Source organism: Chlorocebus sabaeus, chromosome X (assembly GCF_047675955.1).
Source record: "Chlorocebus sabaeus isolate Y175 chromosome X, mChlSab1.0.hap1, whole genome shotgun sequence".
Classification (NCBI taxonomy): domain Eukaryota; kingdom Metazoa; phylum Chordata; class Mammalia; order Primates; family Cercopithecidae; genus Chlorocebus; species Chlorocebus sabaeus.
This window is the reverse complement of record NC_132933.1, coordinates 90,240,094-90,312,182: the sequence shown is the minus strand read 5'-3', so window position 1 is coordinate 90,312,182 and position 72,089 is coordinate 90,240,094.

Here is a 72,089-nt window from a genome sequence, read left to right as displayed (position 1 = left end):
GGGCTTCCAAATGTCTCTTTGCCAATTCCACAAGAACAGCCTTAGCGAAAGGCTTCTTGAAGGGAAAGATGTAACTCTGTGAGATGAATTAACAAAACACAGAGCAGTTTCTCAGAAAGCTTCTTTCCAGTTTTGAACGGAAGATATTTCCTTTTTCACCATAGCCCTCTATGGGCTTCCAAATATCCCTTTGCCAATTCCACAAGAACAGCCTTAGCGAAAGGCTTCATGAAGGGATAGATGTAACTCTGTGAGATGAATTAACAGAACACAGAGCAGTTTCGCAGAAAGCTTCTTTTCAGTTTTGAACGGAAGATGTTTCCTTTTTTACCATAGTCGTTAATGGGCTTCCAAATATCCCTTTGCCAATTCCACAAGAACAGCCTTAGGGAAAGGCTTCTTGAAGGGAAATATGTAACTCTGTGAGATGAATTAACAGAACACAGAGCAGTTTCTCAGAAAGCTTCTTCCAGTTTTGAACGGAAGATATTTCCTTTTTCACCATAGCCCTCTATGGGCTTCCAAATATCACTTTGCCAATTCCACAAGAACAGACTTAGTGAAAGGCTTCTTGAAGGGAAAGATGTAACTCTGTGAGATGAATTAACGGAACACAGAGCAGTTTCTCAGAAATCTTCTTTCCAGTTTTGAACGGAAGTTATTTCCTTTTTCACCATAACCCTCTTTGGGCTTCTAAATACCACTTTGCCAATTCCACAAGAACAGCCTTAGCGAAAGGCTTCTTGAAGGGAAAGATGTAACTCTGTGAGATGAATTAACAGAACACAGAGCAGTTTCTCAGAAAGCTTCTTTCCAGTTTTGATCAGAAGATATTTCCATTTTCACCATAGCCCTCTATGGGCTTTCAAATATCCCTTTGCCAATTCCACAAGAACAGCCTTAGCGAAAGGCTTCTTGAAGGGAAAGATGTAACTCTGTGAGATGAATTAACAGAACACAGAGCAGTTTCTCAGAATGCTTCTTTCCAGTTTTGAACGGAAGATATTTCCTTTTTCACCATAGCACTCTACGGGCTTCCAAATATCCCTTTGCCTATTCCACAAGAACAGCCTTAGCGAAAGGCTTCTTGAAGGGAAAGATGTAACTCCGTGAGATGAATTAACAGAACACAGAGCAGTTTCTCAGAAAGCTTCTTTCCAGTTTTGAACGGAAGATATTTCCTATTTCACCGTAGCCCTCTATGGGCTTCCAAATATCACTTTGCGAATTCCACAAGAACAGCGTTAGCGAATGGCTTCTTGAATGGAAAGATGCAACTCTGTGAGATGAATTAACACAACACAGAGCAGTTTATCAGAAAGCTTCTTTCCAGTTTTGAACGGAAGATATTTCCTTTTTCACCATAGCCCTCTATGGGCTTCCAAATATCCCTTTGCCAATTCCACAAGAACAGCCTTAGCGAAAGGCTTCTTGAAGGGAAAGATGTAACTCTCCGAGATGAATTAACAGAACACAGAGCAGTTTCTCAGAAACCTTCTTTCCAGTTTTGAAAGGAAGATACTTCCTTTTTCACCATAGTCTTCTAAGGGCTTCCACATATCCCTTTGCCAATTCCACAAGAACACCCTTAGCGAAAGGCTTCTTGAAGGGAAAGATGTAACTCGGTGAGATGAATTAACAGAACACAGAGCAATTTCTCAGAAAGCTTCTTTCCAGTTTTGAACGGAAGATATTTCCTTTTTCACAATAGTCCTCTATGGGCTTCCAAATATCCCTTTACCAATTCCACAAGAACAGCCTTAGCGAAAGGCTTCTTGAAGGGAAAGATGTAACTCTGTGAGATGAATTAACAGAACACAGAGCAGTTTCTCAGAAAGTTTCTTTCCAGTTTTGAACGGAAGATATTTCCTATTTCACCGTAGCCCTCTAAGGACTTCCAAATGTCACTTTGCGAATTCCACAAGAATAGCCTTAGCGAATGGCTTCTTCAATGGTAAGACGAAACTCTGTGAGATGAATTAACAGAACACAGAGCAGTTTCGCAGAAAGCTTCTTTACAGTTTTGAACGGAAGATATTTCCTTTTTCACCATAGCCCTCTATGGGCTTCCAAATATCACTTTGCCAATTCCACAGGAACAGACTTAGCGAAAGGCTTCTTGAAGGGAAAGATGTAACTCGGTGAGATGAATTAACAGAACACAGAGCAGTTTCTCAGAAAGCTTCTTTCCAGTTTTGAACGGAAGATATTTCCTTTTTCACCATAGCCCTCTATGGGCTTCCAAATATCACTTTGCCAATTCCACAAGAACAGCCTTAGGGAAAGGCTTCATAAAGGGAAAGTTGTAACTCTGTGAGATGAATTAACAGAACACAGAGCAGTTTCTCAGAAAGTTTCTTTCCAGTTTTGAACGGAAGATATTTCCTTTTTCACCATAGCCCTTAATGGGTTTCCAAATATCCCTTTGCCAATTACACAAGAACAGCCTTAGCGAAAGGCTTCTTGAAGGGAAAGATGTAGCTCTGTGAGATGAATTAACAGAACACAGAGCAGTTTCTCAGAAAGCTTCTTTCCAGTTTTGAACGGAAGATATTTCCTTTTTCACCATAGCCCTCTATGGGCTTCCAAATATCACTTTGCCAATTCCACAAGAACAGCCTTAGCGAAAGGCTTCATGAAGGGATAGATGTAACTCTGTGAGATGAATTAACAGAACACAGAGCAGTTTCTCAGAAAGCTTCTTTTCAGTTTTGAACGGAACATGTTTCCTTTTTTACCATAGTCGTTAATGGGCTTCCAAATATCCCTTTGCCAATTCCACAAGAACAGCCTTAGCGAAGGGCTTCTTGAAGGGAAAGATGTAACTCTGTGAGATGAATTAACAGAACACAGAGCAGTTTCTCAGAAATCTTCTTTCTAGTTTTGAACGGAAGATATTTCCTTTTTCACCATAGCCCTCTATGGGCTTCCAAATATCACTTTGCCAATTCCACAAGAACAGCCTTAGCGAAAGGCTTCTTGAAGGTAAAGATGTAACTCTGCGGGATGAATTAACAGAACACAGAGCAGTTTCTCAAAAAGCTTCTTTCCAGTTTTGAACGGAAGATATTTGCTTTTTCACCGTAGCCCTCTATGGGCTTCCAAATGTCTCTTTGCCAATTCCACGAGAACAGCCTTAGCGAAAGGCTTCTTGAAGGGAAAGATGTAACTCTGTGAGATGAATTAACAAAACACAGAGCAGTTTCTCAGAAAGCTTCTTTCCAGTTTTGAACGGAAGATATTTCCTTTTTCACCATAGCCTTCTATGGGCTTCCAAATATCACTTTGCCAATTCCACAAGAACAGCCTTAGCGAAAGGCTTCATGAAGGGATAGATGTAACTCTGTGAGATGAATTAACAGAACACAGAGCAGTTTCTCAGAAAGCTTCTTTTCAATTTTGAACGGAAGATGTTTCCTTTTTTACCATAGTCGTTAATGGGCTTCCAAATATCCCTTTGCCAATTCCACAAGAACAGCCTTAGCGAAAGGCTTCTTGAAGGGAAAGATGTAACTCTGTGAGATGAATTAACAGAACACAGAGCAGTTTCTCAGAAAGCTTCTTCCAGTTTTGAACGTAAGATATTTCCTTTTTCACCATAGCCCTCTATGGGCTTCCAAATACCACTTTGCCAATTCCACAAGAACAGCCTAATCGAAAGGCTTCTTGAAGGGAGAGATGTAACTCTGTGATATGAATTAACAGAACACAGAGCAGTTTCTCAGAAAGCTTCTTTCCAGTTTTGAACGGAAGACATTTCCTTTTTCACCGTAGCCCTCTATGGGCTTCCAAATATCCCTTTGCAAATTCCACAAGAACAGCCTTAGCGAAAGGCTTCTTGAAGGGAAAGATGTAACTCTGTGAGATGAATTAACAGAACACAGAGCAGTTTCTCAGAAAGTTTCTTTCCAGTTTTGAACGGAAGATATTTCCTTTTTCACCATAGCCCTCCATGGGCTTCCAAATATCACTTTGCCAATTCCACAAGAACAGCCTTAGTGAAAGGCTTCTTGAAGGTAAAGATGTAACTCTGCGGGATGAATTAACAGAACACAGAGCAGTTTCTCAAAAAGCTTCTTTCCAGTTTTGAACGGAAGATATTTGCTTTTTCACCGTAGCCCTCTATGGGCTTCCAAATATCACTTTGCCAATTCCACAAGAACAGCCTTAGCGAAAGGCTTCTTGAAGGGAAAGATGTAACTCTGTGAGATGAATTAACAGAACACAGAGCAGTTTCTCAGAAAGCTTCTTTCCAGTTTTGAAAGGAAGATACTTACTTTTTCACCATAGTCTTCTAAGGGCTTCCACATATCCCTTTGCCAATTCCACAAGAACACCCTTAGCGAAAGGCTTCTTGAAGGGAAAGATGTAACTCGGTGAGATGAATTAACAGAACACAGAGCAGTTTCTCAGAAAGTTTCTTTCCAGTTTTGAACGGAAGATATTTCCTTTTTCTCAATAGCCCTCTATGGGCTTCCAAATATCCCTTTACCAATTCCACAAGAACAACCTTAGCGAAAGGATTCTTGAAGGGAAAGATGTAACTCAGTGAGATGAATTAACAGAACACAGAACAGTTTCCCAGAAAGCTTCTTTCCAGTTTTGAACGGAAGATATTTCCTTTTTCACCATAGCCCTCTATGGGCTTCCAAATATCACTTTGCCAATTTCACAAGAACAGCCTTAGCGAAAGGCTTCGTGAAGGGAAAGATGTAACTCTGTGAGATGAATTAACAGAACACAGAGCAGTTTCTCAGAAAGCTTCTTTCCAGTTTTGAACGGAAGATATTTCCTATTTCACCGTAGCCCTCTATGGGCTTCCAAATATCCCTTTGCCAATTCCACAAGAACAGCCTTAGCGAAAGGCTTCTTGAAGGGAAAGATGTAACTCTCTGAGATGAATTAACAGAACACAGAGCAGTTTCTCAGAAAGCTTCTTTTCAGTTTTGAACGGAAGATGTTTCCTTTTTTACCATAGTCGTTAATGGGCTTCCAAATATCACTTTGCCAATTCCACAAGAACAGCCTTAGCGAAAGGCTTCTTGATGGGAAAGATGTAACTCTGTGAGATGAATTAACAGAACACAGAGCAGTTTCTCAGAAAGCTTCTTCCAGTTTTGAACGAAAGATATTTCCTTTTTCACCATAGCCCTCTAAGGGCTTCCAAATACCACTTTGCCAATTCCACAGGAACAGCCTAAGCGAAAGGCTTCTTGCAGGGAGAGATGTAAATCTGTGATATGAATTAACAGAACACAGAGCAGTTTCTCAGAAAGCTTCTTTCCAGTTTTGAACGGAAGACATTTCCTTTTTCACCGTAGCCCTCTATGGGCTTCCAAATATCCCTTTGCAAATTCCACAAGAACAGCCTTAGCGAAAGGCTTCTTGAAGGGAAAGATGTAACTCTCTGGGATGAATTAACAGAACACAGAGCAGTTTCTCAGAAAGCTTCTTTCCAGTTTTGAAAGGAAGATACTTCCTTTTTCTCCATAGCCCTCTACGGGCTACCACATATCCCTTTGCCAATTCCACAAGAACACCCTTAGCGAAAGGCTTCTTGAAGGGAAAGATGTAACTCGGTGAGATGAATTAACAGAACACAGAGCAGTTTCTCAGAAAGCTTCTTTCCAGTTTTGAACGGAAGATATTTGCTTTTTCACCATAGCCCTTAATGGGCTTCCAAATATCCCTTTGCCAATTCCACAAGAACAGCCTTCGAGAAAGGCTTCTTGAAGGGAAAGATGTAACTCTGGGAGATGAATTAACAGAACACAGAGCAATTTCTCAGAAAGCTTGTTTACAGTTTTGAAGGGAAGATATTTCATTTTTCACCGAAGCCCTCTATGGGCTTGCAAATATCACCTTGCCAATTCGACAAGAACAGCCTTAGCGAAAGGCTTCTTGAAGGGAAAGAGGTAACACTGTCAGATGAATTAACAGAACACAGAGCAGTTTCTCAGAAAGCTTCTTTCCACTTTTGAACGGAAGATATTTCCTTTTTCACCATAGCCCTCTATGGGCTTCCAAATATCCCTTTGCCAATTCCACAAGAACAGCCTTAGAGAAAGGCTTCCTGAAGGGAAAGTTGTAACACTCTGAGATGAATTAACAGAACACAGAGCAGTTTCTCAGAAAGCTTCCTTCCAGTTTTGAACGGAAGATACTTCCTTTTTCACCATAGTCCTCTATGGGCTTCCACATATCCCTTTGACAATTCCACAAGAACACCCTTAGCGAAAGGCTTCTTGAAGGGAAAGATGTAACTCGGTGAGATGAATTAACAGAACACAGAGCAGTTTCTCAGAAAGCTTCTTTCCAGTTTTGAACGGAAGATATTTCCTTTTTCACAATAGCCCTCTATGGTCTTCCAAATATCCCTTTACCAATTCCACAAGAACAGCCTTAGCGAAAGGCTTCTTGAAGGGAAAGATGTAACTCTGTGAGATGAATTAACAGAACACAGAGCAGTTTCTGAGAAAGCTTCTTTCCAGTTTTGAACGGAAGATATTTCCTATTTCACCGTAGCCCTCGATGGGCTTACAAATATCACTTTGCGAATTCCACAAGAACAGCCTTAGCGAATGGCTTTTTGAATGGAAAGATGCAACTCTGTGAGATGAATTAACAGAACACAGAGCAGTTTCTCAGAAAGCTTCTTTCCAGTTTTGAACGGAAGATATTTCCTTTTTCACCATAGCCCTCTATGGGCTTCCAAATATCACTTTGCCAATTCCACAAGAACAGCCTTAGCGAAAGGCTTCTTGAAGGGAAAGTTGTAACTCTGTGAGATGAATTAACAAAACACAGAGCAGTTTCTCAGAAAGCTTCTTTCCAGTATTGAACGCAAGATATTTCCTTTTTCACCGTAGTCCTCCATGGGCTTCCAAATACCATTTTGCGAATTCCACAAGAACAGCCTTAGCGAAAGGCTTCTTGAAGGGAAAGTTGTAACTCTGTGACATGAATTAACAGAACACAGAGCATTTTCTCAGAAAGCTTCTTTCCAGTTTTGAACGGAAGATATTTCCTATTTCACCGTAGACCTCTAAGGACTTCCAAATATCACTTTGCGAATTCCACAAGAACAGCCTTAGCGAATGGCTTCTTAAATGGAAATATGCAACTCTGTGAGATGAATTAACAGAACACAGAGCAGTTTCTCAGAAAGCTTCTTTCCAGTATTGAACGCAAGATATTTCCTTTTTCACCATAGCCCTCTAAGTGGGTTCCAAATATCCCTTTGCCAATTCCACAAGAACAGCCTTAGCGAAAGGCTTCTTGAAGGGAAAGATGTAACTCTGTGACATGAATTAACAGAACACAGAGCAGTTTCTCAGAAAGCTTCTTTCCAGTTTTGAACGGAAGATATTTCCTTTTTCACCATCGCCCTCTATGGGCTTGCAAATATCACTTTTCCAACTCCACAAGAACAGCCTTAGCGAAAGGCTTCTTGAAGGCAAAGATGTAACTCTGTGAGATGAATTAACAGAACACAGAGCAGTTTCTCAGAAAACTTCTTTCCAGTTTTTAATGGAAGACACTTCCTTTTTCACCATAGCCCTCAATGGGCTTCCAAATATCCCTTTGCCAATTCCACAAGAACAACCTTAGCGAAAGGCTTCTTGAAGGGAAAGATGTAACTCAGTGAGATGAATTAACAGAACACAGATCAGTTTCCCAGAAAGCTTCTTTCCAGTTTTGAACGGAAGATATTTCCTTTTTCACCATAGCCCTCTATGGGCTTCCAAATATCACTTTGCCAATTTCACAAGAACAGCCTTAGCGAAAGGCTTCGTGAAGGGAAAGATGTAACTCTGTGAGATGAATTAACAGAACACAGAGCAGTTTCTCAGAAAGCTTCTTTCCAGTTTTGAACGGAAGATATTTCCTATTTCACCGTAGCCCTCTATGGGCTTCCAAATATCACTTTGCGAATTCCACAAGAAGAGCCTTAGCGAATGGCTTCTTGAATGGAAAGATGTAACTCAGTGAGATGAATTAACAGAACACAGATCAGTTTCCCAGAAAGCTTCTTTCCAGTTTTGAACGGAAGATATTTCCTTTTTCACCATAGCCCTCTATAGGCTTCCAAATATCACTTTGCCAATTCCACAAGAACAGCCTTAGCGAATGGCTTCTTGAAGGGAAAGTTGTAAGTCTGTGAGATGAATTAACAGAACACAGAGCAGTTTCTCAGAAAGCTTCTTTCCAGTTTTGAACGGAAGATACTTACTTTTTCACCATAGCCCTCAAAGGGCTTCCAAATATCACTTTGCCAATTCCACAAGAACAGCCTTAGGGAAAGGCTTCTTGAAGGGAAAGATATAACTCTCTGAGATGAATTAACAGAACACAGAGCAGTTTCTCAGAAAGCTTCTTTCCAGTTTTGAACGGAAGATATTTGCCTTTTCACCATACCCCTTAATGGGCTTCCAAATATCCCTTTGCCAATTCCACAAGAACAGCCTTCGCGAAAGGCTCCTTGAAGGGATAGATGTAACTCTGTGAGATGAATTAACAGAACACAGAGCAGTTTCTCAGAAAGCTTCTTTTCAGTTTTGAACGGAAGATGTTTCCTTTTTTACCATAGTCGTTAATGGGCTTCCAAATATCCCTTTGCCAATTCCACAAGAACAGCCTTAGCGAAGGGCTTCTTGAAGGGAAAGATGTAACTCTGTGAGATGAATTAACAGAACACAGAGCAGTTTCTCAGAAATCTTCTTTCTAGTTTTGAACGGAAGATATTTCCTTTTTCACCATAGCCCTCCATGGGCTTCCAAATATCACTTTGCCAATTCCACAAGAACAGCCTTAGTGAAAGGCTTCTTGAAGGTAAAGATGTAACTCTGCGGGATGAATTAACAGAACACAGAGCAGTTTCTCAAAAAGCTTCTTTCCAGTTTTGAACGGAAGATATTTGCTTTTTCACCGTAGCCCTCTATGGGCTTCCAAATGTCTCTTTGCCAATTCCACAAGAACAGCCTTAGCGAAAGGCTTCTTGAAGGGAAAGATGTAACTCTGTGAGATGAATTAACAAAACACAGAGCAGTTTCTCAGAAAGCTTCTTTCCAGTTTTGAACGGAAGATATTTCCTTTTTCACCATAGCCCTCTATGGGCTTCCAAATATCCCTTTGCCAATTCCACAAGAACAGCCTTAGCGAAAGGCTTCATGAAGGGATAGATGTAACTCTGTGAGATGAATTAACAGAACACAGAGCAGTTTCGCAGAAAGCTTCTTTTCAGTTTTGAACGGAAGATGTTTCCTTTTTTACCATAGTCGTTAATGGGCTTCCAAATATCCCTTTGCCAATTCCACAAGAACAGCCTTAGGGAAAGGCTTCTTGAAGGGAAATATGTAACTCTGTGAGATGAATTAACAGAACACAGAGCAGTTTCTCAGAAAGCTTCTTCCAGTTTTGAACGGAAGATATTTCCTTTTTCACCATAGCCCTCTATGGGCTTCCAAATATCACTTTGCCAATTCCACAAGAACAGACTTAGTGAAAGGCTTCTTGAAGGGAAAGATGTAACTCTGTGAGATGAATTAACGGAACACAGAGCAGTTTCTCAGAAATCTTCTTTCCAGTTTTGAACGGAAGTTATTTCCTTTTTCACCATAACCCTCTTTGGGCTTCTAAATACCACTTTGCCAATTCCACAAGAACAGCCTTAGCGAAAGGCTTCTTGAAGGGAAAGATGTAACTCTGTGAGATGAATTAACAGAACACAGAGCAGTTTCTCAGAAAGCTTCTTTCCAGTTTTGATCAGAAGATATTTCCTTTTTCACCATAGCCCTCTATGGGCTTTCAAATATCCCTTTGCCAATTCCACAAGAACAGCCTTAGCGAAAGGCTTCTTGAAGGGAAAGATGTAACTCTGTGAGATGAATTAACAGAACACAGAGCAGTTTCTCAGAATGCTTCTTTCCAGTTTTGAACGGAAGATATTTCCTTTTTCACCATAGCACTCTACGGGCTTCCAAATATCCCTTTGCCTATTCCACAAGAACAGCCTTAGCGAAAGGCTTCTTGAAGGGAAAGATGTAACTCCGTGAGATGAATTAACAGAACACAGAGCAGTTTCTCAGAAAGCTTCTTTCCAGTTTTGAACGGAAGATATTTCCTATTTCACCGTAGCCCTCTATGGGCTTCCAAATATCACTTTGCGAATTCCACAAGAACAGCGTTAGCGAATGTCTTCTTGAATGGAAAGATGCAACTCTGTGAGATGAATTAACACAACACAGAGCAGTTTATCAGAAAGCTTCTTTCCAGTTTTGAACGGAAGATATTTCCTTTTTCACCATAGCCCTCTATGGGCTTCCAAATATCCCTTTGCCAATTCCACAAGAACAGCCTTAGCGAAAGGCTTCTTGAAGGGAAAGATGTAACTCTCCGAGATGAATTAACAGAACACAGAGCAGTTTCTCAGAAACCTTCTTTCCAGTTTTGAAAGGAAGATACTTCCTTTTTCACCATAGTCTTCTAAGGGCTTCCACATATCCCTTTGCCAATTCCACAAGAACACCCTTAGCGAAAGGCTTCTTGAAGGGAAAGATGTAACTCGGTGAGATGAATTAACAGAACACAGAGCAATTTCTCAGAAAGCTTCTTTCCAGTTTTGAACGGAAGATACTTCCTTTTTCACAATAGTCCTCTATGGGCTTCCAAATATCCCTTTACCAATTCCACAAGAACAGCCTTAGCGAAAGGCTTCTTGAAGGGAAAGATGTAACTCTGTGAGATGAATTAACAGAACACAGAGCAGTTTCTCAGAAAGTTTCTTTCCAGTTTTGAACGGAAGATATTTCCTATTTCACCGTAGCCCTCTAAGGACTTCCAAATGTCACTTTGCGAATTCCACAAGAATAGCCTTAGCGAATGGCTTCTTCAATGGTAAGACGAAACTCTGTGAGATGAATTAACAGAACACAGAGCAGTTTCTCAGAAAGCTTCTTTACAGTTTTGAACGGAAGATATTTCCTTTTTCACCATAGCCCTCTATGGGCTTCCAAATATCACTTTGCCAATTCCACAGGAACAGACTTAGCGAAAGGCTTCTTGAAGGGAAAGATGTAACTCGGTGAGATGAATTAACAGAACACAGAGCAGTTTCTCAGAAAGCTTCTTTCCAGTTTTGAACGGAAGATATTTCCTTTTTCACCATAGCCCTCTATGGGCTTCCAAATATCACTTTGCCAATTCCACAAGAACAGCCTTAGGGAAAGGCTTCATAAAGGGAAAGTTGTAACTCTGTGAGATGAATTAACAGAACACAGAGCAGTTTCTCAGAAAGTTTCTTTCCAGTTTTGAACGGAAGATATTTCCTTTTTCACCATAGCCCTTAATGGGTTTCCAAATATCCCTTTGCCAATTACACAAGAACAGCCTTAGCGAAAGGCTTCTTGAAGGGAAAGATGTAGCTCTGTGAGATGAATTAACAGAACACAGAGCAGTTTCTCAGAAAGCTTCTTTCCAGTTTTGAACGGAAGATATTTCCTTTTTCACCATAGCCCTCTATGGGCTTCCAAATATCACTTTGCCAATTCCACAAGAACAGCCTTAGCGAAAGGCTTCATGAAGGGATAGATGTAACTCTGTGAGATGAATTAACAGAACACAGAGCAGTTTCTCAGAAAGCTTCTTTTCAGTTTTGAACGGAACATGTTTCCTTTTTTACCATAGTCGTTAATGGGCTTCCAAATATCCCTTTGCCAATTCCACAAGAACAGCCTTAGCGAAGGGCTTCTTGAAGGGAAAGATGTAACTCTGTGAGATGAATTAACAGAACACAGAGCAGTTTCTCAGAAATCTTCTTTCTAGTTTTGAACGGAAGATATTTCCTTTTTCACCATAGCCCTCTATGGGCTTCCAAATATCACTTTGCCAATTCCACAAGAACAGCCTTAGCGAAAGGCTTCTTGAAGGTAAAGATGTAACTCTGCGGGATGAATTAACAGAACACAGAGCAGTTTCTCAAAAAGCTTCTTTCCAGTTTTGAACGGAAGATATTTGCTTTTTCACCGTAGCCCTCTATGGGCTTCCAAATGTCTCTTTGCCAATTCCACAAGAACAGCCTTAGCGAAAGGCTTCTTGAAGGGAAAGATGTAACTCTGTGAGATGAATTAACAAAACACAGAGCAGTTTCTCAGAAAGCTTCTTTCCAGTTTTGAACGGAAGATATTTCCTTTTTCACCATAGCCTTCTATGGGCTTCCAAATATCACTTTGCCAATTCCACAAGAACAGCCTTAGCGAAAGGCTTCATGAAGGGATAGATGTAACTCTGTGAGATGAATTAACAGAACACAGAGCAGTTTCTCAGAAAGCTTCTTTTCAATTTTGAACGGAAGATGTTTCCTTTTTTACCATAGTCGTTAATGGGCTTCCAAATATCCCTTTGCCAATTCCACAAGAACAGCCTTAGCGAAAGGCTTCTTGAAGGGAAAGATGTAACTCTGTGAGATGAATTAACAGAACACAGAGCAGTTTCTCAGAAAGCTTCTTCCAGTTTTGAACGTAAGATATTTCCTTTTTCACCATAGCCCTCTATGGGCTTCCAAATACCACTTTGCCAATTCCACAAGAACAGCCTAATCGAAAGGCTTCTTGAAGGGAGAGATGTAACTCTGTGATATGAATTAACAGAACACAGAGCAGTTTCTCAGAAAGCTTCTTTCCAGTTTTGAACGGAAGACATTTCCTTTTTCACCGTAGCCCTCTATGGGCTTCCAAATATCCCTTTGCAAATTCCACAAGAACAGCCTTAGCGAAAGGCTTCTTGAAGGGAAAGATGTAACTCTGTGAGATGAATTAACAGAACACAGAGCAGTTTCTCAGAAAGTTTCTTTCCAGTTTTGAACGGAAGATATTTCCTTTTTCACCATAGCCCTCCATGGGCTTCCAAATATCACTTTGCCAATTCCACAAGAACAGCCTTAGTGAAAGGCTTCTTGAAGGTAAAGATGTAACTCTGCGGGATGAATTAACAGAACACAGAGCAGTTTCTCAAAAAGCTTCTTTCCAGTTTTGAACGGAAGATATTTGCTTTTTCACCGTAGCCCTCTATGGGCTTCCAAATATCACTTTGCCAATTCCACAAGAACAGCCTTAGCGAAAGGCTTCTTGAAGGGAAAGATGTAACTCTGTGAGATGAATTAACAGAACACAGAGCAGTTTCTCAGAAAGCTTCTTTCCAGTTTTGAAAGGAAGATACTTACTTTTTCACCATAGTCTTCTAAGGGCTTCCACATATCCCTTTGCCAATTCCACAAGAACACCCTTAGCGAAAGGCTTCTTGAAGGGAAAGATGTAACTCGGTGAGATGAATTAACAGAACACAGAGCAATTTCTCAGAAAGTTTCTTTCCAGTTTTGAACGGAAGATATTTCCTTTTTCTCAATAGCCCTCTATGGGCTTCCAAATATCCCTTTACCAATTCCACAAGAACAGCCTTAGCGAAAGGCTTCTTGAAGGGAAAGATGTAACTCTGTGAGATGAATTAACAGAACACAGAGCAGTTTCTCAGAAAGCTTCTTTCCAGTTTTGAACGGAAGATATTTCCTATTTCACCGTAGCCCTCTAAGGACTTCCAAATGTCACTTTGCGAATTCCACAAGAATAGCCTTAGCGAATGGCTTCTTCAATGGTAAGACGAAACTCTGTGAGATGAATTAACAGAACACAGAGCAGTTTCTCAGAAAGCTTCTTTACAGTTTTGAACGGAAGATATTTCCTTTTTCACCATAGCCCTCTATGGGCTTCCAAATATCACTTTGCCAATTCCACAGGAACAGACTTAGCGAAAGGCTTCTTGAAGGGAAAGATGTAACTCGGTGAGATGAATTAACAGAACACAGAGCAGTTTCTCAGAAAGCTTCTTTCCAGTTTTGAACGGAAGATATTTCCTTTTTCACCATAGCCCTCTATGGGCTTCCAAATATCACTTTGCCAATTCCACAAGAACAGCCTTAGGGAAAGGCTTCATAAAGGGAAAGTTGTAACTCTGTGAGATGAATTAACAGAACACAGAGCAGTTTCTCAGAAAGTTTCTTTCCAGTTTTGAACGGAAGATATTTCCTTTTTCACCATAGCCCTTAATGGGTTTCCAAATATCCCTTTGCCAATTCCACAAGAACAGCCTTAGCGAAAGGCTTCTTGAAGGGAAAGATGTAGCTCTGTGAGATGAATTAACAGAACACAGAGCAGTTTCTCAGAAAGCTTCTTTCCAGTTTTGAACGGAAGATATTTCCTTTTTCACCATAGCCCTCTATGGGCTTCCAAATATCACTTTGCCAATTCCACAAGAACAGCCTTAGCGAAAGGCTTCATGAAGGGATAGATGTAACTCTGTGAGATGAATTAACAGAACACAGAGCAGTTTCTCAGAAAGCTTCTTTTCAGTTTTGAACGGAAGATGTTTCCTTTTTTACCGTAGTCGTTAATGGGCTTCCAAATATCCCTTTGCCAATTCCACAAGAACAGCCTTAGCGAAGAGCTTCTTGAAGGGAAAGATGTAACTCTGTGAGATGAATTAACAGAACACAGAGCAGTTTCTCAGAAATCTTCTTTCTAGTTTTGAACGGAAGATATTTCCTTTTTCACCATAGCCCTCTATGGGCTTCCAAATATCACTTTGCCAATTCCACAAGAACAGCCTTAGCGAAAGGCTTCTTGAAGGTAAAGATGTAACTCTGCGGGATGAATTAACAGAACACAGAGCAGTTTCTCAAAAAGCTTCTTTCCAGTTTTGAACGGAAGATATTTGCTTTTTCACCGTAGCCCTCTATGGGCTTCCAAATGTCTCTTTCCCAATTACACAAGAACAGCCTTAGCGAAAGGCTTCTTGAAGGGAAAGATGTAACTCTGTGAGATGAATTAACAAAACACAGAGCAGTTTCTCAGAAAGCTTCTTTCCAGTTTTGAACGGAAGATATTTCCTTTTTCACCATAGCCTTCTATGGGCTTCCAAATATCACTTTGCCAATTCCACAAGAACAGCCTTAGCGAAAGGCTTCATGAAGGGATAGATGTAACTCTGTGAGATGAATTAACAGAACACAGAGCAGTTTCTCAGAAAGCTTCTTTTCAATTTTGAACGGAAGATGTTTCCTTTTTTACCATAGTCGTTAATGGGCTTCCAAATATCCCTTTGCCAATTCCACAAGAACAGCCTTAGCGAAAGGCTTCTTGAAGGGAAAGATGTAACTCTGTGAGATGAATTAACAGAACACAGAGCAGTTTCTCAGAAAGCTTCTTCCAGTTTTGAACGGAAGATATTTCCTTTTTCACCATAGCCCTCTATGGTCTTCCAAATACCACTTTGCCAATTCCACAAGAACAGCCTAATCGAAAGGCTTCTTGAAGGGAGAGATGTAACTCTGTGATATGAATTAACAGAACACAGAGCAGTTTCTCAGAAAGCTTCTTTCCAGTTTTGAACGGAAGACATTTCCTTTTTCACCGTAGCCCTCTATGGGCTTCCAAATATCCCTTTGCAAATTCCACAAGAACAGCCTTAGCGAAAGGCTTCTTGAAGGGAAAGATGCAACTCTGTGAGATGAATTAACAGAACACAGAGCAGTTTCTCAGAAAGCTTCTTTCCAGTTTTGAACGGAAGATATTTCCTTTTTCACCATAGCCCTCTATGGGCTTCCAAATATCACTTTGCCAATTCCACAGGAACAGACTTAGCGAAACGCTTCTTGAAGGGAAAGATGTAACTCGGTGAGATGAATTAACAGAACACAGAGCAGTTTCTCAGAAAGCTTCTTTCCAGTTTTGAACGGAAGATATTTCCTTTTTCACCATAGCCCTCTATGGGCTTCCAAATATCACTTTGCCAATTCCACAAGAACAGCCTTAGGGAAAGGCTTCATAAAGGGAAAGATGTAACTCTGTGAGATGAATTAACAGAACACAGAGCAGTTTCTCAGAAAGTTTCTTTCCAGTTTTGAACGGAAGATATTTCCTTTTTCACCATAGCCCTCCATGGGCTTCCAAATATCACTTTGCCAATTCCACAAGAACAGCCTTAGTGAAAGGCTTCTTGAAGGTAAAGATGTAACTCTGCGGGATGAATTAATAGAACACAGAGCAGTTTCTCAAAAAGCTTCTTTCCAGTTTTGAACGGAAGATATTTGCTTTTTCACCGTAGCCGTCTATGGGCTTCCAAATGTCTCTTTGCCAATTCCACAAGAACAGCCTTAGCGAAAGGCTTCTTGAAGGGAAAGATGTAACTCTGTGAGATGAATTAACAAAACACAGAGCAGTTTCTCAGAAAGCTTCTTTCCAGTTTTGAACGGAATATATTTCCTTTTTCACCATAGCCCTCTATGGGCTTCCAAATATCACTTTGCCAATTCCACAAGAACAGCCTTAGCGAAAGGCTTCTTGAAGGGAAAGATGTAACTACCTGAGATGAATTAACAGAACACAGAGCAGTTTCTCAGAAAGCTTCTTTCCAGTTTTGAAAGGAAGATACTTACTTTTTCACCATAGTCTTCTAAGGGCTTCCACATATCCCTTTGCCAATTCCACAAGAACACCCTTAGCGAAAGGCTTCTTGAAGGGAAAGATGTAACTCGGTGAGATGAATTAACAGAACACAGAGCAATTTCTCAGAAAGTTTCTTTCCAGTTTTGAACGGAAGATATTTCCTTTTTCTCAATAGCCCTCTATGGGCTTCCAAATATCCCTTTACCAATTCCACAAGAACAGCCTTAGCGAAAGGCTTCTTGAAGGGAAAGATGTAACTCTGTGAGATGAATTAACAGAACACAGAGCAGTTTCTCAGAAAGCTTCTTTCCAGTTTTGAACGGAAGATATTTCCTATTTCACCGTAGCCCTCTAAGGACTTCCAAATGTCACTTTGCGAATTCCACAAGAATAGCCTTAGCGAATGGCTTCTTCAATGGTAAGACGAAACTCTGTGAGATGAATTAACAGAACACAGAGCAGTTTCTCAGAAAGCTTCTTTACAGTTTTGAACGGAAGATATTTCCTTTTTCACCATAGCCCTCTATGGGCTTCCAAATATCACTTAGCCAATTCCACAGGAACAGACTTAGCGAAAGGCTTCTTGAAGGGAAAGATGTAACTCGGTGAGATGAATTAACAGAACACAGAGCAGTTTCTCAGAAAGCTTCTTTCCAGTTTTGAACGGAAGATATTTCCTTTTTCACCATAGCCCTCTATGGGCTTCCAAATATCACTTTGCCAATTCCACAAGAACAGCCTTAGGGAAAGGCTTCATAAAGGGAAAGTTGTAACTCTGTGAGATGAATTAACAGAACACAGAGCAGTTTCTCAGAAAGTTTCCTTCCAGTTTTGAACGGAAGATATTTCCTTTTTCACCATAGCCCTTAATGGGCTTCCAAATATCCCTTTGCCAATTCCACAAGAACAGCCTTAGCGAAAGGCTTCTTGAAGGGAAAGATGTAGCTCTGTGAGATGAATTAACAGAACACAGAGCAGTTTCTCAGAAAGCTTCTTTCCAGTTTTGAACGGAAGATATTTCCTTTTTCACCATAGCCCTCTATGGGCTTCCAAATATCACTTTGCCAATTCCACAATAACAGCCTTAGCGAAAGGCTTCATGAAGGGATAGATGTAACTCTGTGAGATGAATTAACAGAACACAGAGCAGTTTCTCAGAAAGCTTCTTTTCAGTTTTGAACGGAAGATGTTTCCTTTTTTACCATAGTCGTTAATGGGCTTCCAAATATCCCTTTGCCAATTCCACAAGAACAGCCTTAGCGAAGGGCTTCTTGAAGGGAAAGATGTAACTCTGTGAGATGAATTAACAGAACACAGAGCAGTTTCTCAGAAATCTTCTTTCTCGTTTTGAACGGAAGATATTTCCTTTTTCACCATAGCCCTCTATTGGCTTCCAAATATCACTTTGCCAATTCCACAAGAACAGCCTTAGCGAAAGGCTTCTTGAAGGTAAAGATGTAACTCTGCGGGATGAATTAACAGAACACAGAGCAGTTTCTCAAAAAGCTTCTTTCCAGTTTTGAATGGAAGATATTTGCTTTTTCACCGTAGCCCTCTATGGGCTTCCAAATGTCTCTTTGCCAATTCCACAAGAACAGCCTTAGCGAAAGGCTTCTTGAAGGGAAAGATGTAACTCTGTGAGATGAATTAACAAAACACAGAGCAGTTTCTCAGAAAGCTTCTTTCCAGTTTTGAACGGAAGATATTTCCTTTTTCACCATAGCCTTCTATGGGCTTCCAAATATCACTTTGCCAATTCCACAAGAACAGCCTTAGCGAAAGGCTTCATGAAGGGATAGATGTAACTATGTGAGATGAATTAACAGAACACAGAGCAGTTTCTCAGAAAGCTTCTTTTCAATTTTGAACGGAAGATGTTTCCTTTTTTACCATAGTCGTTAATGGGCTTCCAAATATCCCTTTGCCAATTCCACAAGAACAGCCTTAGCGAAAGGCTTCTTGAAGGGAAAGATGTAACTCTGTGAGATGAATTAACAGAACACAGAGCAGTTTCTCAGAATGCTTCTTTCCAGTTTTGAACGGAAGATATTTCCTTTTTCACCATAGCACTCTACGGGCTTCCAAATATCCCTTTGCCTATTCCACAAGAACAGCCTTAGCGAAAGGCTTCTTGAAGGGAAAGATGTAACTCCGTGAGATGAATTAACAGAACACAGAGCAGTTTCTCATAAAGCTTCTTTCCAGTTTTGAACGGAAGTTATTTCCTATTTCACCGTAGCCCTCTATGGGCTTCCAAATATCACTTTGCGAATTCCACAAGAACAGCGTTAGCGAATGGCTTCTTGAATGGAAAGATGCAACTCTGTGAGATGAATTAACAGAACTCAGAGCAGTTTCTCAGAAAGCTTCTTTCCAGTTTTGAACGGAAGATATTTCCTTTTTCACCATAGCCCTCTATGGGCTTCCAAATATCACTTTGCCAATTCCACAAGAACAGCCTTAGGGAAAGGCTTCATAAAGGGAAAGATGTAACTCTGTGAGATGAATTAACAGAACACAGAGCAGTTTCTCAGAAAGTTTCTTTCCAGTTTTGAACGGAAGATATTTCCTTTTTCACCATAGCCCTTAATGGGCTTCCAAATATCCCTTTGCCAATTCCACAAGAACAGCCTTAGCGAAAGGCTTCTTGAAGGGAAAGATGTAGCTCTGTGAGATGAATTAACAGAACACAGAGCAGTTTCTCAGAAAGCTTCTTTCCAGTTTTGAACGGAAGATATTTCCTTTTTCACCATAGCCCTCTATGGGCTTCCAAATATCACTTTGCCAATTCCACAAGAACAGCCTTAGCGAAAGGCTTCATGAAGGGATAGATGTAACTCTGTGAGATGAATTAACAGAACACATAGCAGTTTCTCAGAAAGCTTCTTTTCAGTTTTGAACGGAAGATGTTTCCTTTTTTACCATAGTCGTTAATGGGCTTCCAAATATCCCTTTGCCAATTCCACAAGAACAGCCTTAGCGAAGGGCTTCTTGAAGGGAAAGATGTAACTCTGTGAGATGAATTAACAGAACACAGAGCAGTTTCTCAGAAATCTTCTTTCTAGTTTTGAACGGAAGATATTTCCTTTTTCACCATAGCCCTCCATGGGCTTCCAAATATCACTTTGCCAATTCCACAAGAACAGCCTTAGTGAAAGGCTTCTTGAAGGTAAAGATGTAACTCTGCGGGATGAATTAACAGAACACAGAGCAGTTTCTCAAAAAGCTTCTTTCCAGTTTTGAACGGAAGATATTTGCTTTTTCACCGTAGCCCTCTATGGGCTTCCAAATGTCTCTTTGCCAATTCCACAAGAACAGCCTTAGCGAAAGGCTTCTTGAAGGGAAAGATGTAACTCTGTGAGATGAATTAACAAAACACAGAGCAGTTTCTCAGAAAGCTTCTTTCCAGTTTTGAACGGAAGATATTTCCTTTTTCACCATAGCCCTCTATGGGCTTCCAAATATCACTTTGCCAATTCCACAAGAACAGCCTTAGCGAAAGGCTTTTTGAAGGGAAAGATGTAACTCTCTGAGATGAATTAACAGAACACAGAGCAGTTTCTCAGAAAGCTTCTTTCCAGTTTTGAAAGGAAGATACTTACTTTTTCACCATAGTCTTCTAAGGGCTTCCACATATCCCTTTGCCAATTCCACAAGAACACCCTTAGCGAAAGGCTTCTTGAAGGGAAAGATGTAACTCGGTGAGATGAATTAACAGAACACAGAGCAATTTCTCAGAAAGTTTCTTTCCAGTTTTGAACGGAAGATATTTCCTTTTTCTCAATAGCCCTCTATGGGCTTCCAAATATCCCTTTACCAATTCCACAAGAACAGCCTTAGCGAAAGGCTTCTTGAAGGGAAAGATGTAACTCTGTGAGATGAATTAACAGAACACAGAGCAGTTCCTCAGAAAGCTTCTTTCCAGTTTTGAACGGAAGATATTTCCTATTTCACCGTAGCCCTCTAAGGACTTCCAAATGTCACTTTGCGAATTCCACAAGAATAGCCTTAGCGAATGGCTTCTTCAATGGTAAGACGAAACTCTGTGAGATGAATTAACAGAACACAGAGCAGTTTCTCAGAAAGGTTCTTTACAGTTTTGAACGGAAGATATTTCCTTTTTCACCATAGCCCTCTATGGGCTTCCAAATATCACTTAGCCAATTCCACAGGAACAGACTTAGCGAAAGGCTTCTTGAAGGGAAAGATGTAACTCGGTGAGATGAATTAACAGAACACAGAGCAGTTTCTCAGAAAGCTTCTTTCCAGTTTTGAACGGAAGATATTTCCTTTTTCACCATAGCCCTCTATGGGCTTCCAAATATCACTTTGCCAATTCCACAAGAACAGCCTTAGGGAAAGGCTTCATAAAGGGAAAGTTGTAACTCTGTGAGATGAATTAACAGAACACAGAGCAGTTTCTCAGAAAGTTTCTTTCCAGTTTTGAACGGAAGATATTTCCTTTTTCACCATAGCCCTTAATGGGCTTCCAAATATCCCTTTGCCAATTCCACAAGAACAGCCTTAGCGAAAGGCTTCTTGAAGGGAAAGATGTAGCTCTGTGAGATGAATTAACAGAACACAGAGCAGTTTCTCAGAAAGCTTCTTTCCAGTTTTGAACGGAAGATATTTCCTTTTTCACCATAGCCCTCTATGGGCTTCCAAATATCACTTTGCCAATTCCACAAGAACAGCCTTAGCGAAAGGCTTCATGAAGGGATAGATGTAACTCTGTGAGATGAATTAACAGAACACAGAGCAGTTTCTCAGAAAGCTTCTTTTCAGTTTTGAACGGAAGATGTTTCCTTTTTTACCATAGTCGTTAATGGGCTTCCAAATATCCCTTTGCCAATTCCACAAGAACAGCCTTAGCGAAGGGCTTCTTGAAGGGAAAGATGTAACTCTGTGAGATGAATTAACAGAACACAGAGCAGTTTCTCAGAAATCTTCTTTCTAGTTTTGAACGGAAGATATTTCCTTTTTCACCATAGCCCTCTATGGGCTTCCAAATATCACTTTGCCAATTCCACAAGAACAGCCTTAGCGAAAGGCTTCTTGAAGGTAAAGATGTAACTCTGCGGGATGAATTAACAGAACACAGAGCAGTTTCTCAAAAAGCTTCTTTCCAGTTTTGAACGGAAGATATTTCCTTTTTCACCATAGCCCTCTATGGGCTTCCAAATATCACTTTGCCAATTCCACAAGAACAGCCTTAGCGAAAGGCTTCTTGAAGGTAAAGATGTAACTCTGCGGGATGAATTAACAGAACACAGAGCAGTTTCTCAAAAAGCTTCTTTCCAGTTTTGAACGGAAGATATTTGCTTTTTCACCGTAGCCCTCTATGGGCTTCCAAATGGCTCTTTGCCAATTCCACAAGAACAGCCTTAGCGAAAGGCTTCTTGAAGGGAAAGATGTAACTCTGTGAGATGAATTAACAGAACACAGAGCAGTTTCTCAGAAAGCTTCTTTCCAGTTTTGAACGGAAGATATTTCCTTTTTCACCATAGCCTTCTATGGGCTTCCAAATATCACTTTGCCAATTCCACAAGAACAGCCTTAGCGAAAGGCTTCATGAAGGGATAGATGTAACTCTGTGTGATGAATTAACGGAACACAGAGCAGTTTCTCAGAAAGCTTCTTTTCAATTTTGAACGGAAGATGTTTCCTTTTTTACCATAGTCGTTAATGGGCTTCCAAATATCCCTTTGCCAATTCCACAAGAACAGCCTTAGCGAAAGGCTTCTTGAAGGGAAAGATGTAACTCTGTGAGATGAATTAACAGAACACAGAGCAGTTTCTCAGAAAGCTTCTTCCAGTTTTGAACGGAAGATATTTCCTTTTTCACCATAGCCCTCTATGGGCTTCCAAATACCACTTTGCCAATTCCACAAGAACAGCCTAAGCGAAAGGCTTCTTGAAGGGAGAGTTGTAACTCTGTGATATGAATTAACAGAACACAGAGCAGTTTCTCAGAAAGCTTCTTTCCAGTTTTGAACGGAAGACATTTCCTTTTTCACCGTAGCCCTCTATGGGCTTCCAAATATCCCTTTGCAAATTCCACAAGAACAGCCTTAGCGAAAGGCTTCTTGAAGGGAAAGATGTAACTCTGTGAGATGAATTAACAGAACACAGAGCAGCTTCTCAGAAAGCTTCTTTCCAGTTTTGAACGGAAGATATTTCCTTTTTCACCATAGCCCTCTATGGGCTTCCAAATATCACTTTGCCAATTCCACAGGAACAGACTTAGCGAAACGCTTCTTGAAGGGAAAGATGTAACTCGGTGAGATGAATTAACAGAACACAGAGCAGTTTCTCAGAAAGTTTCTTTCCAGTTTTGAACGGAAGATATTTCCTTTTTCACCATAGCCCTTAATGGGCTTCCAAATATCCCTTTGCCAATTCCACAAGAACAGCCTTAGCGAAAGGCTTCTTGAAGGGAAAGATGTAGCTCTGTGAGATGAATTAACAGAACACAGAGCAGTTTCTCAGAAAGCTTCTTTCCAGTTTTGAACGGAAGATATTTCCTTTTTCACCATAGCCCTCTATGGGCTTCCAAATATCACTTTGCCAATTCCACAAGAACAGCCTTAGCGAAAGGCTTCTTGAGGGGAAAGATGTAACTCTCTGAGATGAATTAACAGAACACAGAGCAGTTTCTCAGAAAGCTTCTTTCCAGTTTTGAAAGGAAGATACTTACTTTTTCACCATAGTCTTCTAAGGGCTTGCACATATCCCTTTGCCAATTCCACAAGAACACCCTTAGCGAAAGGCTTCTTGAAGGGAAAGATGTAACTCGGTGAGATGAATTAACAGAACACAGAGCAATTTCTCAGAAATTTCCTTCCAGTTTTGAACGGAAGATATTTCCTTTTTCTCAATAGCCCTCTATGGGCTTCCAAATATCCCTTTACCAATTCCACAAGAACAGCCTTAGCGAAAGGCTTCTTGAAGGGAAAGATGTAACTCTGTGAGATGAATTAACAGAACACAGAGCAGTTTCTCAGAAAGCTTCTTTCCAATTTTGAACGGAAGATATTTCCTATTTCACCGTAGCCCTCGATGGGCTTCCAAATGTCACTTTGCGAATTCCACAAGAACAGCCTTAGCAAATGGCTTTTTGAATGGAAAGATGTAGCTCTGTGAGATGAATTAACAGAACACAGAGCAGTTTCTCAGAAAGCTTCTTTCCAGTTTTGAACGGAAGATATTTCCTTTTTCACCATAGCCCTCTATGGGCTTCCAAATATCACTTTGCCAATTCCACAAGAACAGCCTTAGCGAAAGGCTTCTTGAAGGGAAAGATGTAACTCTGTGAGATGAATTAACAAAACACAGAGCAGTTTCTCAGAAAGATTCTTTCCAGTATTGAACGCAAGATATTTCCTTTTTCACCGTAGCCCTCCATGAGCTTCCAAATACCATTTTGCCAATTCCTAAAGAACAGCCTTAGCGAAAGGCTTCTTGAAGGGAAAGATGTAACTCTGTGACATGAATTAACGGAACACAGAGCAGTTTCTCAGAAAGCTTCTTTCCAGTTTTGAACGGAAGATAATTCCTTTTTCACCATAGCCCTCTATGGGCTTCCAGACATCACTTTGCCAATTCCTCAAGAGCAGCCTTAGCGAAAGGCTTCTTGAAGGGTAAGATGTAACTCTGTGAGATGAATTAACAGAACACAGAGCAGTTTCTCAGAAAGCTTCTTTCCAGGTTTGAACGGAAGGTATTTCCTATTTCACCGTAGCCCTTTAAGGACTTCCAAATATCACTTTGCGAATTCCACAAGAACAGCCTTAGCGAATGGCTTCTTGAATGGAAAGACGCAACTCTGTGAGATGAATTAACAGAACACAGAGCAGTTTCTCAGAAAGCTTCTTTCCAGTTTTGAACGGAAGATATTTCCTTTTTCACCATAGCCCTCTAGTGGGTTTCAAATATCCCTTTGCCAATTCCACAAGAACAGCCTTAGCGAAAGGCTTCTTCTAGGGAAAGATGTAACTCTGTGAGATGAATTAACAGAACACAGAGCAGTTTCTCAGAAAGCTTCTTTCCAGTTTTGAACGGAAGATATTTCCTTTTTCACCATAGCCCTCTATGGGCTTCCAAATATCACTTTGCCAATTCCACAAGAACAGCCTTAGCGAAAGCCTTCTTGAAGGGAAAGATGTAACTCTGTGAGATAAATTAACAAAACACAGAGCAGTTTCTCAGAAACCTTCTTTCCAGTATTTAACGCAAGATGTTTCCTTTTTCACCGTAGCCCTCCATGGGCTTCCAAATACCACTTTGCCAATTCCACAGGAACGGCCTTAGCGAAAGGCTTCTTGAAGGGAAAGATGTAACTCTGTGACATGAATTAACAGAACACACAGCAGTTTCTCAGAAAGCTTCTTTGCAGTTTTGAACGGAAGATATTTCCTTTTTCACCATAGCCCTCTATGGGTTTCCAGATATCACTTTGCCAATTCCACAAGAGAGGCCTTAGCGAAAGGCTTCTTGAAGGGAAAGATGTAGCTCTGTGAGATGAATTAACAGAACACAGAGCAGTTTCTCAGAAAGCTTCTTTCCAGTTTTGAACGGAAGATATTTCCTTTTTCACCATAGCCCTCTATGGGCTTCCAAATATCACTTTGCCAATTCCACAAGAACAGCCTTAGCGAAAGGCTTCATGAAGGGATAGATGTAACTCTGTGAGATGAATTAACAGAACACAGAGCAGTTTCTCAGAAAGCTTCTTTTCAGTTTTGAACGGAAGATGTTTCCTTTTTTACCATAGTCGTTAATGGGCTTCCAAATATCCCTTTGCCAATTCCACAAGAACAGCCTTAGCGAAGGGCTTCTTGAAGGGAAAGATGTAACTCTGTGAGATGAATTAACAGAACACAGAGCAGTTTCTCAGAAATCTTCTTTCTAGTTTTGAACGGAAGATATTTCCTTTTTCACCATAGCCCTCTATGGGCTTCCAAATATCACTTTGCCAATTCCACAAGAACAGCCTTCGCGAAAGGCTTCTTGAAGGTAAAGATGTAACTCTGCGGGATGAATTAACAGAACACAGAGCAGTTTCTCAAAAAGCTTCTTTCCAGTTTTGAACGGAAGATATTTCCTTTTTCACCATAGCCCTCTATGGGCTTCCAAATATCACTTTGCCAATTCCACAAGAACAGCCTTAGCGAAGGGCTTCTTGAAGGGAAAGATGTAACTCTGTGAGATGAATTAACAGAACACAGAGCAGTTTCTCAGAAATCTTCTTTCTAGTTTTGAACGGAAGATATTTCCTTTTTCACCATAGCCCTCCATGGGCTTCCAAATATCACTTTGCCAATTCCACAAGAACAGCCTTAGTGAAAGGCTTCTTGAAGGTAAAGATGTAACTCTGCGGGATGAATTAACAGAACACAGAGCAGTTTCTCAAAAAGCTTCTTTCCAGTTTTGAACAGAAGATATTTGCTTTTTCACCGTAGCCCTCTATGGGCTTCCAAATGTCTCTTTGCCAATTCCACAAGAACAGCCTTAGCGAAAGGCTTCTTGAAGGGAAAGATGTAACTCTGTGAGATGAATTAACAAAACACAGAGCAGTTTCTCAGAAAGCTTCTTTCCAGTTTTGAACGGAAGATATTTCCTTTTTCACCATAGCCCTCTATGGGCTTCCAAATATCACTTTGCCAATTCCACAAGAACAGCCTTAGCGAAAGGCTTCTTGAAGGGAAAGATGTAACTCTCTGAGATGAATTAACAGAACACAGAGCAGTTTCTCAGAAAGCTTCTTTCCAGTTTTGAAAGGAAGATACTTACTTTTTCACCATAGTCTTCTAAGGGCTTCCACATATCCCTTTGCCAATTCCACAAGAACACCCTTAGCGAAAGGCTTCTTGAAGGGAAAGATGTAACTCGGTGAGATGAATTAACAGAACACAGAGCAGTTTCTCAGAAAGCTTCTTTACAGTTTTGAACGGAAGATATTTCCTTTTTCACCATAGCCCTCTATGGGCTTCCAAATATCACTTTGCCAATTCCACAGGAACAGACTTAGCGAAAGGCTTCTTGAAAGGAAAGATGTAACTCGGTGAGATGAATTAACAGAACACAGAGCAGTTTCTCAGAAAGCTTCTTTCCAGTTTTGAACGGAAGATATTTCCTTTTTCACCATAGCCCTCTATGGGCTTCCAAATATCACTTTGCCAATTCCACAAGAACAGCCTTAGGGAAAGGCTTCATAAAGGGAAAGTTGTAACTCTGTGAGATGAATTAACAGAACACAGAGCAGTTTCTCAGAAAGTTTCTTTCCAGTTTTGAACGGAAGATATTTCCTTTTTCACCATAGCCCTTAATGGGCTTCCAAATATCCCTTTGCCAATTCCACAAGAACAGCCTTAGCGAAAGGCTTCTTGAAGGGAAAGATGTAGCTCTGTGAGATGAATTAACAGAACACAGAGCAGTTTCTCAGAAAGCTTCTTTCCAGTTTTGAACGGAAGATATTTCCTTTTTCACCATAGAACTCTATGGGCTTCCAAATATCACTTTGCCAATTCCACAAGAACAGCCTTAGCGAAAGGCTTCATGAAGGGATAGATGTAACTCTGTGAGATGAATTAACAGAACACAGAGCAGTTTCTCAGAAAGCTTCTTTTCAGTTTTGAACGGAAGATGTTTCCTTTTTTACCATAGTCGTTAATGGGCTTCCAAATATCCCTTTGCCAATTCCACAAGAACAGCCTTAGCGAAGGGCTTCTTGAAGGGAAAGATGTAACTCTGTGAGATGAATTAACAGAACACAGAGCAGTTTCTCAGAAATCTTCTTTCTAGTTTTGAACGGAAGATATTTCCTTTTTCACCATAGCCCTCTATGGGCTTCCAAATATCACTTTGCCAATTCCACAAGAACAGCCTTCGCGAAAGGCTTCTTGAAGGTAAAGATGTAACTCTGCGGGATGAATTAACAGAACACAGAGCAGTTTCTCAAAAAGCTTCTTTCCAGTTTTGAACGGAAGATATTTCCTTTTTCACCATAGCCCTCTATGGGCTTCCAAATATCACTTTGCCAATTCCACAAGAACAGCCTTAGCGAAAGGCTTCTTGAAGGTAAAGATGTAACTCTGCGGGATGAATTAACAGAACACAGAGCAGTTTCTCAAAAAGCTTCTTTCCAGTTTTGAACGGAAGATATTTGCTTTTTCACCGTAGCCCTCTATGGGCTTCCAAATGTCTCTTTGCCAATTCCACAAGAACAGCCTTAGCGAAAGGCTTCTTGAAGGGAAAGATGTAACTCTGTGAGATGAATTAACAGAACACAGAGCAGTTTCTCAGAAAGCTTCTTTCCAGTTTTGAACGGAAGATATTTCCTTTTTCACCATAGCCTTCTATGGGCTTCCAAATATCACTTTGCCAATTCCACAAGAACAGCCTCAGCGAAAGGCTTCATGAAGGGATAGATGTAACTCTGTGAGATGAATTAACGGAACACAGAGCAGTTTCTCAGAAAGCTTCTTTTCAATTTTGAACGGAAGATGTTTCCTTTTTTACCATAGTCGTTAATGGGCTTCCAAATATCCCTTTGCCAATTCCACAAGAACAGCCTTAGCGAAAGGCTTCTTGAAGGGAAAGATGTAACTCTGTGAGATGAATTAACAGAACACAGAGCAGTTTCTCAGAAAGCTTCTTCCAGTTTTGAACGGAAGATATTTCCTTTTTCACCATAGCCCTCTATGGGCTTCCAAATACCACTTTGCCAATTCCACAAGAACAGCCTAAGCGAAAGGCTTCTTGAAGGGAGAGATGTAACTCTGTGATATGAATTAACAGAACACAGAGCAGTTTCTCAGAAAGCTTCTTTCCAGTTTTGAACGGAAGACATTTCCTTTTTCACCGTAGCCCTCTATGGGCTTCCAAATATCCCTTTGCAAATTCCACAAGAACAGCCTTAGCGAAAGGCTTCTTGAAGGGAAAGATGTAACTCTGTGAGATGAATTAACAGAACACAGAGTAGCTTCTCAGAAAGCTTCTTTCCAGTTTTGAACGGAAGATATTTCCTTTTTCACCATAGCCCTCTATGGGCTTCCAAATATCACTTTGCCAATTCCACAGGAACAGACTTAGCGAAACGCTTCTTGAAGGGAAAGATGTAACTCGGTGAGATGAATTAACAGAACACAGAGCAGTTTCTCAGAAAGCTTCTTTCCAGTTTTGAACGGAAGATATTTCCTTTTTCACCATAGCCCTCTATGGGCTTCCAAATATCACTTTGCCAATTCCACAAGAACAACCTTAGGGAAAGGCTTCATAAAGGGAAAGATGTAACTCTGTGAGATGAATTAACAGAACACAGAGCAGTTTCTCAGAAAGTTTCTTTCCAGTTTTGAACGGAAGATATTTCCTTTTTCACCATAGCCCTTAATGGGCTTCCAAATATCCCTTTGCCAATTCCACAAGAACAGCCTTAGCGAAAGGCTTCTTGAAGGGAAAGATGTAGCTCTGTGAGATGAATTAACAGAACACAGAGCAGTTTCTCAGAAAGCTTCTTTCCAGTTTTGAAAGGAAGATACTTACTTTTTCACCATAGTCTTCTAAGGGCTTGCACATATCCCTTTGCCAATTCCACAAGAACACCCTTAGCGAAAGGCTTCTTGAAGGGAAAGATGTAACTCGGTGAGATGAATTAACAGAACACAGAGCAATTTCTCAGAAATTTCTTTCCAGTTTTGAACGGAAGATATTTCCTTTTTCTCAATAGCCCTCTATGGGCTTCCAAATATCCCTTTACCAATTCCACAAGAACAGCCTTAGCGAAAGGCTTCTTGAAGGGAAAGATGTAACTCTGTGAGATGAATTAACAGAACACAGAGCAGTTTCTCAGAAAGCTTCTTTCCAGTTTTGAACGGAAGATATTTCCTATTTCACCGTAGCCCTCGATGGGCTTCCAAATGTCACTTTGCGAATTCCACAAGAACAGCCTTAGCAAATGGCTTTTTGAATGGAAAGATGTAGCTCTGTGAGATGAATTAACAGAACACAGAGCAGTTTCTCAGAAAGCTTCTTTCCAGTTTTGAACGGAAGATATTTCCTTTTTCACCATAGCCCTCTATGGGCTTCCAAATATCACTTTGCCAATTCCACAAGAACAGCCTTAGCGAAAGGCTTCTTGAAGGGAAAGATGTAACTCTGTGAGATGAATTAACAAAACACAGAGCAGTTTCTCAGAAAGATTCTTTCCAGTATTGAACGCAAGATATTTCCTTTTTCACCGTAGCCCTCCATGAGCTTCCAAATACCATTTTGCCAATTCCTAAAGAACAGCCTTAGCGAAAGGCTTCTTGAAGGGAAAGATGTAACTCTGTGACATGAATTAACGGAACACAGAGCAGTTTCTCAGAAAGCTTCTTTCCAGTTTTGAACGGAAGATAATTCCTTTTTCACCATAGCCCTCTATGGGCTTCCAGACATCACTTTGCCAATTCCTCAAGAGCAGCCTTAGCGAAAGGCTTCTTGAAGGGTAAGATGTAACTCTGTGAGATGAATTAACAGAACACAGAGCAGTTTCTCAGAAAGCTTCTTTCCAGGTTTGAACGGAAGGTATTTCCTATTTCACCGTAGCCCTTTAAGGACTTCCAAATATCACTTTGCAAATTCCACAAGAACAGCCTTAGCGAATGGCTTCTTGAATGGAAAGACGCAACTCTGTGAGATGAATTAACAGAACACAGAGCAGTTTCTCAGAAAGCTTCTTTCCAGTTTTGAACGGAAGATATTTCCTTTTTCACCATAGCCCTCTAGTGGGTTCCAAATATCCCTTTGCCAATTCCACAAGAACAGCCTTAGCGAAAGGCTTCTTCTAGGGAAAGATGTAACTCTGTGAGATGAATTAACAGAACACAGAGCAGTTTCTCAGAAAGCTTCTTTCCAGTTTTGAACGGAAGATATTTCCTTTTTCACCATAGCCCTCTATGGGCTTCCAAATATCACTTTGCCAATTCCACAAGAACAGCCTTAGCGAAAGCCTTCTTGAAGGGAAAGATGTAACTCTGTGAGATAAATTAACAAAACACAGAGCAGTTTCTCAGAAAGCTTCTTTCCAGTATTTAACGCAAGATGTTTCCTTTTTCACCGTAGCCCTCCATGGGCTTCCAAATACCACTTTGCCAATTCCACAGGAACGGCCTTAGCGAAAGGCTTCTTGAAGGGAAAGATGTAACTCTGTGACATGAATTAACAGAACACACAGCAGTTTCTCAGAAAGCTTCTTTGCAGTTTCGAACGGAAGATATTTCCTTTTTCACCATAGCCCTCTATGGGTTTCCAGATATCACTTTGCCAATTCCACAAGAGAGGCCTTAGCGAAAGGCTTCTTGAAGGGAAAGATGTAACTCTGTGAGATGAATTAACAGAACACAGAGCAGTTTCTCAGAAAGCTTCTTTCCAGTTTTGAACGGAAGATATTTCCGTTTTCACCATAGCCCTCTATGGGCTTCCAAATATCACTTTGCCAATTCCACAAGAACACCCTTAGCGAAAGGGTTCGTGAAGGGAAAGATGTAACTCTGTGAGATGAATTAACAGAACACAGAGCAGTTTCTCAGAAAGCTTCTTTCCAGTATTGAACCGAAGATATTTCGTTTTTCACCATAGCCCTCTATGGGCTTCCAAATATCCCTTTGCCAATTCCACAAGAACAGCCTTAGCGAAAGGCTTCTTGAAGGGAAAGATGTAACTCTGTGAGATGAATTAACAGAACACAGAGCAGTTTCTCATAAAGCTTCTTTCCAGTTTTGAACGGAAGATATTTCCTTTTTCACCATAGCCCTCAATGGGCTTCCAAATATCCCTTTGCCAATTCCACAAGAACAGCCTTAGCGAAAGGCTTCTTCTAGGGAAAGATGTAACACTGTGAGATGAATTAACAAAACACAGAGCAGTTTCTCAGAAAGCTTCTTTCCAGTATTTAACGCAAGATATTTCCTTCTTCTCCGTAGCCCTCCTTGGGCTTCCAAATACCACTTTGCCAATTCCACAAGAACAGCCTTAGCGAAAGATTTCTTGAAGGGAAAGATGTAACTCTGTGACATGAATTAACAGAACACAGAGCAGTTTCTCAGAAAGCTTCTTTCCGGTTTTGAACGGAAGATATTTCCTTTTTCACCATAGCCCTCTATGGGCTTCCAAATATCACTTTTCCAATTCCACAAGAACAGCCTTAGCGAAAGGCTTCTTGAAGGGAAAGAGGTAACTCTGTGAGATGAATTAGCAGAACACAGAGCAGTTTCTCAGAAAGCTTCTTTCCAGTTTTGAACGGAAGATATTTCCTTTTTCACCATAGCCCTCTATGGGCTTCCAAATATCCCTTCTCCAATTCCACAAGAACAGCCTTAGCGAAAGGCTTCTTGAAGGGATAGATGTAACCCTGTGAGATGAATTAACAGAACACAGAGCAGTTTCTCAGAAAGCTTCTTTCCAGTTTTGAACGGAAGATGTTTCCTTTTTTACCATAGTCGTTAATGGGCTTCCAAATATCCCTTTGCCAATTCCACAAGAACAGCCTTAGCGAAAGGCTTCTTGAAGGGAAAGATGTAACTCTGTGAGATGAATTAACAAAACACAGAGCAGTTTCTCAGAAAGCTTCTTTCCAGTATTGAACCGAAGATATTTCCTTTTTCACCGTAGCCCTCTATGGGCTTCCAAATATCACTTTGCCAATTCCACAAGAACAGCCTTAGCGAAAGTCTTCTTGAAGGGAAAGATATAACTCTGTGAGATGAATTAACAGAACACAGAGCAGTTTCTCAGAAAGCTTCTTTCCAGTTTTGAACGGAAGATATTTCCTTTTTCACCATAGCCCTCTATGGGCTTCCAAATATCACTTTGCCAATTCCACAAGAACAGCCTTAGCGAAAGGCTTCATGAAGGGAAAGATGTAACTCTGTGAGATGAATTAACAGAACACAGAGCAGTTTCTCAGAAAGCTTCTTTCCAGTTTTGAACGGAAGATATTTCCTTTTTCACCATAGCCCTCTATGGGCTTCCTAATATCCCTTTGCCAATTCCACAAGAACAGCCTTAGCGAAAGGCTTCTTGAAGGGAAAGATGTAACTCTGTGAGATGAATTAACAGAACACAGAGCAGTGTCTCAGAAAGCTTCTTTCCAGTTTTGAACGCAAGATATTTCCTTCTTCACCATAGCCCTTAATGGGCTTCCAAATATCCCGTTGCCAATTCCACAAGAACAGCCTTAGCGAAAGGCTTCTTGAAGGGAACGATGTAACTCTGTGAGATGAATTAACAGAACACAGAGCAGTTTCTCAGATATCTTCTTCCCAGTATTGAACCGAAGATATTTCCTTTTTCACCGTAGCCCTCTATGGGCTTCCAAATATCACTTTGCCAATTCCACAAGAACAGCCTTAGCGAAAGTCTTATTGAAGGGAAAGATACAACTCTGTGAGATGAATTAACAGAACACAGAGCAGATTCTCAGAAATCTTCTTTCCAGTTTTGAACAGAAGATATTTCCTTTTTCACCGTAGCCCTCTATGGGCTTCCAAATATCACTTTGGCAATTCCACAAGAACAGCCTTAGTGAAAGGCTTCTTGAAGGGAAAGATGTAACTCTGTGAGATGAATTAACGGAACACAGAGCAGTTTCTCAGAAAGCTTCTTTCCAGTTTTGAACGGAAGATATTTCCTCTTTCACCATAGCCCTCTTTGGGCTTCCAAATACCACTTTCCAATTCCACAAGAACAGCCTTAGCGAAAGGCTTCTTGAAGGGAAAGATGTAACTCTGTGACATGAATTAACAGGACACAGAGCAGTTTCTCAGAAAGCTTCTTTCCAGTTTTGTACAGAAGATATTTCCTTTTTCAAAATAGCCCTCTATGGGCTTCCAAATATCCCTTTGCCAATTCCACAAAAACAGCCTTCGCGAAAGGCTTCTTGAAGGGAAAGATGTAACACTGTGAGATGAATTAACAGAACACAGAGCAGTTTCTCAGAAAGCTTCTTTCCAGTTTTGAAGGGAAGATATTTCCTATTTCACCGTAGCCATCTAAGGACTTCCAAATATCACTTTGCGAATTCCACAAGAACAGCCTTAGCGAATGGCTTCTTGAATGGAAAGATGCAACTCTGTGAGATGAATTAACAGAACACAGAGCAGTTTCTCAGAAAGCTTCTTTCCAGTATTGAACGGAAGATATTTCCTTTTTCACCGTAGCCCTCTATGGCCTTCCAAATATCACTTTGCCAATTCCACAAGAATAGCCTTAGCGAAAGGCTTCTTGACGGGAAAGATGTAACTCTGTGAGATGATTTAACAGAACACAGAGCAGTTTCTCAGAAAGCTTCTTTCCAGTATTGAACGGAAGATATTTCCTTTTTCACCATAGCCCTCTAGGGCCTTCCGAATATCACTTTGCCAATTCCACAGGAACAGCCTTAGCGAAAGGCTTCTTGAAGGCAAAAATGTAACGCTGTGAGGTGAATCAACAGAACACAGAGCAGTTTCTAAGAAAGCTTCTTTCCAGTTTTGAACGGAAGATACTTCCTTTTTCACCATAGCCCTCTATGGGCTTCCTAATATCCCATTGCCAATTCCACAAGAACAGCCTTAGCGAAAGGCTTCTTGAAGGGAAAGATGTAACTCTGTGAGATGAATTAACAGAAGACAGAGCAGTTTCTCAGAAAGCTTCTTTCCAGTTTTGAACGGAAGATATTTCCTTTTTCACCAGAGCCCTCTATGGGCTTCCAAATATCACTTTGCCAATTCCACAAGAACAGCCTTAGCGAAAGGCTTCTTGAAGGGAAAGATGTAACTCTGTGAGATGAATTAACAGAACACAGAGCAGTTTCTCAGAAAGCTTCTTTCCAGTTTTGAACGGAAGATATTTCCTTTTTCACCGAAGCCCTATATGGGCTTCCAAATATAACGTTGCCAATTCCACAAGAACAGCCTTAGAGAAAGGCTTCTTGAAGGGAAAGATGTAACTCTGTGAGATGAATTAACAGAACACAGAGCAGTTTCTCAGAAAGCTTCTTTCAAGTTTTGAACAGAAGATATTTCCTTTTTCACCGTAGCCCTCTATGGGCTTCCAAATATCCCTTTCCGAATTACACAAGAGCAGCCTTAGCGAGTGGCTTCTTGAATGGAAAGATGCAACTCTGAGAGATGAATTAACAGAACACAGAACAGTTTCTCAGAAAGCTTCTTTCCAGTTTTGAACGGAAGATATTTCCTTTTTCACCATAGCCCTCTATGGGCTTCCAAATATCACTTTGCCAATTCCACAAAAACAGCCTTAGCGAAAGGCTTCATGAAGGGAAAAATGTAACTCTGTGAGATGAACTAAAGGAACACAGAGCAGATTCTCAGAAAGCTTCTTTCCAGTTTTGAACGGAAGATATTTCCTTTTTCACCATAGCCCTCTAGGGGTTCAAAATATCCCTTTGCCAATTCCACAAGAACAGCCTTAGCGAAAGGCTTCTTGAAGGGATAGATGTAACTCTGTGAGATGAATTAACAGAACACAGAGCAGTTTCTCAGAAAGCTTCTTTCCAGTTTTGAACGGAAGATATTTCCTTTTTCACCGTAGCCATCCATGGGCTTCCAAATACCACTTTGCCAATTCCACAGGAACAGCCTTACCGAAAGGCTTCTTGAAGGGAAAGATGTAACTCTGTGACATGAATTAACAGAACACAGAGCAGTTTCTCAGAAAGCTTCTTTGCAGTTTTGAACGGAAAATATTTCCTTTTTCACCATAGCCCTCTATGGGCTTCCAGATATCACTTTGCCAATTCCACAAGAGAGGCCTTAGCGAAAGGCTTCTTGAAGGGAAAGATGTAACTCTGTGAGATGAATTAACAGAACACCGAGCAATTTCTCAGAAAGCTTCTTTCCAGTTTTGAACGGAAGATACTTCCTTTTTCACCATAGCCCTCTATGGGCTTCCAAATATCCCTTTGCCAATTCCACAAGAACAGCCTTAGCGACAGGCTTCTTGAAGGGAAAGATGCAACTCTGTGTGATGAATTAACAGAACACAGAGCAGTTTCTCAGAAAGCTTCTTTCCAGTTTTGAACGGAAGATAATTCCTTTTTCACCATAGCCCTCAATGGGCTTACAAATATCCCTTTGCAAATTCCCCAAGAACTGCCTTAGCAAAAGGCTTCTTGAAGGGAAAGATGTAACTCTGTGAGATGAATTAACAGAACACATAGCAGTTTCTCAGAAAGCTTCTTTACAGTTTTGAACGGAAGATACTTCCTTTTTCATCATAGCCCTCTATGATCTTCCAAATATCCCTTTGCCAATTCCACAAGAACAGCCTAAGCGAAGGGCTTCTTGAAGGGAAAGATGTAAGTCTGTGAGATGAATTAACAGAACACAGAGCAGTTTCTCAGAAAGCTAATTTCAAGTTTTGAACGGAAGATACTTACTTTTTCAACATAGCCCTCAATGGGCTTCCAAATATCCCTTTGCCAATTCCACAAGAACAGCCTTAGGGAAAGGCTTCTTGAAGGGAAAGATGTAACTGTGTGAGATGAATTAACAGAACACAGAACAGTTTCTCAGAAAGCTTCTTTCCAGTTTTGAACGGAAGATATTTGCTTTTTCACCATAGCCCTTAAAGGGCTTCCAAATATCCCTTTGCGATTTCCACAAGAACAGCCTTAGCGAAAGGCTTCTTGAAGGGAAAGATGTAACTCTGTGAGATGAATTAACGGAACACAGAGCAGTTTCTCAGAAAGCTCCTTTCCAGTTTTGAACGGAATATATTTCCTTTTTTAACCATAGCCCTCTTTGTGCTTCCAAATACCACTTTGCCAATTCCACAAGAACAGCCTTAGCGAAAGGCTTCTTGAAGGGAAAGATGTAACTCTCTGAGCTGAATTAACAGAACACAAAGCAGTTTCTCAGAAAGCTTCTTTCCAGTTTTGAACAGAAGATATTTCCTTTTTCACCGTAGCCCTATATGGGCTTCCAAATATCACTTTGCCAATTCGACAAGAACATCCTTAGCCAAAGGCTTCTTGAAGGGAAAGATGTAACTCTGTGAGATGAATTAACAGAACACAGAGCAGTTTCTCAGAAAGTTTCTTTCCAGTTTTGAACGGAAGATATTTCCTTTTTCAACATAGCCCTCTATGGGCTTCCCAATATCACCTTGCCAATTCCACAAGAACAGCCTTAGCGAAAGGCTTCTTGAAGGGAAAGATGTAACCCTGTGGGATGAATTAACAGAACGCAAAGCAGTTTCTCAGAAAGCTTCTTTCCAGTTTTGAACGGAAGATATTTCCTATTTCACCGTCGCCGTCTATGGGCTTCCAAATATCACTTTTCGAATTCCACAAGAACAGCCTTAGCGAATGGCTTCTTGAATGGAAAGATGCAACTCTGTGAGATGAATTAACAGAACACAGAGCAGTTTCTCAGAAAGCTTCTTTCCAGTATTGAACGGAAAATGTTTCCTTTTTTACCATAGTCGTTAATGGGCTTCCAAATATCCCTTTGCCTATTCCACAAGAACAGCCTTAGCGAAAGGCTTCTTGAAGGGAAAGATGTAACTCTGTGAGATGAATTAACAAAACACAGAGCAGTTTCTCAGAAAGCTTCTTTCCAGTATTGAACCGAAGATATTTCCTTTTTCACCGTAGCCCTCTATGGGCTTCCAAATATCACTTTGCCAATTCCACAAGAACAGCCTTAGCGAAAGTCATCTTGAAGGGAAAGATATAACTCTGTGAGATGAATTAACAGAACACAGAGCAGTTTCTCATAAAGCTTCTTTCCAGTTTTGAACGGAAGATATTTCCTTTTTCACCGTAGCCCTCTATGGGCTTCCAAATATCACTTTGCCAATTCCACAAGAACAGCCTTAGCGAAAGGCTTCTTGAAGACAAAGATGTAACTGTGTGAGGTGAATCAACAGAACACAGAGCAGTTTCTCAGAAAGCTTCTTTCCAGTTTTGAACGGAAGATATTTCCTTTTTCACCATAGCCCTCTATGGGCTTCCAAATATCCCTTTGCCAATTCCACAAGAACTGCCTTAGCGAAAGGCTTCATGAAGGGAAACATGTAACTCTGTGAGATGAATTAACAGAACAGAGAGCAGTTTCTCAGAAAGCTTCTTTCCAGTTTTGAACGGAAGATAATTCCTTTTTCACTATAGCCCTCAATGAGCTTACAAATATCCCTTTGCAAATTCCCCAAGAACAGCCTTAGCAAAAGGCTTCTTGAAGGGAAAGATGTAACTCTGTGAGATGAATTAACAGAAGACATAGCAGTTTCTCAGAAAGCTTCTTCCCAGTTTTGAACGGAAGATATTTACTTTTTCAACATAGCCCTCTATGGGCTTCCAAATATCACTTTGCCAATTCCACAAGAACAGCCTTAGCGAAAGGCTTCTTGAAGGGAAAGATGTAACTCTGTGAGATGAAATAACAGAACACAGAGCAGTTTCTCAGAAAGCTTCTTTCCAGTTTTGAACGGAAGATATTTCCTTTTTCACCATAGCCCTCTATGGGCTTCCAAATATCCCTTTGCCAATTCCACAAGAACAGCCTTAGCGAAAGGCTTCTTGAAGGGAAAGATGTAACTCTCTGAGATGAATTAACAGAACACAGAGCAGTTTCTCAAAAAGCTTCTTTCCAGTTTTGAACGGAGGATATTTCCTTTTTCACAATAGCCCTCTAAGAGCTTCCAAATATCCCTGTGACAATCCCACAAGAACAGCCTTAGCGAAAGGCTTCTTGAAGGGAAAGATGTAACTCTGTGAGATGAATTAACAGAACACAGAGCAGTTTCTCAGAAAACTACTTTCCAGTTTTGAACGGAAGATATTTCCTTTTTCACCATAGCCCTCTATGGGCTTCCAAATATCCCTTTGCCAATTCCACAAGAACAGCCTTAGCGAAAGGCTTCTTGAAGGGAAAGATGTAACTCTGTGAGATGAATTAACAGAAGACAGAGCAGTTTCTCAGAAAGCTTCTTTCCAGTTTTGAACGGAAGGTATTTCCTTTTTCACCAGAGCCCTCTATGGGCTTCCAAATATCACTTTGCCAATTCCACAAGAACAGCCTTAGCGAAAGGCTTCTTGAAGGGAAAGATGTAACTCTGTGAGATGAATTAACAGAACACAGAGCAGTTTCTCAGAAAGCTTCTTTCCAGTTTTGAACGGAAGATATTTCCTTTTTCACCGAAGCCCTATATGGGCTTCCAAATATAACTTTGCCAATTCCACAAGAACAGCCTTAGAGAAAGGCTTCTTGAAGGGAAAGATGTAACTCCGTGAGATGAATTAACAGAACACAGAGCAGTTTCTCAGAAAGATTCTTTCAAGTTTTGAACAGAAGATATTTCCTTTTTCACCGTAGCCCTCTATGGGCTTCCAAATATCCCTTTCCGAATTCCACAAGAACAGCCTTAGCGAGTGGCTTCTTGAATGGAAAGATGCAACACTGTGAGATGAATTAACAGAACACAGAACAGTTTCTCAGAAAGCTTCTTTCCAGTTTTGAACGGAAGATATTTCCTTTTTCACCATAGCCCTCTATGGGCTTCCAAATATCACTTTGCCAACTCCACAAGAACAGCCTTAGCGAAAGGCTTCATGAAGGGAAAAATGTAACTCTGTGAGATGAACTAAAGGAACACAGAGCAGATTCTCAGAAAGCTTCTTTCCAGTTTTGAACGGAAGATATTTCCTTTTTCACCATAGCCCTCTAGGGGTTCAAAATATCCCTTTGCCAATTCCACAAGAACAGCCTTAGCGAAAGGCTTCTTGAAGGGAAAGATGTAACTCTGTGAGATGAATTAACAGAACACAGAGCAATTTCTCAGAAAGCTTCTTTCCAGTTTTGAACGGAAGATATTTCCTTTTTCACCGTAGCCATCCATGGGCTTCCAAATACCACTTTGCCAATTCCACAGGAACAGCCTTAGCGAAAGGCTTCTTGAAGGGAAAGATGTAACTCTGTGACATGAATTAACAGAACACAGAGCAGTTTCTCAGAAAGCTTCTTTGCAGTTTTGAACGGAAAATATTTCCTTTTTCACCATAGCCCTCTATGGGCTTCCAGATATCACTTTGCCAATTCCACAAGAGACGCCTTAGCGAAAGGCTTCTTGAAGGGAAAGATGTAACTCTGTGAGATGAATTAACAGAACACCGAGCAATTTCTCAGAAAGCTTCTTTCCAGTTTTGAACGGAAGATACTTCCTTTTTCACCATAGCCCTCTACGGGCTTCCAAATATCCCTTTGCCAATTCCACAAGAACAGCCTTAGCGAAAGGCTTCTTGAAGGGAAAGATGCAACTCTGTGTGATGAATTAACAGAACACAGAGCAGTTTCTCAGAAAGCTTCTTTCCAGTTTTGAACGGAAGATAATTCCTTTTTCACCATAGCCCTCAATGGGCTTACAAATATCCCTTTGCAAATTCCCCAAGAACTGCCTTAGGAAAAGGCTTCTTGAAGGGAAAGATGTAACTCTGTGAGATGAATTAACAGAACACATAGCAGTTTCTCAGAAAGCTTCTTTACAGTTTTGAACGGAAGATACTTCCTTTTTCATCATAGCCCTCTATGGGCTTCCAAATATCCCTTTGCCAATTCCACAAGAACAGCCTAAGCGAAGGGCTTCTTCAAGGGAAAGATGTAAGTCTGTGAGATGAATTAACAGAACACAGAGCAGTTTCTCAGAAAGCTAATTTCAAGTTTTGAACGGAAGATACTTACTTTTTCACCATAGCCCTCAATGGGCTTCCAAATATCCCTTTGCCAATTCCACAAGAACAGCCTTAGCGAAAGGCTTCTTGAAGGGAAAGATGCAACTCTGTGTGATGAATTAACAGACACAGAGCAGCTTCTCAGAAAGCTTCTTTCCAGTTTTGAACGGAAGATAATTCCTTTTTCACCATTGCCCTCAATGAGCTTACAAATATCCCTTTGCAAATTCCCCAAGAACAGCCTTAGCAAAAGGCTTCTTGAAGGGAAAGATGTAACTCTGTGAGATGAATTAACAGAACACATAGCAGTTTCTCAGAAAGCTTCTTCCCAGTTTTGAACGCAAGATATTTACTTTTTCAACATAGCCCTCTATGGGCTTCCAAATATCACTTTGCCAATTCCACAAGAACAGCCTTAGCGAACGGCTTCTTGAAGGGAAAGATGTAACTCTGTGAGATGACATGACAGAACACAGAGCAGTGTCTCAGAAAGCCTCTTTCCAGTTTTGAACGGAAGATATTTCCTTTTCCACCATAGCCCTCTATGGGCTTCCAAATATCCCTTTGCCAATTCCACAAGAACAGCCTTAGTGAAAGGCTTCTTTAAGGGAAAGATGTAACACTCTGAGATGAATTAACAGAACACAGAGCAGTTTCTCAGAAAGCTTCTTTCCAGTTTTGAACGGAAGATATTTCCTTTTTCACCGAAGCCCTATATGGGCTTCCAAATATATCTTTGCCAATTCCACAAGAACAGCCTTACAGAAAGGCTTCTTGAAGGGAAAGATGTAACTCTGTGAGATGAATTAACAGAACACACAGCAGTTTCTCAGAAAGCTTCTTTCAAGTTTTGAACAGAAGATATTTCCCTTTTCACCGTAGCCCTCTATGGGCTTCCAAATATCTTTTTCCGAATTCCACAAGAGCAGCCTTAGCGAGTGGCTTCTTGAATGGAAAGATGCAACTCTGTGAGATGAATTAACAGAACACAGAACAGTTTCTCAGAAAGCTTCTTTCCAGTTTTGAACGGAAGAAATTTCCTTTTTCACCATAGCCCTCTATGGGCTTCCAAATATCACTTTGCCAATTCCACAAGAACAGACTTAGCGAAAGGCTTCATGAAGCGAAAAATGTAACTCTGTGAGATGAACTAAAGGAACACAGAGCAGATTCTCAGAAAGCTTCTTTCCAGTTTTGAACGGAAGATATTTCCTTTTTCACCATAGCCCTCTAGGTGTTCAAAATATCCCTTTGCCAATTCCACAAGAACAGCCTTAGCGAAAGGCTTCTTGAAGGCAAAGATGTAACTCTGTGAGATGAATTAACAGAACACATAGCAGTTTCTCAGAAAGCTAATTTCAAGTTTTGAACGGAAGATACTTACTTTTTCACCATAGCCCTCAATGGGCTTCCAAATATCCCTTTGCCAATTCCACAAGAACAGCCTTAGGGAAAGGCTTCTTGAAGGGAAAGATGTAACTCTGTGAGATGAATTAACAGAACACAGAACAGTTTCTCAGAAAGCTTCTTTCCAGTTTTGAACGGAAGATATTTGCTTTTTCACCATAGCCCTTAAAGGGCTTCCAAATATCCCTTTGCCATTTCCACAAGAACAGCCTTAGCGAAAGGCTTCTTGAAGGGAAAGATGTAACTCTGTGAGATGAATTAACGGAACACAGAGCAGTTTCTCAGAAAGCTTGTTTCCAGTTTTGAACGGAATATATTTCCTTTTTTAACCATAGCCCTCTTTGGGCTTCCAAATACCACTTTGCCAATTCCACAAGAACAGCCTTAGCGAAAGGCTTCTTGAAGGGAAAGATGTAACTCTGTGAGCTGAATTAACAGAACACAAAGCAGTTTCTCAGAAAGCTTCTTTCCAGTTTTGAACAGAAGATATTTCCTTTTTCACCGTAGCCCTATATGGGCTTCCAAATATCACTTTGCCAATTCCACAAGAACATCCTTAGCCAAAGGCTTCTTGAAGGGAAAGATGTAACTCTGTGAGATGAATTAACAGAACACAGAGCAGTTTCTCCGAAAGTTTCTTTCCAGTTTTGAACGGAGGATATTTCCTTTTTCACAATAGCCCTCTAAGAGCTTCCAAATATCCCTGTGACAATCCCACAAGAACAGCCTTAGCGAAAGGCTTCTTGAAGGGAAAGATGTAACTCTGTGAGATGAATTAACAGAACACAGAGCAGTTTCTCAGAAAACTACTTTCCAGTTTTGAACGGAAGATATTTCCTTTTTCACCATAGCCCTCTATGGGCTTCCAAATATCCCTTTGCCAATTCCACAAGAACAGCCTTAGCGAAAGGCTTCTTGAAGGGAAAGATGTAACTCTGTGAGATGAATTAACAGAAGACAGAGCAGTTTCTCAGAAAGCTTCTTTCCAGTTTTAAACGGAAGGTATTTCCTTTTTCACCAGAGCCCTCTATGGGCTTCCAAATATCACTTTGCCAATTCCACAAGAACAGCCTTAGCGAAAGGCTTCTTGAAGGGAAAGATGTAACTCTGTGAGATGAATTAACAGAACACAGAGCAGTTTCTCAGAAAGCTTCTTTCCAGTTTTGAACGGAAGATATTTCCTTTTTCACCGAAGCCCTATATGGGCTTCCAAATATAACTTTGCCAATTCCACAAGAACAGCCTTAGAGAAAGGCTTCTTGAAGGGAAAGATGTAACTCCGTGAGATGAATTAACAGAACACAGAGCAGTTTCTCAGAAAGATTCTTTCAAGTTTTGAACAGAAGATATTTCCATTTTCACCGTAGCCCTCTATGGGCTTCCAAATATCCCTTTCCGAATTCCACAAGAACAGCCTTAGCGAGTGGCTTCTTGAATGGAAAGATGCAACACTGTGAGATGAATTAACAGAACACAGAACAGTTTCTCAGAAAGCTTCTTTCCAGTTTTGAACGGAAGATATTTCCTTTTTCACCATAGCCCTCTATGGGCTTCCAAATATCACTTTGCCAACTCCACAAGAACAGCCTTAGCGAAAGGCTTCATGAAGGGAAAAATGTAACTCTGTGAGATGAACTAAAGGAACACAGAGCAGATTCTCAGAAAGCTTCTTTCCAGTTTTGAACGGAAGATATTTCCTTTTTCACCATAGCCCTCTAGGGGTTCAAAATATCCCTTTGCCAATTCCACAAGAACAGCCTTAGCGAAAGGCTTCTTGAAGGGAAAGATGTAACTCTGTGAGATGAATTAACAGAACACAGAGCAATTTCTCAGAAAGCTTCTTTCCAGTTTTGAACGGAAGATATTTCCTTTTTCACCGTAGCCATCCATGGGCTTCCAAATACCACTTTGCCAATTCCACAGGAACAGCCTTAGCGAAAGGCTTCTTGAAGGGAAAGATGTAACTCTGTGAAATGAATTAACAGAACACAGAGCAGTTTCTCAGAAAGCTTCTTTGCAGTTTTGAACGGAAAATATTTCCTTTTTCACCATAGCCCTCTATGGGCTTCCAGATATCACTTTGCCAATTCCACAAGAGAGGCCTTAGCGAAAGGCTTCTTGAAGGGAAAGATGTAACTCTGTGAGATGAATTAACAGAACACCGAGCAATTTCTCAGAAAGCTTCTTTCCAGTTTTGAACGGAAGATACTTCCTTTTTCACCATAGCCCTCTGCGGGCTTCCAAATATCCCTTTGCCAATTCCACAAGAACAGCCTTAGCGAAAGGCTTCTTGAAGGGAAAGATGCAACTCTGTGTGATGAATTAACAGAACACCGAGCAGTTTCTCAGAAAGCTTCTTTCCAGTTTTGAACGGAAGATAATTCCTTTTTCACCATAGCCCTCAAAGGGCTTACAAATATCCCTTTGCAAATTCCCCAAGAACTGCCTTAGGAAAAGGCTTCTTGAAGGGAAAGATGTAACTCTGTGAGATGAATTAACAGAACACATAGCAGTTTCTCAGAAAGCTTCTTTACAGTTTTGAACGGAAGATACTTCCTTTTTCATCATAGCCTTCTATGGGCTTCCAAATATCCCTTTGCCAATTCCACAAGAACAGCCTAAGCGAAGGGCTTCTTCAAGGGAAAGATGTAAGTCTGTGAGATGAATTAACAGAACACAGAGCAGTTTCTCAGAAAGCTAATTTCAAGTTTTGAACGGAAGATACTTACTTTTTCACCATAGACCTCAATGGGCTTCCAAATATCCCTTTGCCAATTCCACAAGAACAGCCTTAGCGAAAGGCTTCTTGAAGGGAAAGATGCAACTCTGTGTGATGAATTAACAGACACAGAGCAGCTTCTCAGAAAGCTTCTTTCCAGTTTTGAACGGAAGATAATTCCTTTTTCACCATTGCCCTCAATGAGCTTACAAATATCCCTTTGCAAATTCCCCAAGAACAGCCTTAGCAAAAGGCTTCTTGAAGGGAAAGATGTAACTCTGTGAGATGAATTAACAGAACACATAGCAGTTTCTCAGAAAGCTTCTTCCCAGTTTTGAACGCAAGATATTTACTTTTTCAACATAGCCCTCTATGGGCTTCCAAATATCACTTTGCCAATTCCACAAGAACAGCCTTAGCGAACGGCTTCTTGAAAGGAAAGATGTAACTCTGTGAGATGACATGACAGAACACAGAGCAGTGTCTCAGAAAGCCTCTTTCCAGTTTTGAACGGAAGATATTTCCTTTTCCACCATAGCCCTCTATGGGCTTCCAAATATCCCTTTGCCAATTCCACAAGAACAGCCTTAGTGAAAGGCTTCTTGAAGGGAAAGATGTAACACTCTGAGATGAATTAACAGAACACAGAGCAGTTTCTCAGAAAGCTTCTTTCCAGTTTTGAACGGAAGATATTTCCTTTTTCACCGAAGCCCTATATGGGCTTCCAAATATATCTTTGCCAATTCCACAAGAACAGCCTTACAGAAAGGCTTCTTGAAGGGAAAGATGTAACTCTGTGAGATGAATTAACAGAACACACAGCAGTTTCTCAGAAAGCTTCTTTCAAGTTTTGAACAGAAGATATTTCCCTTTTCACCGTAGCCCTCTATGGGCTTCCAAATATCTTTTTCCGAATTCCACAAGAGCAGCCTTAGCGAGTGGCTTCTTGAATGGAAAGATGCAACTCTGTGAGATGAATTAACAGAACACAGAACAGTTTCTCAGAAAGCTTCTTTCTAGTTTTGAACGGAAGAAATTTCCTTTTTCACCATAGCCCTCTATGGGCTTCCAAATATCACTTTGCCAATTCCACAAGAACAGACTTAGCGAAAGGCTTCATGAAGCGAAAAATGTAACTCTGTGAGATGAACTAAAGGAACACAGAGCAGATTCTCAGAAAGCTTCTTTCCAGTTTTGAACGGAAGATATTTCCTTTTTCACCATAGCCCTCTAGGTGTTCAAAATATCCCTTTGCCAATTCCACAAGAACAGCCTTAGCGAAAGGCTTCTTGAAGGCAAAGATGTAACTCTGTGAGATGAATTAACAGAACACATAGCAGTTTCTCAGAAAGCTAATTTCAAGTTTTGAACGGAAGATACTTACTTTTTCACCATAGCCCTCAATGGGCTTCCAAATATCCCTTTGCCAATTCCACAAGAACAGCCTTAGGGAAAGGCTTCTTGAAGGGAAAGATGTAACTCTGTGAGATGAATTAACAGAACACAGAACAGTTTCTCAGAAAGCTTCTTTCCAGTTTTGAACGGAAGATATTTGCTTTTTCACCATAGCCCTTAAAGGGATTCCAAATATCCCTTTGCCATTTCCACAAGAACAGCCTTAGCGAAAGGCTTCTTGAAGGGAAAGATGTAACTCTGTGAGATGAATTAACGGAACACAGAGCAGTTTCTCAGAAAGCTTGTTTCCAGTTTTGAACGGAATATATTTCCTTTTTCACCATAGCCCTCTATGGGCTTCCAGATATCACTTTGCCAATTCCACAAGAGACGCCTTAGCGAAAGGCTTCTTGAAGGGAAAGATGTAACTCTGTGAGATGAATTAACAGAACACCGAGCAATTTCTCAGAAAGCTTCTTTCCAGTTTTGAACGGAAGATACTTCCTTTTTCACCATAGCCCTCTACGGGCTTCCAAATATCCCTTTGCCAATTCCACAAGAACAGCCTTAGCGAAAGGCTTCTTGAAGGGAAAGATGCAACTCTGTGTGATGAATTAACAGAACACAGAGCAGTTTCTCAGAAAGCTTCTTTCCAGTTTTGAACGGAAGATAATTCCTTTTTCACCATAGCCCTCAATGGGCTTACAAATATCCCTTTGCAAATTCCCCAAGAACTGCCTTAGGAAAAGGCTTCTTGAAGGGAAAGATGTAACTCTGTGAGATGAATTAACAGAACACATAGCAGTTTCTCAGAAAGCTTCTTTACAGTTTTGAACGGAAGATACTTCCTTTTTCATCATAGCCCTCTATGGGCTTCCAAATATCCCTTTGCCAATTCCACAAGAACAGCCTAAGCGAAGGGCTTCTTCAAGGGAAAGATGTAAGTCTGTGAGATGAATTAACAGAACACAGAGCAGTTTCTCAGAAAGCTAATTTCAAGTTTTGAACGGAAGATACTTACTTTTTCACCATAGCCCTCAATGGGCTTCCAAATATCCCTTTGCCAATTCCACAAGAACAGCCTTAGCGAAAGGCTTCTTGAAGGGAAAGATGCAACTCTGTGTGATGAATTAACAGACACAGAGCAGCTTCTCAGAAAGCTTCTTTCCAGTTTTGAACGGAAGATAATTCCTTTTTCACCATTGCCCTCAATGAGCTTACAAATATCCCTTTGCAAATTCCCCAAGAACAGCCTTAGCAAAAGGCTTCTTGAAGGGAAAGATGTAACTCTGTGAGATGAATTAACAGAACACATAGCAGTTTCTCAGAAAGCTTCTTCCCAGTTTTGAACGCAAGATATTTACTTTTTCAACATAGCCCTCTATGGGCTTCCAAATATCACTTTGCCAATTCCACAAGAACAGCCTTAGCGAACGGCTTCTTGAAGGGAAAGATGTAACTCTGTGAGATGACATGACAGAACACAGAGCAGTGTCTCAGAAAGCCTCTTTCCAGTTTTGAACGGAAGATATTTCCTTTTCCACCATAGCCCTCTATGGGCTTCCAAATATCCCTTTGCCAATTCCACAAGAACAGCCTTAGTGAAAGGCTTCTTTAAGGGAAAGATGTAACACTCTGAGATGAATTAACAGAACACAGAGCAGTTTCTCAGAAAGCTTCTTTCCAGTTTTGAACGGAAGATATTTCCTTTTTCACCGAAGCCCTATATGGGCTTCCAAATATATCTTTGCCAATTCCACAAGAACAGCCTTACAGAAAGGCTTCTTGAAGGGAAAGATGTAACTCTGTGAGATGAATTAACAGAACACACAGCAGTTTCTCAGAAAGCTTCTTTCAAGTTTTGAACAGAAGATATTTCCCTTTTCACCGTAGCCCTCTATGGGCTTCCAAATATCTTTTTCCGAATTCCACAAGAGCAGCCTTAGCGAGTGGCTTCTTGAATGGAAAGATGCAACTCTGTGAGATGAATTAACAGAACACAGAACAGTTTCTCAGAAAGCTTCTTTCCAGTTTTGAACGGAAGAAATTTCCTTTTTCACCATAGCCCTCTATGGGCTTCCAAATATCACTTTGCCAATTCCACAAGAACAGACTTAGCGAAAGGCTTCATGAAGCGAAAAATGTAACTCTGTGAGATGAACTAAAGGAACACAGAGCAGATTCTCAGAAAGCTTCTTTCCAGTTTTGAACGGAAGATATTTCCTTTTTCACCATAGCCCTCTAGGTGTTCAAAATATCCCTTTGCCAATTCCACAAGAACAGCCTTAGCGAAAGGCTTCTTGAAGGCAAAGATGTAACTCTGTGAGATGAATTAACAGAACACATAGCAGTTTCTCAGAAAGCTAATTTCAAGTTTTGAACGGAAGATACTTACTTTTTCACCATAGCCCTCAATGGGCTTCCAAATATCCCTTTGCCAATTCCACAAGAACAGCCTTAGGGAAAGGCTTCTTGAAGGGAAAGATGTAACTCTGTGAGATGAATTAACAGAACACAGAACAGTTTCTCAGAAAGCTTCTTTCCAGTTTTGAACGGAAGATATTTGCTTTTTCACCATAGCCCTTAAAGGGCTTCCAAATATCCCTTTGCCATTTCCACAAGAACAGCCTTAGCGAAAGGCTTCTTGAAGGGAAAGATGTAACTCTGTGAGATGAATTAACGGAACACAGAGCAGTTTCTCAGAAAGCTTGTTTCCAGTTTTGAACGGAATATATTTCCTTTTTTAACCATAGCCCTCTTTGGGCTTCCAAATACCACTTTGCCAATTCCACAAGAACAGCCTTAGCGAAAGGCTTCTTGAAGGGAAAGATGTAACTCTGTGAGCTGAATTAACAGAACACAAAGCAGTTTCTCAGAAAGCTTCTTTCCAGTTTTGAACAGAAGATATTTCCTTTTTCACCGTAGCCCTATATGGGCTTCCAAATATCACTTTGCCAATTCCACAAGAACATCCTTAGCCAAAGGCTTCTTGAAGGGAAAGATGTAACTCTGTGAGATGAATTAACAGAACACAGAGCAGTTTCTCCGAAAGTTTCTTTCCAGTTTTGAACGGAGGATATTTCCTTTTTCACAATAGCCCTCTAAGAGCTTCCAAATATCCCTGTGACAATCCCACAAGAACAGCCTTAGCGAAAGGCTTCTTGAAGGGAAAGATGTAACTCTGTGAGATGAATTAACAGAACACAGAGCAGTTTCTCAGAAAACTACTTTCCAGTTTTGAACGGAAGATATTTCCTTTTTCACCATAGCCCTCTATGGGCTTCCAAATATCCCTTTGCCAATTCCACAAGAACAGCCTTAGCGAAAGGCTTCTTGAAGGGAAAGTTGTAACTCTGTGAGATGAATTAACAGAAGACAGAGCAGTTTCTCAGAAAGCTTCTTTCCAGTTTTAAACGGAAGGTATTTCCTTTTTCACCAGAGCCCTCTATGGGCTTCCAAATATCACTTTGCCAATTCCACAAGAACAGCCTTAGCGAAAGGCTTCTTGAAGGGAAAGATGTAACTCTGTGAGATGAATTAACAGAACACAGAGCAGTTTCTCAGAAAGCTTCTTTCCAGTTTTGAACGGAAGATATTTCCTTTTTCACCGAAGCCCTATATGGGCTTCCAAATATAACTTTGCCAATTCCACAAGAACAGCCTTAGAGAAAGGCTTCTTGAAGGGAAAGATGTAACTCCGTGAGATGAATTAACAGAACACAGAGCAGTTTCTCAGAAAGATTCTTTCAAGTTTTGAACAGAAGATATTTCCTTTTTCACCGTAGCCCTCTATGGGCTTCCAAATATCCCTTTCCGAATTCCACAAGAACAGCCTTAGCGAGTGGCTTCTTGAATGGAAAGATGCAACACTGTGAGATGAATTAACAGAACACAGAACAGTTTCTCAGAAAGCTTCTTTCCAGTTTTGAACGGAAGATATTTCCTTTTTCACCATAGCCCTCTATGGGCTTCCAAATATCACTTTGCCAACTCCACAAGAACAGCCTTAGCGAAAGGCTTCATGAAGGGAAAAATGTAACTCTGTGAGATGAACTAAAGGAACACAGAGCAGATTCTCAGAAAGCTTCTTTCCAGTTTTGAACGGAAGATATTTCCTTTTTCACCATAGCCCTCTAGGGGTTCAAAATATCCCTTTGCCAATTCCACAAGAACAGCCTTAGCGAAAGGCTTCTTGAAGGGAAAGATGTAACTCTGTGAGATGAATTAACAGAACACAGAGCAATTTCTCAGAAAGCTTCTTTCCAGTTTTGAACGGAAGATATTTCCTTTTTCACCGTAGCCATCCATGGGCTTCCAAATACCACTTTGCCAATTCCACAGGAACAGCCTTAGCGAAAGGCTTCTTGAAGGGAAAGATGTAACTCTGTGAAATGAATTAACAGAACACAGAGCAGTTTCTCAGAAAGCTTCTTTGCAGTTTTGAACGGAAAATATTTCCTTTTTCACCATAGCCCTCTATGGGCTTCCAGATATCACTTTGCCAATTCCACAAGAGAGGCCTTAGCGAAAGGCTTCTTGAAGGGAAAGATGTAACTCTGTGAGATGAATTAACAGAACACCGAGCAATTTCTCAGAAAGCTTCTTTCCAGTTTTGAACGGAAGATACTTCCTTTTTCACCATAGCCCTCTGCGGGCTTCCAAATATCCCTTTGCCAATTCCACAAGAACAGCCTTAGCGAAAGGCTTCTTGAAGGGAAAGATGCAACTCTGTGTGATGAATTAACAGAACACCGAGCAGTTTCTCAGAAAGCTTCTTTCCAGTTTTGAACGGAAGATAATTCCTTTTTCACCATAGCCCTCAAAGGGCTTACAAATATCCCTTTGCAAATTCCCCAAGAACTGCCTTAGGAAAAGGCTTCTTGAAGGGAAAGATGTAACTCTGTGAGATGAATTAACAGAACACATAGCAGTTTCTCAGAAAGCTTCTTTACAGTTTTGAACGGAAGATACTTCCTTTTTCATCATAGCCTTCTATGGGCTTCCAAATATCCCTTTGCCAATTCCACAAGAACAGCCTAAGCGAAGGGCTTCTTCAAGGGAAAGATGTAAGTCTGTGAGATGAATTAACAGAACACAGAGCAGTTTCTCAGAAAGCTAATTTCAAGTTTTGAACGGAAGATACTTACTTTTTCACCATAGACCTCAATGGGCTTCCAAATATCCCTTTGCCAATTCCACAAGAACAGCCTTAGCGAAAGGCTTCTTGAAGGGAAAGATGCAACTCTGTGTGATGAATTAACAGACACAGAGCAGCTTCTCAGAAAGCTTCTTTCCAGTTTTGAACGGAAGATAATTCCTTTTTCACCATTGCCCTCAATGAGCTTACAAATATCCCTTTGCAAATTCCCCAAGAACAGCCTTAGCAAAAGGCTTCTTGAAGGGAAAGATGTAACTCTGTGAGATGAATTAACAGAACACATAGCAGTTTCTCAGAAAGCTTCTTCCCAGTTTTGAACGCAAGATATTTACTTTTTCAACATAGCCCTCTATGGGCTTCCAAATATCACTTTGCCAATTCCACAAGAACAGCCTTAGCGAACGGCTTCTTGAAAGGAAAGATGTAACTCTGTGAGATGACATGACAGAACACAGAGCAGTGTCTCAGAAAGCCTCTTTCCAGTTTTGAACGGAAGATATTTCCTTTTCCACCATAGCCCTCTATGGGCTTCCAAATATCCCTTTGCCAATTCCACAAGAAGAGCCTTAGTGAAAGGCTTCTTGAAGGGAAAGATGTAACACTCTGAGATGAATTAACAGAACACAGAGCAGTTTCTCAGAAAGCTTCTTTCCAGTTTTGAACGGAAGATATTTCCTTTTTCACCGAAGCCCTATATGGGCTTCCAAATATATCTTTGCCAATTCCACAAGAACAGCCTTACAGAAAGGCTTCTTGAAGGGAAAGATGTAACTCTGTGAGATGAATTAACAGAACACACAGCAGTTTCTCAGAAAGCTTCTTTCAAGTTTTGAACAGAAGATATTTCCCTTTTCACCGTAGCCCTCTATGGGCTTCCAAATATCTTTTTCCGAATTCCACAAGAGCAGCCTTAGCGAGTGGCTTCTTGAATGGAAAGATGCAACTCTGTGAGATGAATTAACAGAACACAGAACAGTTTCTCAGAAAGCTTCTTTCTAGTTTTGAACGGAAGAAATTTCCTTTTTCACCATAGCCCTCTATGGGCTTCCAAATATCACTTTGCCAATTCCACAAGAACAGACTTAGCGAAAGGCTTCATGAAGCGAAAAATGTAACTCTGTGAGATGAACTAAAGGAACACAGAGCAGATTCTCAGAAAGCTTCTTTCCAGTTTTGAACGGAAGATATTTCCTTTTTCACCATAGCCCTCTAGGTGTTCAAAATATCCCTTTGCCAATTCCACAAGAACAGCCTTAGCGAAAGGCTTCTTGAAGGCAAAGATGTAACTCTGTGAGATGAATTAACAGAACACATAGCAGTTTCTCAGAAAGCTAATTTCAAGTTTTGAACGGAAGATACTTACTTTTTCACCATAGCCCTCAATGGGCTTCCAAATATCCCTTTGCCAATTCCACAAGAACAGCCTTAGGGAAAGGCTTCTTGAAGGGAAAGATGTAACTCTGTGAGATGAATTAACAGAACACAGAACAGTTTCTCAGAAAGCTTCTTTCCAGTTTTGAACGGAAGATATTTGCTTTTTCACCATAGCCCTTAAAGGGATTCCAAATATCCCTTTGCCATTTCCACAAGAACAGCCTTAGCGAAAGGCTTCTTGAAGGGAAAGATGTAACTCTGTGAGATGAATTAACGGAACACAGAGCAGTTTCTCAGAAAGCTTGTTTCCAGTTTTGAACGGAATATATTTCCTTTTTTAACCATAGCCCTCTTTGGGCTTCCAAATACCACTTTGCCAATTCCACAAGAACAGCCTTAGCGAAAGGCTTCTTGAAGGGAAAGATGTAACTCTGTGAGCTGAATTAACAGAACACAAAGCAGTTTCTCAGAAAGCTTCTTTCCAGTTTTGAACAGAAGATATTTCCTTTTTCACCGTAGCCCTATATGGGCTTCCAAATATCACTTTGCCAATTCCACAAGAACATCCTTAGCCAAAGGCTTCTTGAAGGGAAAGATGTAACTCTGTGAGATGAATTAACAGAACACAGAGCAGTTTCTCCGAAAGTTTCTTTCCAGTTTTGAACGGAAGATATTTCCTTTTTCAACATAGCCCTCTACGGGCTTCCCAATATCACCTTGCCAATTCCACAAGAACAGCCTTAGCGAAAGGCTTCTTGAAGGGAAAGATGTAACCCTGTGGGATGAATTAACAGAACACAAAGCAGTTTCTCAGAAAGCTTCTTTCCAGTTTTGAACGGAAGATATTTCCTATTTCACCGTAGCCCTCTATGGGCTTCCAAATATCACTTTTCGAATTCCACAAGAACAGCCTTAGCGAATGGCTTCTTGAATGGAAAGATGCAACTCTGTGAGATGAATTAACAGAACACAGAGCAGTTTCTCAGAAAGCTTCTTTCCAGTTTTGAACGGAAGATATTTCCTTTTTCACCATAGCCCTCTTTGGGCTTCCAAATATCACCTTGCAAATTCCACAAGGACAGCCTTAGTGAAAGGCTTCTTGAAGGGAAAGAGGTAACTCTGTGAGATGAATTAACAGAACCCAGAGCAGTTTCTCAGAAAGCTCCTTTCCAGTTTTGAACGGAAGATATTTCCTTTTTCACCATAGCCCTCTATGGGCTTCCAAATATCCCTTCTCCAATTCCACAAGAACATCCTTAGCGAAAGGCTTCTTGAAGGGATAGATGTAACCCTGTGAGATGAATTAACAGAACACAGAGCAGTTTCTCAGAAAGCTTCTTTCCAGTTTTGAACGGAAGATGTTTCCTTTTTTACCATAGTCGTTAATGGGCTTCCAAATATCCCTTTGCCAATTCCACAAGTACAGCCTTAGCGAAAGGCTTCTTGAAGGGAAAGATGTAACTCTGTGAGATGAATTAACAAAACACAGAGCAGTTTCTCAGAAAGCTTCTTTCCAGTATTGAACCGAAGATATTTCCTTTTTCACCATAGCCCTCTATGGGCTTCCAAATATCACTTTGCCAATCCCACAAGAACAGCCTTAGCGAAAGGCTTCTTGAAGGGAAAGAGGTAACTCTGTGAGATGAATTAACAGAACCCAGAGCAGTTTCTCAGAAAGCTCCTTTCCAGTTTTGAACGGAAGACATTTCCTTTTTCACCACAGCCCTCTATGGGCTTCCAAATATCCCTTCTCCAATTCCACAAGAACAGCCTTAGCGAAAGGCTTCTTGAAGGGATAGATGTAACCCTGGGAGATGAATTAACAGAACACAGAGCAGTTTCTCAGAAAGCTTCTTTCAAATTTTGAAAAGAAGGTATTTCCTTTTTCACCGTAGCCCTCTATGGGCTTCCAAATATCCGTTTCCGAATTCCACAAGAGCAGCCTTAGCGAGTGGCTTCTTGAATGGAAAGATGGAACTCTGTGAGATGAATTAACAGAACACAGAACAGTTTCTCAGAAAGCTTCTTTCCAGTTTTGAAGGGAAGATATTTCCTTTTTTACCATAGCCCTCTATGGGCTTCCAAATATCACTTTGCCAATTCCACAAGAACAGCCTTAACGAAAGGCTTCATGAAGGGAAAAATGTAACTCTGTGAGATGAACTAAAGGAACACAGAGCAGATTCTCAGAAAGCTTCTTTCCAATTTTGAACGGAAGGTATTTCCTTTTTCACCATAGCCCTCTAGGGGTTCAAAATATCCCTTCTCCAATTCCACAAGAACATCCTTAGCGAAAGGCTTCTTGAAGGGATAGATGTAACCCTGTGAGATGAATTAACAGAACACAGAGCAGTTTCTCAGAAAGCTTCTTTCCAGTTTTGAACGGAAGATATTTCCTTTTTTACCATAGTCGTTAATGGGCTTCCAAATATCCCTTTGCCAATTCCACAAGTACAGCCTTAGCGAAAGGCTTCTTGAAGGGAAAGATGTAACTCTGTGAGATGAATTAACAAAACACAGAGCAGTTTCTCAGAAAGCTTCTTTCCAGTATTGAACCGAAGATATTTCCTTTTTCACCATAGCCCTCTATGGGCTTCCAAATATCACTTTGCCAGTCCCACAAGAACAGCCTTAGCGAAAGGCTTCTTGAAGGGAAAGAGGTAACTCTGTGAGATGAATTAACAGAACCCAGAGCAGTTTCTCAGAAATCTCCTTTCCAGTTTTGAACGGAAGATATTTCCTTTTTCACCACAGCCCTCTATGGGCTTCCAAATATCCCTTCTCCAATTCCACAAGAACAGCCTTAGCGAAAGGCTTCTTGAAGGGATAGATGTAACCCTGGGAGATGAATTAACAGAACACAGAGCAGTTTCTCAGAAAGCTTCTTTCAAGTTTTGAACAGAAGGTATTTCCTTTTTCACCGTAGCCCTCTATGGGCTTCCAAATATCCCTTTCCGAATTCCACAAGAGCAGCCTTAGCGAGTGGCTTCTTGAATGGAAAGATGCAACTCTGTGAGTTGAATTAACAGAACACAGAACAGTTTCTCAGAAAGCTTCTTTCCAGTTTTGAACGGAAGATATTTCCTTTTTTACCATAGCCCTCTATGGGCTTCCAAATATCACTTTGCCAATTCCACAAGAACAGCCTTAACGAAAGGCTTCATGAAGGGAAAAATGTAACACTGTGAGATGAACTAAAGGAACACAGAGCAGATTCTCAGAAAGCTTCTTTCCAATTTTGAACGGAAGGTATTTCCTTTTTCACCATAGCCCTCTAGGGGTTCAAAATATCCCTTTGCTAATTCCACAAGAACAGCCTTAGCGAAAGGCTTCTTGAAGGGAAAGATGTAACTCTGTGACATGAATTAACAGAACACAGAGCAGTTTCTCAGAAAGCTTCTTTCCAGTATTGAACCGAAGATATTTCCTTTTTCACCGTAGCCCTCTATGGGCTTGCAAATATCACTTTGCCAATTCCACAAGAACAGCCTTAGCAAAAGTCTTATTGAAGGGAAAGATATAACTCTGTGAGGTGAATTAACAGAACACAGAGCAGTTTCTCAGAAAGCTTCTTTCCAGTTTTGAACAGAAGATATTTCCTTTTTCACCATAGCCCTCTATGGGCTTCCAAATATCACTTTGCCAATTCCACAAGAACAGCCTTAGCGAAAGGCTTCTTGAAGGGAAAGATGTAACTCTGTGAGATGAATTAACGGAACACAGAGCAGTTTCTCAGAAAGCTTCTTTCCAGTTTTGAACGGAAGATATTTCCTTTTTCACCATAGCCCTCTTTGGGCTTCCAAATATCACTTTGCCAATTCCACAAGAACAGCCTTAGCGAAAGGCTTCTTGAAGGGAAAGAGGTAACTCTGTGAGATGAATTAACAGAACACAGAGCAGTTTCTCAGAAAGCTTCTTTCCAGTTTTGAACGGAAGATATTTCCTTTTTCACCATAGCTCTGTATGGGCTTCCAAATATCACTTTGCCAATTCCACAAGAACAACCTTAGCGAAAGGCTTCTTGAAGGTAAAGATGTAACTTTGTGAGATGAATTAACAGAACACAGAGCAGTTTCTCAGAAAGCTTCTTTCCAGTTTTGAACGGAAGATATTTCCTTTTTCACCATAGCCCTCTACGGGCTTCCAAATATCACTTTGCCAATTCTACAAGAACAGCCTTAGCGAAAGGCTTCTTGAAGGGAAAGATGTAACTCTGTGAGATGAATTAACAGAACACAGAGCAGTTTCCCGGAAAGCTTCTTTTCAGTTTTTAACTGAAGATATTTCCTTTTTCACCGCTGCCCTCTATGGGCTACCGAATATCACTCTTCAAATTCCACAAGAACAGTCTTAGAGAAAATCTTCTTGAATGGGAAGCTGTAACTCTGTGAGATGCATTAACAGAACAGAGTGCAGTTTGTCAGAAAGCTTCTTTTCAGTTTTTAAATGAAGATTTTTCCTTTTTCACCATTGCCCTTTATGGGATTCCAAATATCACATTTCAAATTCCAAAAGAACAGTCTTATCGAAAGGCTTCTTTTGGCAAAACCTGTAGCTCTGTGAGACGAATTAACAGAATAGAGTGCAGTTTCTCAGAAAGCTTCTTTCCAGTTTTTAACTGAAGCTATTTCCTTTTTCACCATAGCCCTCTATGGGCTTCCAAATATCGCCTTGCAAATTCCACAAGAACAGTCTTAGCGAACGGCTTCTTGAGGGGAAAGATGTAACTCTGTGAGTAGAATTAACAGAGCAGTGTGCAGTTTCTCAGAAAGCTTCTTTTCAGTTTTTAACTGAAGATATTTCCTTTTTCACCATTGCCCTCTATGGGCTTCCAAATATCACTTTTCAAATTCCACAAGAACAGTCTTAGCGAAAGGCTTCTCGAAGGGAAAGCTGTAACTCTGTGAGATGAATTAACAGAATAGAGTGAAGTTTTTCAGAAAGCTTCTTTTCAGTTTTTAACTGAAGGTATTTCCTTTTTCAACATTGCCCTTTATGGGGTTCCAAATATCACTCTTCAAATTCCACAAGAACAGCCTTAGCGAGAGGCTTCCCTAAGGAAAAGCTGTAACTCTGTGAGATGAATTAACAGAACAGAGTGCAGTTTCTCTGAAAGCTTCTTTTCAGTTTTTAACTGAAGGTATTTCCTTTTTCACCATTGCCATTTATGGGGTTCCAAATATCACTCTTCAAATTCCACAAGAACAGCCTTAGAGAGAGGCTTCCCTAAGGGAAAGCTGTAACTCTGTGAGATGAATTAACAGAACATAGTGCAGTTTCTCTGAAAGCTTCTTTTCAGTTTTTAATTGAAGATATTTCCTTTTTCACCATTGCCCTCTATGGGATTCCAAATATCACTTTTCAAATTCCAAAAGAACAGTCTTAGCGAAAGGATTCTTGAGGGGAAAGCTGTTACTCTGTGAGTCGAATTAACAGAACAAAGTGCAGTTTCTGGGAGAGTTTCTTTCCAGTTTTTAACTGAAGATATTTCCTTTTTCACCATTGACCTTTATAGGCATCCAAATATCGCTTTGCAAACTCCACAAGAACAGTCTTAGGGAAAGGCTTTTTGAGGAGAAAGATGTAACTCTGTGAGTAGAATTAACAGAGCAGTGTGCAGTTTCTCAGAAAGCTTCTTTCCAGTTTTTAACTGAAGATATTTCCTTTTTCACCATTGACCTCTATGGGCTACCAAATATCACTTTTCAAATTCCACAAGAACAGGCTTAGCTAAAGGCTTCTTGAGGGGAAAGCTGTAACTCTGTGAGATGAATTAACAGAACAGAGTGCAGTCTGTCTGAAAGCCTCTTTTCAGATTTTAACTGAAGATATTTCCTTTCTCACTCATGCCCATTATGGGATTCCAAATATCACTTTTCATATTCCAAAAGAACAGTCTTAGCGAAAGGCTTCTTGAGGGGAAAGCTGTAACTCTGTGAGATGAATTAACAGAACACAGAGCAGTTCCCCTGAAAGCTTCTTTCCAGTTTTTAACTGAAGATTTTTCCTTTTTCACCATAGACCTCTATGGGCTTCCAAATATCGCTTTGCAAATTCCACAAGAACAGCCTTAGCGAAAATCTTCTTAAAGGGAAAGCTGTAACTCTGTGAGATGAAATAACAGAACAGAGTGCAGTTTGTCAGAAAGCTTCTTTTCAGTTTTAAATGAAGATATTTCCTTTTTCACCATTGCCCTCTATGGGATTCCAAATATCATTTTTCAAATACCAAAAGAACAGTCTTAGCGAAAGGCTTCTTGTGGCGAAAGCTGTACTCTGTGAGAAGAATTAACAGAACAGAGTGCAATTTCTCAGAAAGCTTCTTTCCAGGTTTTAACTGATATTATTTCCTTTTTCACCTTAGCCCTCTATGGGCTTCCAAGGATCGCCTTGCAAATTCCACAAGAACAGTCTTAGCTAACGGCTTCTAGAGGAGAAAGTTGTAACTCTGTGAGATGAATTAACAGAACAGAGTGCAGTTTCTCAGAAAGCTTCTTTCCAGTTTTAAATTGAAGGTGTTTCCTTTTTCACCAATGCCCTTTATGGGATTCCAAATATCACTTTTCAAATTCCAAAAGAACAGTCTTAGCGAAAGGCTTCTTGAGGGGAAAGCTGTAACTCTGTGAGGTGAACTAACAGAACACAGAGCAGTTTCCCCGAAAGATCCTTTCCAGTTTTTAACTGAAGATATTTCCTTTTTCACCATTGCCCTCTACGGGATTCCAAATATCACTTTTCAAATTCCAAAAGAACAGTCTTATCGAAAGGATTCTTGAGGGGAAAGCTGTAAATCTGTGAGACGAATTAAGAGAACAGAGTGCACTTTCTCAGAAAGCTTCTTTCCAGTTTTAAACAGAAGATGTTTCCTTTTTCACCATTGCCCTCTATGGGCTTCCAAATATCATTCTTCAAATTCCACACGAACAGTCTTAGAGAAACGCTTCTTGAAGGGAAAGCTGTAACTCTTTGAGATGAATTAACAGAACTGAGTGCAGTTTGTTAGAAAGCTTGTTTTCAGTTTTTAAATGAAGACATTTCCTTTTTCACCATGGCCCTCTATGGGATTCCAAATATCACTCTTCAAATTCCACAGGAACAGTCTTAGCGAAAGGCTTCTCGAAGGGAAAGCTGTAACTTTGTGAGATAAATTAACAGAACAGAGTGCAGTTTGTCAGAAAGCTTCTTTTCAGTTTTTAACTGAAGATATTTCCTTTTTCACCATTGCCCTCTATGGGCTTCCAAATATCACTTTTCAAATTCCACAAGAACAGTCTTAGCGAAAGGCTTCTCGAAGGGAAAGCTGTAACTCTGTGAGATGAATTAACAGAATAGAGTGAAGTCTGTCAGAAAGCTTCTTTTCAGTTTTTAACTGAAGGTATTTCCTTTTTCAACATTGCCCTTTATGGGGTTCCAAATATCACTCTTCAAATTCCACAAGAACAGCCTTAGCGAGAGGCTTCCCTAAGGGAAAGCTGTAACTCTGTGAGATGAATTAACAGAACAGAGTGCAGTTTCTCTGAAAGCTTCTTTTCAGTTTTTAACTGAAGGTATTTCCTTTTTCACCATTGCCCTTTATGGGGTTCCAAATATCACTCTTCAAATTCCACAAGAACAGCCTTAGCGAGAGGCTTCCCTAAGGGAAAGCTGTAACTCTGTGAGATGAATTAACAGAACAGAGTGCAGTTTCTCTGAAAGTTTCTTTTCAGTTTTTAACTGAAGATATTTCCTTTTTCACCATTGCCCTCTATGGGATTCCAAATATCACTTTTCAAATTCCAAAAGAACAGTCTTAGCGAAAGGATTCTTGAGGGGAAAGCTGTTACTCTGTGAGTCGAATTAACAGAACAGAGTGCAGTTTCTGGGAGAGTTTCTTTCCAGTTTTTAACTGAAGATATTTCCTTTTTCACCATTGACCTTTATAGGCATCCAAATATCGCTTTGCAAACTCCACAAGAACAGTCTTAGGGAAAGGCTTTTTGAGGAGAAAGATGTAACTCTGTGAGTTGAATTAACAGAACAGAGTGCAGTTTCTCAGAAAGCTTCTTTCCAGTTTTTAACTGAAGATATTTCCTTTATCACCATAGCCCTCTATGGGCTTCCAAGTATCGCCTTGCAAATTCCACAAGAACAGTCTTAGCGAACAGCTTCTTGAGGAGAAAGTTGTAACTCTGTGAGATGAATTAACAGAACACAGAGCAGTTTCCCCGAAAGCTTCTTTTCAGTTTTTAACTGAAGATATTTCCTTTTTCACCGCTGCCCTCTATGGGCTACAAAATATCACTCTTCAAATTCCACAAGAACAGTCTTAGAGAAAATCTTCTTGAATGGAAAGCTGTAACTCTGTGAGATGAATTAACAGTACAGAGTGCAGTTTCTCAGAAAGCTTCTTTCCAGTTTTTAACTGAAGATATTTCCTTTTTCACCATTGACCTCTATGGGCTACCAAATATCACTTTTCAAATTCCACAAGAACAGGCTTAGCGAAAGGCTTCTTGAGGGGAAAGCAGTAACTCTGTGAGATGAATTAACAGAACAGAGTGCAGTTTCTCTGAAAGCTTCTTTTCAGTTTTTAACTGAAGGTATTTCCTTTTTCACCATTGCCCTTTATGGGGTTCCAAATATCACTCTTCAAATTCCACAAGAACAGCCTTAGAGAGAGGCTTCCCTAAGGGAAAGCTGTAACTCTGTGAGATGAATTAACAGAACATAGTGCAGTTTCTCTGAAAGCTTCTTTTCAGTTTTTAACTGAAGATATTTCCTTTTTCACCATTGCCCTCTATGGGCTTCCAAATATCACTTTTCAAATTCCACAAGAACAGTCTTAGCGAAAGGCTTCTCGAAGGGAAAGCTGTAACTCTGTGAGATGAATTAACAGAATAGAGTGAAGTCTGTCAGAAAGCTTCTTTTCAGTTTTTAACTGAAGGTATTTCCTTTTTCAACATTGCCCTTTATGGGGTTCCAAATATCACTCTTCAAATTCCACAAGAACAGCCTTAGCGAGAGGCTTCCCTAAGGGAAAGCTGTAACTCTGTGAGATGAATTAACAGAACAGAGTGCAGTTTCTCTGAAAGCTTCTTTTCAGTTTTTAACTGAAGGTATTTCCTTTTTCACCATTGCCCTTTATGGGGTTCCAAATATCACTCTTCAAATTCCACAAGAACAGCCTTAGCGAGAGGCTTCCCTAAGGGAAAGCTGTAACTCTGTGAGATGAATTAACAGAACAGAGTGCAGTTTCTCTGAAAGTTTCTTTTCAGTTTTTAACTGAAGATATTTCCTTTTTCACCATTGCCCTCTATGGGATTCCAAATATCACTTTTCAAATTCCAAAAGAACAGTCTTAGCGAAAGGATTCTTGAGGGGAAAGCTGTTACTCTGTGAGTCGAATTAACAGAACAGAGTGCAGTTTCTGGGAGAGTTTCTTTCCAGTTTTTAACTGAAGATATTTCCTTTTTCACCATTGACCTTTATAGGCATCCAAATATCGCTTTGCAAACTCCACAAGAACAGTCTTAGGGAAAGGCTTTTTGAGGAGAAAGATGTAACTCTGTGAGTTGAATTAACAGAACAGAGTGCAGTTTCTCAGAAAGCTTCTTTCCAGTTTTTAACTGAAGATATTTCCTTTATCACCATAGCCCTCTATGGGCTTCCAAGTATCGCCTTGCAAATTCCACAAGAACAGTCTTAGCGAACAGCTTCTTGAGGAGAAAGTTGTAACTCTGTGAGATGAATTAACAGAACACAGAGCAGTTTCCCCGAAAGCTTCTTTTCAGTTTTTAACTGAAGATATTTCCTTTTTCACCGCTGCCCTCTATGGGCTACAAAATATCACTCTTCAAATTCCACAAGAACAGTCTTAGAGAAAATCTTCTTGAATGGAAAGCTGTAACTCTGTGAGATGAATTAACAGTACAGAGTGCAGTTTCTCAGAAAGCTTCTTTCCAGTTTTTAACTGAAGATATTTCCTTTTTCACCATTGACCTCTATGGGCTACCAAATATCACTTTTCAAATTCCACAAGAACAGGCTTAGCGAAAGGCTTCTTGAGGGGAAAGCAGTAACTCTGTGAGATGAATTAACAGAACAGAGTGCAGTTTCTCTGAAAGCTTCTTTTCAGTTTTTAACTGAAGGTATTTCCTTTTTCACCATTGCCCTTTATGGGGTTCCAAATATCACTCTTCAAATTCCACAAGAACAGCCTTAGAGAGAGGCTTCCCTAAGGGAAAGCTGTAACTCTGTGAGATGAATTAACAGAACATAGTGCAGTTTCTCTGAAAGCTTCTTTTCAGTTTTTAACTGAAGATATTTCCTTTTTCACCATTGCCCTCTATGGGATTCCAAATATCACTTTTCAAATTCCAAAAGAACAGTCTTAGCGAAAGGATTCTTGAGGGGAAAGCTGTTACTCTGTGAGTCGAATTAACAGAACAGAGTGCAGTTTCTGGGAGAGTTTCTTTCCAGTTTTTAACTGAAGATATTTCCTTTTTCACCATTGACCTTTATAGGCATCCAAATATCGCTTTGCAAACTCCACAAGAACAGTCTTAGGGAAAGGCTTTTTGAGGAGAAAGATGTAACTCTGTGAGTTGAATTAACAGAACAGAGTGCAGTTTCTCAGAAAGCTTCTTTCCAGTTTTTAACTGAAGATATTTCCTTTATCACCATAGCCCTCTATGGGCTTCCAAGTATCGCCTTGCAAATTCCACAAGAACAGTCTTAGCGAACAGCTTCTTGAGGAGAAAGTTGTAACTCTGTGAGATGAATTAACAGAACACAGAGCAGTTTCCCCGAAAGCTTCTTTTCAGTTTTTAACTGAAGATATTTCCTTTTTCACCGCTGCCCTCTATGGGCTACAAAATATCACTCTTCAAATTCCACAAGAACAGTCTTAGAGAAAATCTTCTTGAATGGAAAGCTGTAACTCTGTGAGATGAATTAACAGTACAGAGTGCAGTTTCTCAGAAAGCTTCTTTCCAGTTTTTAACTGAAGATATTTCCTTTTTCACCATTGACCTCTATGGGCTACCAAATATCACTTTTCAAATTCCACAAGAACAGGCTTAGCGAAAGGCTTCTTGAGGGGAAAGCAGTAACTCTGTGAGATGAATTAACAGAACAGAGTGCAGTTTCTCTGAAAGCTTCTTTTCAGTTTTTAACTGAAGGTATTTCCTTTTTCACCATTGCCCTTTATGGGGTTCCAAATATCACTCTTCAAATTCCACAAGAACAGCCTTAGAGAGAGGCTTCCCTAAGGGAAAGCTGTAACTCTGTGAGATGAATTAACAGAACATAGTGCAGTTTCTCTGAAAGCTTCTTTTCAGTTTTTAACTGAAGATATTTCCTTTTTCACCATTGCCCTCTATGGGATTCCAAATATCACTTTTCAAATTCCAAAAGAACAGTCTTAGCGAAAGGATTCTTGAGGGGAAAGCTGTTACTCTGTGAGTCGAATTAACAGAACAGAGTGCAGTTTCTGGGAGAGTTTCTTTCCAGTTTTTAACTGAAGATATTTCCTTTTTCACCATTGACCTTTATAGGCATCCAAATATCGCTTTGCAAACTCCACAAGAACAGTCTTAGGGAAAGGCTTTTTGAGGAGAAAGATGTAACTCTGTGAGTTGATTAACAGAACAGAGTGCAGTTTCTCAGAAAGCTTCTTTCCAGTTTTTAACTGAAGATATTTCCTTTATCACCATAGCCCTCTATGGGCTTCCAAGTATCGCCTTGCAAATTCCACAAGAACAGTCTTAGCGAACGGCTTCTTGAGGAGAAAGTTGTAACTCTGTGAGATGAATTAACAGAACACAGAGCAGTTTCCCCGAAAGCTTCTTTTCAGTTTTTAACTGAAGATATTTCCTTTTTCACCGCTACCCTCTATGGGCTACAAAATATCACTCTTCAAATTCCACAAGAACAGTCTTAGAGAAAATCTTCTTGAATGGAAAGCTGTAACTCTGTGAGATGAATTAACAGTACAGAGTGCAGTTTCTCAGAAAGCTTCTTTCCAGTTTTTAACTGAAGATATTTCCTTTTTCACCATTGACCTCTATGGGCTACCAAATATCACTTTTCAAATTCCACAAGAACAGGCTTAGCGAAAGGCTTCTTGAGGGGAAAGCTGTAACTCTGTGAGATGAATTAACAGAACAGAGTGCAGTTTGTCAGAAAGCCACTTTTCAGATTTTAACTGAAGATATTTCCTTTCTCACTCATGCCCATTATGGGATTCCAAATATCACTTTTCATATTCCAAAAGAACAGTCTTAGCGAAAGGCTTCTTGAGGGGAAAGCTGTAACTCTGTGAGATGAATTAACAGAACACAGAGCAGTTCCCCTGAAAGCTTCTTTCCAGTTTTTAACTGAAGATTTTTCCTTTTTCACCATAGACCTCTATGGGCTTCCAAATATCGCTTTGCAAATTCCACAAGAACAGCCTTAGCGAAAATCTTCTTAAAGGGAAAGCTGTAACTCTGTGAGATGAAATAACAGAACAGAGTGCAGTTTGTCAGAAAGCTTCTTTTCAGTTTTTAAATGAAGATATTTCCTTTTTCACCATTGCCCTCTATGGGATTCCAAATATCATTTTTCAAATTCCAAAAGAACAGTCTTAGCGAAAGGCTTCTTGTTGCGGAAGCTGTACTCTGTGAGAAGAATTAACAGAACAGAGTGCAATTTCTCAGAAAGCTTCTTTCCAGGTTTTAACTGATATTATTTCCTTTTTCACCTTAGCCCTCTATGGGCTTCCAAGGATCGCCTTGCAAATTCCACAAGAACAGTCTTAGCGAACGGCTTCTAGAGGAGAAAGTTGTAACTCTGTGAGATGAATTAACAGAACAGAGTGCAGTTTCTCAGAAAGCTTCTTTCCAGTTTTAAATTGAAGGTGTTTCCTTTTTCTCCAATGCCCTTTATGGGATTCCAAATATCACTTTTCAAATTCCAAAAGAACAGTCTTAGCGAAAGGCTTCTTGAGGGGAAAGCTGTAACTCTGTGAGGTGAATTAACAGAACACAGAGCAGTTTCCCCGAAAGATCCTTTCCAGTTTTTAACTGAAGATATTTCCTTTTTCACCATTGCCCTCTATGGGATTCCAAATATCACTTTTCAAATTCCAAAAGAACAGTCTTATCGAAAGGATTCTTGAGGGGAAAGCTGTAAATCTGTGAGACGAATTAAGAGAACAGAGTGCACTTTCTCAGAAAGCTTCTTTCCAGTTTTAAACAGAAGATGTTTCCTTTTTCACCATTGCCCTCTATGGGCTTCCAAATATCACTCTTCAAATTCCACACGAACAGTCTTAGAGAAACGCTTCTTGAAGGGAAAGCTGTAACTCTTTGAGATGAATTAACAGAACTGAGTGCAGTTTGTTAGAAAGCTTGTTTTCAGTTTTTAAATGAAGACATTTCCTTTTTCACCATGGCCCTCTATGGGATTCCAAATATCACTCTTCAAATTCCACAAGAACAGTCTTAGCGAAAGGCTTCTCGAAGGGAAAGCTGTAACTTTGTGAGATAAATTAACAGAACAGAGTGCAGTTTGTCAGAAAGCTTCTTTTCAGTTTTTAACTGAAGATATTTCCTTTTTCACCATTGCCCTCTATGGGCTTCCAAATATCACTTTTCAAATTCCACAAGAACAGTCTTAGCGAAAGGCTTCTCGAAGGGAAAGCTGTAACTCTGTGAGATGAATTAACAGAATAGAGTGAAGTCTGTCAGAAAGCTTCTTTTCAGTTTTTAACTGAAGGTATTTCCTTTTTCAACATTGCCCTTTATGGGGTTCCAAATATCACTCTTCAAATTCCACAAGAACAGCCTTAGCGAGAGGCTTCCCTAAGGGAAAGCTGTAACTCTGTGAGATGAATTAACAGAACAGAGTGCAGTTTCTCTGAAAGCTTCTTTTCAGTTTTTAACTGAAGGTATTTCCTTTTTCACCATTGCCCTTTATGGGGTTCCAAATATCACTCTTCAAATTCCACAAGAACAGCCTTAGCGAGAGGCTTCCCTAAGGGAAAGCTGTAACTCTGTGAGATGAATTAACAGAACAGAGTGCAGTTTCTCTGAAAGTTTCTTTTCAGTTTTTAACTGAAGATATTTCCTTTTTCACCATTGCCCTCTATGGGATTCCAAATATCACTTTTCAAATTCCAAAAGAACAGTCTTAGCGAAAGGATTCTTGAGGGGAAAGCTGTTACTCTGTGAGTCGAATTAACAGAACAGAGTGCAGTTTCTGGGAGAGTTTCTTTCCAGTTTTTAACTGAAGATATTTCCTTTTTCACCATTGACCTTTATAGGCATCCAAATATCGCTTTGCAAACTCCACAAGAACAGTCTTAGGGAAAGGCTTTTTGAGGAGAAAGATGTAACTCTGTGAGTTGAATTAACAGAACAGAGTGCAGTTTCTCAGAAAGCTTCTTTCCAGTTTTTAACTGAAGATATTTCCTTTATCACCATAGCCCTCTATGGGCTTCCAAGTATCGCCTTGCAAATTCCACAAGAACAGTCTTAGCGAACAGCTTCTTGAGGAGAAAGTTGTAACTCTGTGAGATGAATTAACAGAACACAGAGCAGTTTCCCCGAAAGCTTCTTTTCAGTTTTTAACTGAAGATATTTCCTTTTTCACCGCTGCCCTCTATGGGCTACAAAATATCACTCTTCAAATTCCACAAGAACAGTCTTAGAGAAAATCTTCTTGAATGGAAAGCTGTAACTCTGTGAGATGAATTAACAGTACAGAGTGCAGTTTCTCAGAAAGCTTCTTTCCAGTTTTTAACTGAAGATATTTCCTTTTTCACCATTGACCTCTATGGGCTACCAAATATCACTTTTCAAATTCCACAAGAACAGGCTTAGCGAAAGGCTTCTTGAGGGGAAAGCAGTAACTCTGTGAGATGAATTAACAGAACAGAGTGCAGTTTGTCAGAAAGCCTCTTTTCAGATTTTAACTGAAGATATTTCCTTTCTCACTCATGCCCATTATGGGATTCCAAATATCACTTTTCATATTCCAAAAGAACAGTCTTAGCGAAAGGCTTCTTGAGGGGAAAGCTGTAACTCTGTGAGATGAATTAACAGAACACAGAGCAGTTCCCCTGAAAGCTTCTATCCAGTTTTTAACTGAAGATTTTTCCTTTTACACCATAGCCCTCTATGGGCTTCCAAATATCGCTTTGCAAATTCCACAAGAACAGTCTTAGAGAACGGCTTCTTGAGGGGAGTGATGTAACTCTGTGAGATGAATTAACAGAACAGAGTGCAGTTTCTCAGAAATCTTCTTTCCAGTTTTAAACTGAAGATGTTTCCTTTTTCATCATTGCCCTCTCTGGGCTTCCAAATATCACTCTTCAAATTCCACAAGAACAGTCTTAGCGAAAGGGTTCTTGAGGGGAAAGCTGTAACTCTGTGAGATGAATTAACAGAACACAGAGCAGTTTCCCCGAAAGCTTCTTTCCAGTTTTTAACTGAAGATATTTCCTTTTTCACCGTTGCCCTCAATGGGCTACCAAATATCACTCTTCAAATTCCAGATGAACAGTCTTAGCGAAAGGCTTCTTGAAGGGAAAGCTGTAACTCTGTGAGATGAAATAACAGAACAGAGTGCAGTTTGTCAGAAAGCTTCTTTTCAGTTTTTAACTGAAGATATTTCCTTTTTCACCATTGCCCTCTATGGGCTTCCAAATATCACTCTTCAAATTCCACAAGAACAGTCTTAGCGAAAGGCTTCTCGAAGGGAAAGCTGTAACTCTGTGAGATGAATTAACAGAACAGAGTGCAGTTTCTCAGAAAGCTTCTCTTCAGTTTTTAACTGAAGATATTTCCTTTTTCACCATTGCCGTCTATGGTATTCCAAATATCACTTTTAAAATTCCAAAAGAACAGTCTTAGCGAAAGCCTTCTTGAGAGGAAAGCTGTAATTCTGTGAGACGGATTAACAGAACAGAGTGTAGTTTCTCAGAAAGCTTCCTTCCAGTTTTTAACTGAAGATATTTCCTTTTTCACCATAGCCCTTTATGGCCTTCCAAATATCGCTTTGCAAATTCCTCAAGAACTGTCTTAGCGAACGGCTTCTTGATGGGAAAGATGTTACTCTGTGAGATGAATTAACAGAACAGAGTGCAGTTTCTCAGAAAGCTTCTTTCCAGTTTTAAACTGAAGATGTTTCCTTTTTCACCATTGCCCTCTCTGGGCTTCCAAATATCACTCTTCAAATTCCACAAGAACAGTCTTAGCGAAAGGGTTCTTGAGGGGAAAGATGTAACTTTGTGAGATGAATTAACAGAACACAGAGCAGTTTCCCTGAAAGCTTCTTTTCAGTTTTTAACTGAAGATATTTCTTTTTCACCGTTGCCCTCAATGGGCTACCAAATATCACTCTTCAAATTCCTCAAGAACAGACTTAGCGAAAGGCTTCTCGAAGGGAAAGCTGTAACTCTGTGAGATGCATTAACAGAACAGAGTGCAGTTTCTCTGAAAGCTTCTTTTCAGTTTTTAACTGAAGATATATCCTTTTTCACCATTGCCATCTATGGGATTCCATATATCACTTTACAAATTCCGAAAGAACAGTCTAAGCGAAAGGCTTCTTGAGGGGAAACATGTAAATCTGCGAGATGAATTAACAGAAGAGAGTGCAGTTTCTCAGAAAGCTTCTTTCCAGTTTTAACCTGAAGATGTTTCCTTTTTCACTATTGCCCTCTATGTGCTACCAAAGATCACCCTTCAAATTCCACAAGAACAGTCTTAGCGATAGGCTTCTTGAAGGGAAAGCTGTAACTCTGTGAGATGAATTAACAGAACAGAGTGCAGTTTGTCAGAAGGCTTCTTTTCAGTTTTTAACTGAAGATATTTCCTTTTTCACCATTGCCCTCTATGGGCTTCCAAATATCACTCTTCAAATTCCACAAGAACAGTCTTAACGAAAGGCTTCTCGAAGGGAAAGTTGTAACTCTGTGAGATGAATTAACAGAAGAGAGTGCAGTTTGTCAGAAAGTTTCTTTTCAGTTTTTAACTGAAGATATATATTTTCTCACCATTGCCGTCTATGGGATTCCAAATATCACTTTTCAAATTCCAAAAGAACAGTCTTAGCGAAAGGCTTCTTGAGGGGAAAGCTGTAACTCTGTGACATGAATTAACAGAATAGAGTGAAGTTTGTCAGAAAGCTTCTTTTCAGTTTTTAACTGAAGGTATTTCCTTTTTCAACATTGCCCTTTATGGGGTTCCAAATATCACTCTTAAAATTCCACAAGAACAGCCTTAGCGAGAGGCTTCCCTAAGGGAAAGCTGTAACTCTGTGAGATGAATTAACAGAACAGAGTGCAGTTTCTCTGAAAGCTTCTTTTCAGTTTTTAACTGAAGGTATTTTCTTTTTCACCATTGCCCTTTATGGGGTTCCAAATATCACTCTTCAAATTCCACAAGAACAGCCTTAGCGAGAGGCTTCCCTAAGGGAAAGCTGTAACTCTGTGAGATGAATTAACAGAACAGAGTGCAGTTTCTCTGAAAGCTTCTTTTCAGTTTTTAACTGAAGATATTTCCTTTTTCACCATTGCCCTCTATGGGATTCCAAATATCACTTTTCAAATTCCAAAAGAACAGTCTTAGCGAAAGGATTCTTGAGGGGAAAGCTGTTACTCTGTGAGTCGAATTAACAGAACAGAGTGCAGTTTCTGGGAGAGTTTCTTTCCAGTTTTTAACTGAAGATATTTCCTTTTTCACCATTGACCTTTATAGGCATCCAAATATCGCTTTGCCAACTCCACAAGAACAGTCTTAGGGAAAGGCTTTTTGAGGAGAAAGATGTAACTCTGTGAGTTGAATTAACAGAACAGAGTGCAGTTTCTCAGAAAGCTTCTTTCCAGTTTTTAACTGAAGATATTTCCTTTATCACCATAGCCCTCTATGGGCTTCCAAGTATCGCCTTGCAAATTCCACAAGAACAGTCTTAGCGAACGGCTTCTTGAGGAGAAAGTTGTAACTCTGTGAGATGAATTAACAGAACACAGATCAGTTTCCCCGAAAGCTTCTTTTCAGTTTTTAACTGAACATATTTCCTTTTTCACCGCTGCCCTCTATGGGCTAAAAAATATCACTCTTCAAATTCCACAAGAACAGTCTTAGAGAAAATCTTCTTGAATGGAAAGCTGTAAATCTGTGAGATGAATTAAGAGTACAGAGTGCAGTTTCTCAGAAAGCTTCTTTCCAGTTTTAAACTGAAGATGTTTCCTTTTTCACCATTGCCCTCTCTGGGCTTCCAAATATCACTCTTCAAATTCCACAAGAACAGTCTTAGCGAAAGGGTTCTTGAGGGGAAAGATGTAACTTTGTGAGATGAATTAACAGAACACAGAGCAGTTTCCCTGAAAGCTTCTTTCCAGTTTTTAACTGAAGATATTTCCTTTTTCACCGTTGCCCTCAATGGGCTACCAAATATCACTCTTCAAATTCCACAAGAACAGACTTAGCGAAAGGCTTCTCGAAGGGAAAGCTGTAACTCTGTGAGATGCATTAACAGAACAGAGTGCAGTTTCTCTGAAAGCTTCTTTTCATTTTTTAACTGAAGATATATCCTTTTTCACCATTGCCATCTATGGGATTCCATATATCACTTTACAAATTCCGAAAGAACAGTCTTAGCGAAAGGCTTCTTGAGGGGAAACATGTAAATCTGCGAGATGAATTAACAGAAGAGAGTGCAGTTTCTCAGAAAGCTTCTTTCCAGTTTTAACCTGAAGATGTTTCCTTTTTCACTATTGCCCTCTATGTGCTACCAAAGATCACCCTTCAAATTCCACAAGAACAGTCTTAGCGATAGGCTTCTTGAAGGGAAAGCTGTAACTCTGTGAGATGAATTAACAGAACAGAGTGCAGTTTGTCAGAAAGCTTCTTTTCAGTTTTTAACTGAAGATATTTCCTTTTTCACCATTGCCCTCTATGGGCTTCCAAATATCACTCTTCAAATTCCACAAGAACAGTCTTAACGAAAGGCTTCTCGAAGGGATAGTTGTAACTCTGTGAGATGAATTAACAGAACAGAGTGCAGTTTTTCAGAAAGCTTCTTTCCAGTTTTTAACTGAAGATGTTTCCTTTTTCACCATTGCCATCTCTTGGCTTCCAAATATCACTCTTCAAATTCCACAAGAACAGTCTTAGCGAAAGGCTTCTTGAGGGGAAAGCTGTAACTCTGTGAGATGAATTAACAGATCACAGAGCAGATTCCCCGAAAGCTTCCTTCCACTTTTTAACTGAAGATATTTCCTTTTTCACCGTTGACCTCTATGGGCTACCAAATATCTCTCTTCAAATTCCACAAGAACAGTCTTAGCGAAAGGCTTCTTGAAGGGAAAGCTGTAACTCTGTGAGGTGAATTAACAAAACAAAGTGCAGTTTGTCAGAAAGCTTCTTTTCAGTTTTTAAATGAAGATATTTCCTTTTTCACCATGGCCCTCAATGAGATTGCAAATATCACTTTTCAAATTCCAAAAGAACAGTCTTAGCGAAAGGCTTCTTGTGGGGAAAGCTGTAACTCTGTGAGACGAATTAACAGAACACAGTGCAGTTTCTCAGAAAGCTTCTTTCCAGTGTTTAACTGAAGATATTTCCATTTTCACCATAGCCCTCTAGGGGATTCCAAATATCGCTTTGCAAATTCCACCAGAACAGTCTTAGCGAACGGCTACTTGAGGGGAAAGATGTAACTCTGTGAGATGAATTAACACAACAGAGTGCAGTTTCTCAGAAAGCTTCTTTCCATCTTTAAACTGAAGATGTCTCCTTTTTCACATTTTCCCTCTATGGCCTTCCAAATATCACTCTTCAAATTCCACAAGAACAGTCTTAGC